Here is a 72,089-nt window from a genome sequence, read left to right as displayed (position 1 = left end):
GTTTGGACCCGGTCCAACCCGTTAGTGTTTTAGGTACGTTTGGCCCACTTTGGGCCAAAACCTTTAAGATTAGTGCTCGGTTTTCGATTCTAAATTATTTTTATCCTTTCAAAACAATAAATAAACTTTCAAAATCTTATTTTCCAAATACACGGTACTGGACAAACTAGAGCCGGTACTGCCAGCTTAAGCGTGCCAGCACGCATTTTTACAAAAACTTTTCGAAAAAGATATATTTTCCAACTCAGAAAAATTCATTGAAATCAAATTTCACCTTTTTATTTTCAAATTAAAACTTCTAAATTTTGAATTTATTCCGGAAACTAAAATTATTATTTTTATTAAAACGGTTTTACGTGAAAAACTCCGGTTCTTACAAAACTCAAGTGCAGTTAATTTTATGTGAAGTTGATAGTTGAGAATCATTAAATGATTTGATAGATTTGACTAAATTGTCATCTAACGACTCTCAACTATTAACATTTTTCATAAAATTAACTGCACCTGAATTTCAGCTTATTATTTATCAAAAGATTCCACCTATATAAATATAAGAGTGATACCGTTCTAATCAGAAATTTAAATATTTTATTTTTATAAATATTAATAAAATCAGGATGAGTACAAATTAAAGTCGTAAAAATGCTAACTAAAAAAAAATCTTAGAACTTGAAAATAATACTAACAATGTATGTGATTTTCACTTCGCTAATACAAGAAATATGAGTTTAATTTATTAGACACTCATCCCTTCATTACAACTTTAAAATTTATACTAATAAAAGTTTAATCTTAGTGATATCTTTATATGCATCAAAATGTGTTATTTGTGAAAATTTTATACAATAGTGGAGGAATGTTAGATATTTCATAAATGTTAAATAGAATGTTACGGTTATTAAGTATGACCGTTTTTTACCAATAGTTTGAAACTTGAAATTGCATTTCAAGAAGTTGCATCGTTCCATTAGTGCAAATATTATAAGACACAATGGTTCAAACAAATACAATGATTATTCAAACATAGCATTTTGGAACATGATGCTTTGTACTTATTAATCATGTACGTGCAGTGGTTGCTTTTATAAATATATGTCCAAAATCTAGATCATTCATTCTCCACAATTGTTTCATACTTCACAAATTGTATTAGTTTTCAAGTTTTAAATATAAGAGAATTTTATTTTGATAATTTCTATTAAGTAGTTTATTAATTTTATTGTACCTTAGGAAAGTATCATCATAAATTCTATATTAACTAAGTGTGAGGACAAATACTTTTTAAAAAAAAAACGATCTAATTATTATGCCTTAAAATCATAACAAATATAAGTTCTTACATCGTCTTCGTCATAATTTTTTTAACATCTTTTGTATGCACAACTTAATTTTAAATCTTCTATAATCAGATTTGTCAATGCTTGAATCTTCTACGGTTAATTTTTGTATTTTATTCGTTTAAGAAGGTATGTTCAAAAAATCATATAGATAAACGACTTTTGAAATATATGTTAATCCAAATCGTCAAAAGCCAATTCAAATACGATATCTCTTTAACTCTTTGAAATGACATGTACAACGACGGTAACAACAATAATAATAACAATAATAACATCATCGATTGCTAGTTTTCAAAGGTTTAGATGTTTCATGACAACTGACTCTTGATTATAATTAAACCCAATCAAACATGATTATAAATAGAGTTCTTCATTACCTTCTTTCCTCGTCACAAAAACAAAGGTTAATAGAAATATTAATAAAAACAAGAGTGGAAGAATAATGATTAGAAAAATATTGGAGTGGAACAAAATGATGATAATTATGAAGGTAGTTGTTTTCCTTTTCTTGATGGGATCATCTGCCAATAATAATAATAATCTTAATAATAAAGTGGAAGCTAGTCGTCGTGGCATCAATCCAAGCCTCATCATCCCAAAACTTTTAAGCAATAATAATCATGCAAGTTACCTTCCCAGTTTTAGTTCATCAAAGCAGAAAGATTGTTGTGATGAATGCGTTTGCGATGATTTACCACAATCGTCACCACCCCCAGATGATGATACTCGTGGTCCAGACTATATGTGCGTGTGTAAAGATGAGTTTGAATATTCTTGTCCTGAATCTTGCAAAATTTGTCAGTGTGACAAGTCTAATCCTTCAGTATGTCGCTGTGCAAGATTCGCCATCAATGCTTGTCCTTTACCAGTATGCACTTGAACAACCTTAATTCCAATAATTGCATAATAAGATTGTGTTATTCCTATTTATGTTTTATCGACGAATATCAACTTAATCAACCTTTTTCACTTTTTCACTTTATTGTTGGATGGTATTGTAAGATTTAGTGTATGTATCCGTGCAATGAACCGAAAATATTTTTTTTGTATCTATGTTTAAAATATATTTAGAAAAAATATCATAAACATATTTAACTTATATAAAATAATTATATTATTTGCTAATGAGTTATAACTCAAATAGCATAGTCTCTCCATACTCAATTAAGAGGTTGCGGGTTCGAGTCTCCTATCTTTGGTAAAAAAAAAATTATATTATTTGTTATTTATACAAATACCAAACAATGATATTAAATAAAAAAATCATAAAAATAACAAAGCTATTAATATTCACATTCATTCAATAATAATAGATATTAATATTATGTAGAACACGTATTTAAAAGTATTTTTTTCTTATATATGTTTATCATTATTATTGATTGATGACGTACACGCACTACAAGGTTTTTTTTTATTTGTGGCAGTTTTTTCTCTTATTTGTGGAGGTTTATAATCCCCACCAAATGGTTTGTGGAGGTTTCTAAAACCCCCAAAATTTGAGGTGCCACGAGGTCTTTTGTAAGAGTTTTTAAAAACCTCCACAATCTATTCAGTGGAGGTTTTGTGTACTTTCAGTGGGGGTTTTGTATTGGACTTTTGTGGCAATTTTAAATCACTTTTGTGACGGTTTAAAACCTCCACAAATCTTGTAATTATTTATTTATTTTTAATTTCAAATCAATCATTAATCTCATCTCATTTACATATTCTCAAATTAAAAATTTATTTTTTAAAATCAAAATTTAAAAACTAAATTTTTTATAACACAATTCCTCAATATAAAACATAACTCTATATATAAAAAAATTCTCAATATCAATAGTTCCAAATATAATTGCATATAGTATTGCTACATAACTATTACTATTTTTCTTTAAAAAATAAAAAAGAAACAACTTCAATATTTCAATATTCTAATATATCAATATTCTTCAGGTGCTGTATGGTACGCGAAATTGTTACTCTGAGGTTGTAAAATTTGTTGTTCGTTCTCTCCCTGGCATGGCGCCAATAACTGGTGCACAATACCATGGTCCAAATATAACTTCACAACTTCGCATAACTAACCAGCAAGTGCACTGGGTCGTCCAAGTAATAAAACCTTACGTGAGTAAGGGTCGATCCCACGGAGATTGTTGGTATGAAGCAAGCTATGGTTACCTTGTAAATCTCAGTCAGGCGGATATCAAATGGTTATGGAGTTTTCGAATAATAATAATAAATAAATAGAAAATAAAGATAGAAATACTTATGCATATCATTGGTGAGAATTTCAGATAAACGTATAGAGATGCTTTCGTTCCTCTGAATCTCTGCTTTCCCGCTGTCTTCATCCAATCAATCCTACTCCTTTCCATGGCAAGCTTTCTGCAAGAGCATCACCGTTGTCAATGGCTACATCCCATCCTCTCTGTGAAAATGGTCCAAATGCTCTGTCACGGCATGGCTAATCATCTGGAGGTTCTCGATCATACTGGAATAGGATTTACTATCCTTTTGCGTCTGTCACTACGCCCAGCACTCGTGAGTTTGAAGTTCGTCACAACCATCCCTTCCCAGATCCTACTCAGAATACCACAGATAAGGTTTAGATTTTCCGGATCTCAGGAATGGCCATCCATGGGTTCTAACTTATACCACGAAGATACTAATAACTCGGACTCGGTCCCCTGTATTAGATATCTAAGAGATACTCATTCTAGCTTGTTTGCATGTAGAACGGAAGTGTTTGTCAGGCACGCGTTCATGAGTGAGAATGATGATGAGCGTCACATAATCATCACATTCATCATGTTCTTAGGCGTGAATGGATATCTTAGAAGCGGAATAAGTTGAATTGAATATAAAACAGTAGTACTTTGCATTAAATCATGAAGAACAGCAGAGCTCCACACCTTAATCTATGGAGTGCAGAAACTCTACCGTTGAAAAATACATAAGTGAAAGGTTCAGGCATGGCCGAATGGCCAGCCCCCATGATCTAAGAACTAAACGTCCCAAGACGATCCGAAGATGAAAATACAATAGTAAAAAGTCTTATTTATACTAAACTAGTTACTAGGGTTTACAGAAGTAAGTAGTTGATGCATAAATCCACTTCCGGGGCCCACTTGGTGTGTGCTTGGGCTGAGCTTGAAGTTTACACATGGAGAGGTCATTCTTGGAGTTGAACGCCAGTTTGTAACGTGTTTCTGGCGTTCAACTCTGGTTTGTGACGTGTTTCTGGCGTTTAACTCCAGACTGCAGCGTATAACTGGCGTTCAACGCCCTTTTGCGTCGTCTAAACTCGGCCAAAGTATGAACTATTATATATTGCTGGAAAGCCCTGGATGTCTACTTTCCAACACAATTGGAAGCGCGCTATTTTGAGTTCTGTAGCTCCAGAAAATCCACTTTAAGTGCAGGGAGGTTAGAATCCAACAGCATCAGCAGTCCTTCTTCAACCTCTGAATCTGATTTTTGCTCAAGTCCCTCAATTTTAGCCAGAAAATACCTGAAATCACAGAAAAACACACAAACTCATAGTAAAGTCCAGAAATGTGAATTTAACATAAAAACTAATAAAAACATCCCTAGAAGTAACTAGATCCTACTAAAAATACACTAAAAACAATGCCAAAAAGCGTATAAATTATCCGCTCATCACAACACCAAACTTAAATTGTTGCTTGTCCCCAAGCAACTGAAAATCAAATAGGATAAAAAGAAGAGAATATACTATAAATTCCAAACTATCAATGAAACATAGCTCCAATCAGATGAGCGGGACTTGTAGCTTTTTGCCTCTTGAATAGTTTTGGCATCTCACTTTATCCATTGAAGTTCAGAATGATTGGCATCTATAGGAACTCAGAGTTCAGATAGTGTTATTGATTCTCCTAGTTCAGTATGTTGATTCTTGAACACAGCTACTTTATGAGTCTTGGCCGTGGCCCTAAGCACTTTGTTTTCCAGTATTACCACCGGATACATAAATGCCACAGACACATAATTGGGTGAACCTTTTCAGATTGTGACTCAGCTTTGCTAAAGTCCCCAATTAGAGGTGTCCAGGGTTCTTAAGCACACTCTTTTTTTGCTTTGGACCTTGACTTTAACCGCTCAGTCTCAAGTTTTCACTTGACAACTTCACGCCACAAGCACATGGTTAGGGACAGCTTGGTTTAGCCGCTTAGGCCAGGATTTTATTCCTTTAGGCCCTCCTATCCAATGATGCTCAAAGCCTTGGATCCTTTTTATTTACCCTTGCCTTTTGGTTTTAAGGGTTATTGGCTTTTTGCTCTTGCCTTTTGGTTTTAAGAGCTTTTGGCTTTTTCTGCTTGCTTTTTCTTTTTCTATTTTTTTTCACCATTTTTTTCTGTAATTGGAAGCGCGCCATTTTGAGTTCTGTAGCTCCAGAAAATCCACTTTGAGTGCAGAGAGGTCAGAATCCAATAGCATCAGCAGTCCTTCTTCAACCTCTGAATCTGATTTTTGCTCAAGTCCCTCAATTTCAGTCAGAAAATACCTGAAATCACAGAAAAACACACAAACTCATAGTAAAGTCCAGAAATGTGAATTTAACATAAAAACTAATAAAAACATCCCTAGAAGTAACTAGATCCTACTAAAAACATACTAAAAATAATGCCAAAAAGCGTATAAATTAGCCGCTCATCACTGTAACACCATAAAAACATAGCAAGAAAATATCATGATCCAAAGAAAAAAAAAGGCACAATTAGAGAAACTGAAGTTCCGACCTTCGGGCCCAATCCATAAGATGGTCAGTTGGTGGTTCAGTTGCCAATGCTAGTGCTCCAAAAGTATCCATGGTAAGATTCACCCACAAAATCTGTAGAAAGAGCAATGAATATGCAGACAACAGGGATATCAGCTGAAACATAAATTGAGGGGCAAAGCCAGAGAGCAAAACACAGGGAGACAACAGACCTGCACTGCATTCAATGGGAGATCACCAGAGGAAACAGCAGCAACAACATTTATAACAAGAGCTGCTACATTTACTGTAAGCTGAAACTGGATAAATTTCTGAATATTTGCATACACAGAACGTCCCCGTCTCACAACCTACAACCGCATAGATTTTGAAAGATACAAGAGTTATGCTCAAAATTTTTAGCTTGCAAAACACTATACAAAAGCAATCCAAAACGGTGCAGTTCAATTATATACAAACCTTTCATTGGTTGGCATATTGAATAACTACCTAAATACCCATCTAGTAATGCCAGAAATAAATTATTTTTTAAGATGTAAATACTATCCATAAATGATGCATCATTTATTAAGATAATTTAAGAACAAACTAGATCTCTCAAATTGAAAAGAAATAGGTCCAACCTTTACAATGGACATGGTAATTTAACAATTCTATCGAGGATGATTGAAAATAAGTACCTTAACCCCATATTTTTGGCAAAGCTCCACTGAATCTTTGACTCCAGGTCGACAAGGATCCTGCATGTCAAATATGAGATTAAGAATCAGATATTTAACCAGCAGAAGCATATCTTAGAGTCAAATGCTATCATAAGTTAGAGTTTATTAATGATTTCCGTGTTAAATGCAAATGCACAGAACCCACTTACAAGATATTGGTTGACATTGACAATTACAATTAAGCAAACAGGTGAAATTGGCAGCTAGGAATGAGTGTGCAAAACACAATAAAATTTATATAAACATCAATGACAATGATAGACATGTATTCAGAGGAAATACTTGCCTTCAGACCAACAATAGCTAACAAAACAAGACTATATTCTGTGTATCATCAAACCTTTTCCTCATCCATGTCTACCAACTGGTCATTTGCATCAATGTACTGTGTACAGTAGGCTAGGACAATTTCAATAGCACCTTTCCAGTGTATGTGAACTTCAGAGTCAGCCTGCAAACAGAGATAAAATTAACTTCCTTAAAATGTTCCCAAATTTCAAATCGATGAGAGTTCAATCGATATCTTCCAAATTCCATAGAATCAATAAAATTTTGTGCTCCTAATGTACCTTGAATGCATAAGGCTTACTATATACAACCTAAATTAAACCTCTATATATTTATAATTAAATTAAAGTATATATTATCAGACAATTTTTTCTTTTACGTGATTGGCAGTATACTTAATATTCATTGTGAAATGTGAGAGAGATAAGATTAATTAAGTTTTCTTATTGGCATATATGTAATCAATTATACAATATGAGTGGAAGTTAAGTTTAAAATATATAATTGGCAACATTCGTATCATGGATCAGATAATAAGGTTCTAACTTCTAAACAACCACAAAGCTAATAGTTTAAAAATTTAAATTAATTAATCGTATCATTAGGCGACCTAGCATAAATAAGATATACTATTATATATCTATACAATATTGTAATTATCTTCCAAGCAATTGGAACTAGTAGATAGCTTCTCATCAAAGTTTTAACTTTACTAAAAGGTGCTAAAGGAACCGCATGAAACTTGGAAAGTTGAAGGGTTAGTGGATAGTGAAGCCTTTAATCTCTTTTGTCTGAAAGCATTTAAACAACCCAAACCTGCAGAAGAATTTTTGGATTTGTCCGAAGAAGTGATCAAGTATAGTGGTAGTCTTCTATTGGCACTTAAAGTATTGGGTTCCTATCTTAATGGTAGGTCTATTGCAATTTCGCATAGTTCTATTGAAAAGATAAAGAAGTCTTCACATTCTGACATTATTGATGTATTGAAAATAAGCTATGATGGTTTAGATTCTATGGAAAAGGATATTTTTCTAGATATTGCTTGTTTCTTTAAAAGACGGGAGAAAGATTATGTAATAAAGATATTAGAAGGATGTGGTCATCAGGCTGTAATTGGTATTGATGCTTTGATTAATAGAGCATTGCTCATTATAAATGAATATGATCAGCATTGATGCAAAATGCAAATGAGGAACAACATACCTCCAGAATAGCATGGAACTCTTCCTTAGCTATCACAAGCCTATCGGTATCACTTGAATTAACAACATAGATTATTGCTTGAGTATTTGGAAAGTAACACCTCCAATAAGGCCTAGAAAGAAAACCACGACAATACACCAAAAGCAAAAAGATTGGTAAAAGCAATGGAGACTACACATAAAAGAGAGTTATATTCAATAGACTACACATAAACACTAAGTGCAGCAAGTTCAAGATAGTTTGGTCTCCTAAGATATTCCCCGTAGTATTGCAAAATAAAAATTCATAGATTTAAGAAGCATTATTAAAAATAACTAAATAGATAAATATAGTAATAACAAAATAAAAGACAAATGGCAATTAATCAAAAAAGTTTTGAGGATGAAACCAAATATTCCACTCAAAACAAACCTTTTGGAACAGGGGGTAGCACTAGAATAGGAAGCCTGCATGAAGAAGTGAACAACAGTATATAAGTAGAGATCATACTGAAAAACAGAAGAAAAATCGAGACAAAAATAAGGAACATAGCTTATCCTTCAAGAGTATGAAGATTTCTCTTTATGTAATGCCACAAGTAGAAAGCAAATATAGCAACTAGTATGATCAAGCTTACTTGTTCCGCATATAAGACATTATTCGACCCTCTTTTAGAAGGTCGTGATCTTCCAAAACAATAGTAACAACATCATAACCTCGAAGAGTCAAGCTCTCATAAGCAGAAATTGTTCTAGAAATGTGCAAATAGCGGACCTAGAAAAATGTGCAAGCCTTTTGCATTAACATATAAATTGAGACATATATTCATTTAAAATTAAAATTGTAACTAAAGTACCAAAATTCTGGAACATCAAGTTCACCTATATAAGTCACATTAAAGTGATCCAAAAGCATCGGGACTCGCAACTCCACCTGCAGTTTCCACCACACACATAGAAGTTATTGAAGACTGTGGAGAATTGTTGCTTCTCTCTGGAACCCTTTAGATTCTTTTCCACCTGCAGATCACTTCTATAATATCTATGGACATGTTTTCATGTTGAACCTATAAAGAAAGCATAAACAAGTACAGCTTAGTTGTAATGTTCATACCATTCAAATTATTAAAAAATACTTAAATATTATAATTATCACTGTAAAAATTGTGAATATTTAACTTTGTTCTGATGTGAACATTTCTTGAATATGTATTCTAACCTGATTTCTGAAAATATATAGATGTAAAAACAAAAAGAAAAGAAAGTGTTTAGCTCCAAAATTTAACTCCAGTTACCAGCTTCTGTCAAATCTAATTTGGAGAGTAAGGAACCAAAATGGAAGATACATAGATAAAATAGTTCAGTAAATTAAATGCTTTGCTTTTATCTAGTAACTAACTGGAGTCAGAGAACTTTAACCACAGGAATCACTCCACACGAAAACAAATGAAAACTGAAGAAGAAAAGAAAACAGACTAAAACAGTGGCTCAATTCAGAAGCTTTCAACGCGGCAACTACAGTGGCAAGAAGTCCAAGTGCAAAAGCACTCACTTTCTCAACCTCATGCTCAAACAGCAACAGCTTCTGAACGAGTTCTTCTTCCGTCACGGGAGGAGCTTGGAGGTGCTGATTGCTGAACCAAAGCCGGAATAGCTCCTCATTCGAGAATCACGTTCACCACTTCCTCTGCAAGACACAACCACTGAAGAATTTACACCTAGAGACATGCACGACCGAATTTGCCAAAAATTGAAACGAAGGGAGCAACACGCTAGGAGATCGAGGAAGAGGAACAGAGGATTTACCGTTTTTGGCAAGATCGGCGAGCGCGTGAGTGGCGCGCTTAGCGGCGGCTCGATCTGACTCCTTCCATGAGAAAGTGGAGTTAAGGATGGAAACTGCTCTTGGACCTCGGCAAGGATGGCGTCGCAGGCATCGCCGGTTACTCTCCCTCTAATCTCAGATGCTACGGCGAGCTTGATGACTGAGTGACAATGGCGAAGAGATGAATACCGCGGCGGCTAGTAGATCTAGGGTTCATTCTCAATCTTCTCCCTTTTTGAATTTTTTTGGACAAATTTTTGGTTGGAGTTAAATTTGTTTGGGTTTACTTAGAGTAGGTTAGGGATTGGATATTGGTTTAAAAAATTGGGCTTAAAAAGTTTAATCTAACTTTAATCAATGGGGTTTTATATTTTGCCATAAATAAAATATATTATGGAGGTTTTCTAAAACTTCCACTAAAAAACTCCCATAATCAAGTAGAAATCTTGTAGTGGCGTCATCTTAAGTAGCTTTTTAGGTTTTTTTTTCCTAAATTTTAATCAAATTTCTTATGTCTTCTAGTAGAATTTCGTAACTAATAAATTATTTGGAGTTTTATTAGTATTATTATATTTTCAAGAGTTTTTGTAACAAAATAATCAATGATTAAAGTCTTTTTAGTAAGAAAATACAAATGTGATTTAAGAATGGTCCAACCGGACCCAAAAGACATCAAACCAGACATCCAGCCTTCAAGCATAGACACCCACTATCTCCTCTTCAATTAGATACATGCCCGGCGGCCAACTTCACAAAGCCCGACGTCCCCTCCAACTTTGGGGCATACGCCTGGCAACTCTAACCCCAAGCCCAGCAGCCAAGAAGCCCAGGAGGATTATTTGAGCCAATGCTCACATTTGAAGACACACGCCTAGCGTTCACAAGTCTCAACTCTCAGGATTCAATATCATTAAGGCCCAATATTAATTATACAAATCATAAGAAGTCTTAATTTCATCCAAAGATTCAAGACTCAAGAAGATTAGTTAGCATTAATTCCTTTTAGAAAAATAAAGATTCGGTTGTTAAGATTTGTGTTTAGATTAGATTTGAATTATTGTTTTGATTTTAATTTAAAGTAAGTAGTTAGCTATCATATCCTTCCTAAAGATAATATTAGAGTTAGTATTTGAATTTGAATTTAGACAGAAATTAGGATATAAATAAGTGAACAAGGTTCACAAGAGGAAAGCATCTAGAAGAGGATCTTCATATCCCAATCCACATATCACACACCTCTTTCATCATTATGATTAGTTTTTTCTTTATCGTGAGTCATTAAACCTCTTCCATTGAAGGTTAGGAGCTCTGTTTGGTTTTAGAATTAATAATGTAAGTGTTTTCATTATTTTAATTCATGTTTCTTTACTTTTTCAAGATTGAGTTTTGTTCTTCATCACTAATGGTTAGAACTATCGAAAAATATTCTAACTCTGTCTTAGATTTTGATTTTATATTTGAAAAAGTTAATTTTGGAATTAGCTTAAAATTCATCTCACAATCTTCAATTATCTAGAGCTGGTTTGAATAAGTGACATATAATTCGGCTAGCGATAGTTCTTGAAGATTTTGTGACTTAAAAATCAAAACCATTCTTTACCTCTTCTCTCGATTAGTTAACCAAGGGATTGGCATTTAATTGGGTTTAGAGAAATTAAATTACCAACGGATTGAGGTTTGATTATAAATGATTTACTGTGAAATTTTTTTTATGAATTAAATAAGAAAGTATAAGTATTGTTCTTCCAAGAATCAAACATCTCCGAGCTCTTCAATATTTTCATCCACTGATTTTCTTTCAACTTCAAAGCATTCTTCCAATTTTTTTCTTCTCTGTTTTTTCTTTTCTTCAAGATCCACTATAAACTCCGAGTAATTAATAAATAATTAACTAATAAATTAATTATTATTAAAAGAATTAGAAAATTAAATTTTATAGATTAGAGAAGTAAAAATATTTAAAATATGAATTTAAACACTAATTTTAAAAAATTTTAACCCAAAATTAGACCAACGGGTCGAACCGGTTGAACTAGACTCGTATTGAGCCCAAGGCCCAACATATAAATATATGAATTCAGCTCTTTTCCCTTAATCAAAAGGTAATTATGATGAAACTTGAGGAGCGGGGAGCAAAGAAAACCCTAACCTTTGTCTCAATTTCAATTCCATATATCTCTCAATCCGGAGCTCCGATCGTGGCACTGTTTGCGGCCATGTGATCACCACATCAAGCTCTTCAAAATCATCCGAATAAAGTGGTAAAAAATTGAAAATTTTTCACCTAGCCTTTTTCTCTTCAATTTCAAAAATTTTGGAATTTCAGTATTGAGATATTATGTAATTTTAATGTTTTAGGATTGAATTAGCTTTGGAAAATCTCTGGGTTTTGTCTAAAATATCTGTGGGTATAATAAGAAGCTATTAAACCTTGGTGAATTATTGGATTAGTGAATCCTATGTTAATTATAGTGATATTGTATGAATTAGATTGAGTTTCATGTTGAATTCGAGTCCAATTGGTGGTTTGAAACGAAATGCTGGTTGTTGAGCTTGTTGAATTGATAATTGGAGACTTGGAGCTTGTGGAGGAGAGGATTTTGTGGTGTCCTTTGGCTTAGGGGGAGTCGGCCAAGGTATGATTTTGGTTTCTCGTAGTTAATGTATGTATAATATTACGTGAAAACTTATGCTAGTTGACCGTAGGATAAGTTGAATTATGTGAATTGTTCATGTTTAGTAGATATAGGAAATAAATATTGAGTTTGATGTGAATTGTAGTTGAAAATTGTTGAGTGGTATTGATAAATTTATATGTTGAGGTGATTGTGGTGTGGTTGGTGTTGAATTGACGTTTGGTGCTGTTTCGGGTTGTGAAATATTGGTTTTGAATTGAGGAATTGGAAAAAATAGAGGTTTTAAATTCGATCTTTTAGTAAAAAATTTATTTTTGACAAACTTTGGCGAGTCATAACTTGGTTTCTAGACTCCCAAAGTTGGTAAAACCTATTCTGAATGAAAATTAGGTCCGCAAAGTTTGTAACACTTGAAGAACGTAATAAAAATGATTTTTAACGAACAAGTTATGCGTGTTCGAAGTTGTGTGTGAAAAATTGATTTTCTGACTTAGCGGCTTTTTGCCAAATTCTGTTGCATGCTCGTACGCGAACATGCATGCGACGTGGACTTTGGGCTATGCCCAGACGTTGGGCCAAATGATACGCTCGCGTACGCGAGCAATACTACGTGACGCAAGGATGGTTCCCTGCCCAAGGGGCTCATGTACACAGACAAGGGGCGCATACGTGCTGCGAAATTTTAAACCACAACTTATTGGCAAGTGCACCGAGTCGTACCAAGTAATAAACTCAGATGAGTGAGGGTTGATCCCAAAAAGATTAACGGACTAAACAAGCAATTAATTGATTAATTGTTCTAGTTAGACAAGTTGAAATGAGAGTTTTGAGTGTCCAACAGCATAAAAGACAATGAATTAAGAAAAGCAAGCAGTGAATGGATGAGGAAACGGTGTGAGAGTCAAGTTAAGGCTTCGGAGATGTTTAAATGTCCGGATTAATATTCAATGTCAACTACCTTGATCATGCACATATTGAGTTTATGGCAAACCCTAAGTGATTGGATTCCTATCCCTAGGCAATTCAATCTCCTTTAATCCAACCGACCGTCAATTCATTAATCAATCAATAGTATTAGAGCGCTAAGCTCAAATTCTGATTTATAAGCCACACAAACCCTAAGGATCCAAAAATGATGCAATTATATGTCACGTATCACATTAAGTCTAGATAATTAAGGAGTTGTGAAAAAAGAGTTTCAAGCTTTAATTCTAGTGATGTAACTTTTCCAAGATTCAAAAGAATTCATATTAAATTAGAGTTATTTTCCAATACACACTAATCCGTAGGATGAAGAACGAAACAATTCTTAGACATAAATCAATGCGTTAATCAAGAGTAAAAGAACAAATAATTATTAATCCATCAAAGTAAACAGAGCTTATAACCTTAACAATGGAGGGTTAGTGGCTCATGGTGTAGAAAAAATCCTAGAAAAGAAAAAAACTGTAAATTGCGGAATGAAGAATTAGGAGCCGAGAGATCTCCGCGAGAGCGAATCTTTATCCTATTTATAGTCCTAATTGAAATTTATTTAAAACTTAAATTAAAACCTAATGAATCTTTTCTAATTAGTTATTTGATTTGAAATCAAATAAAAAAGCCTTCCATTGTTTCTTGTTTCACGCGTGGTCCCTATTCTGATTCACGTTCACCGGCGTTTAGTGCCATCCTTCCAGCACCTTGCACGCGTATCGAAGGCCTTGGTGTTAAACATCAGTGAGGTAGCATTTAGCGCCAACTATCCAAAAATCTTGGCACATTTTACGAGGCTCTCGATGCTAAACGCCAAGTCATGGCATTTATCGTCACCTGTCCAAAGAAGATTTGGTCCTTTTTAGCTCGCACAGTAATGCGTATGTGCAAGGGATGCATACGCATGAAGTCCCTTGTTGCTCCAGTAATGCGTACGCATGCATGATGGGTCCGCATAAGCCTCCTTTGCTTCTTCATGACTTTTTCACCAATTCTTCATCCAAATGCTACCTGAAATCAATAAAAAGCCACAGAAACTCAAAGTAGCATCCACTAGGGGTATAATCCACTAAAACTCCTCTAACAAATAAACAAAATAACATATAAATCATATAAAAAAGACACTAATGATGCTCATGCATCACATCACTAAATTTAAAGTGTTGCTTGTCCTCAATCAACTTAAACAATGAAAACTAAAGCTGGTTCGATTAGAAGTTGGAGTTTTATTAAAGCTCATGCTTGTCATATAAGTGGGATTTAACATCCTTGTGATCATGAATGCTTCCTTACCTCTCGTTCTTCCTTGAAACTTTGGGAATGTCAACACCTTAAAGGAACTGGAACCCGGATGATGTTAAGAAATCTCAGTCTCCTTAAGTCCGGATTGATCCTTGAATTTCTTTCTTTAACCTAGAAAGAACTTTTCTGTTGTCAACTCTAAATGCTTCGTCTCAAGGCAACTCTTGATATTGAGCATTCGATCGGTAATCCCAGACCAGTTGGTCCAAGTTACTGGGTGACAAGGCACCCCGCAGATCTAGTTACTCAAGCCTCTCCTTGACACGATTGCACCACAAGCATATAGCTGAGATTTTGATTCCAAGCATCGATGCACAGAGCCTCTTTGAACTACTAAATGTCTTGTCTCAAGGTGACTTGTGTAATAGGTTTTCAATCAACAATACCGGATCAGTTGGTCCAAGTTATCGGGTGATGAAGTACCCCTCGGATCTAATCACCCAAGGCATCCTTGGACAACAAACACCACAAGCACATATTTGGATCTCAACCGTTGATGCTTAGAGCTTTGCAACTTAGCTTTTCTTTTTGATCTTTCATCATTAATTTTTTTCTTGCTATTTCTTTTTCTCTCCTTTTCTTGTTTTTCTTTTCAATTTTTTGGTTCAAGGATCAACTTCTTGCTTATCTTTTGAGGTTTCATAACATTTCTCTAAACTCCTATCCCTAAGGAGTTAACATGCCTCTTGTTCAAGGAAATTCACACACTATTCTCTTAAGGTATGTGTGGTTCAAGTATTACATTGTTATAAAGATTCCATTCTCATGGGAATTAAAGATACCCAAGGAGAATGTGGAAATTGAAATGATGGTATTTTGATTCCCTGGAATCAAACTTGCTTAGGAATAATTTTTCAAACTTTGAACCAAACATGAGAATATGATATTTCCATCTTAAAATTCCTAGGAATTATTTATAATTTCTCCAACCACACACTCCCTTAATACAATCACAATCCCAATCATATATACCACATGATGTAATGTAACAAGGCAATTGTAGAATAAACTCAACTTCTAACATAAAACACCACTTTGCTCTTTTTTTTTTTTTAATAATTGTTTAGGACATTACATGAGGCACCATTTGAAAGATAAAAACATAAAACTAAAAACTAACTAAACTAAAGAAAACAGAGAACTAAGAGTCATGCACTAAATAGTAAATACCATAAAACAGAAGACAGGAAAATAACATAAGCAGTACGGAAAGGAAAATAGGAATGAAAGAAACTCAACTACCTCGGTCATCATGATGGCCATCTCCCTCCTCAAGCTATCCTCCATAGGGGTGATAAAATGGGTCGAACCCGTCAGGCCGACCCGTTAAACCCGCAAAAAAGGCGGGTCTGGCTAGATTTGGAGCCCGCCAAATTAAAATAATCCGCCAAACCCGCACCGCCGGACCGAAGATTTTTATTTTTCTTTTTTTATTATATGAAAGAGTGATTACTATTATAAAATTAATAATTATAGAATTTTCAAATATTTTTTTTATTTTTTGTTTTTATTCTTCTTTTAGTTATTAACTTTATTTATTTTATTTTATAATTTTGTATATATGCTCAATTATGTGACTTATTTTTTAAAATAAAGATGGTTCTATTGCTAAATATTATTTTGAACAATTTTATTAAAGTTAAAAATTATAAAAAAATTGTGAAAAAATTATATTATAATTTGATTATTTTTTATTTGTATTAAATTTTTTAATTATTATTTTTTGGTTAATTTTAATGAATTTCATTTTTCAAAAAAAAAAAAAAAAGACTCAAGCAGGATAGCATATTGAGCCCATCTTAGATGGCGGGGCGGATTGGGGCAACCCGGCCCGCTTTGTCACCCCTAGTCCTCCACGTGGTCCTCTCAGTCGCCCTATATCTTGTCTCACTTGGTGAAGCTCGTGGCACTAACTCTCTTACTCTGCCACAATCTGATGGAGAAGGACACCGTGGCTATCTTGGGTGACTCTCATCTCCTCAAGGAAGGATGTTAGCTACTACCAATACTACTGAGGTAGAAAGTAGTGCCCTTGAGGCATGAGAGGTGGCGGAGGAGCTTACTGAGCTTCTTCTTCGGCTTGACCTCCCCTCAGAACTCTTGCATACTCTCTCGCATGCTCCATAGTCTTACTGTGCATCTTTTCCCTATACCCTCATGGATTAACTCGATATGTTCAAGAGAGAGGACTCTATTTATTATATAAGGCAAAGACGGGTGGTGAGTTAACACCACTTTCAATCCTGGAGAGAAATCTTCAGTGGGGATCTTCTTGCTCCTCCAACCTTTGGGCACCTTCTTCCTGGAAGCTTTCTTCAGAATTGCTGCAGCACGCCAACACCAAACTTGGGTTTGATGTCAGGTGATATAGGATTTTTATAATATCGCATAACTACCGGCAAGTGCACCGGGTCGTACTAAGTAATAAACTCACGGTGAGTGAGTGTCAATCCCACGACGATTAAAGAATTAAGTAAGCAATGATTGATTGAATATTCTAGTTAGACAATTCATATTGAGATGATGAGTAAAATTATAAACTGGAACTTAAATGACTTGAATTAAATGAAAGCAGTAAAATGACAAGAAAGTAAATAACATGAATGTAAATAACTTGGAAGTTAAATTGCAAGAATGTAAATACTGAAAAAATAAATTGCAAGAAAAGTAAATCGTTAGAATGTAAAGAAAGCAATGTAATGAGCATTAAATTGAAAGCAATTAATAAAGAAAGGGATTAAAAGAATAAGGGAAGATAATTAGGGTACAAAGATATTATATTCTCTAGATCAAATAGCTTTTCATCTCCACTTCAATCATGCAATTACTGATCTCTTGACAAATTCTAAGTGATTAAATTTCAATGTCTAGGTAATTTAATCTTTCTTAACTGGATCAATTGCCAATGTCTTGATCTAATTGTTTATGAGAAGAGATGAAGATTGGTCTCTGATTTAGAGTCAAACAATTTTATGAATCAAGTTATGGGTTAATTATATGTCACATATTAATCCCAAACCCAAATTCACCAATTTGGGAGAAAGAACTTCTAGCTCAATTCCTATAATCCATCTCTTAAGTTTTAGGATTCAAATGAGATTCAAACTATCTCTCAATAAATTTGAATTCTTGGAATGAAGAACGAAGATTCTTTCAAAATAAGCAAATGAAAGATGAATTGAAGATGAAGAGTAAATCACAATTGATTCATTAAATTTAATAGAGCTCTTTTTCCCCAATGAAAAGGGAATTAGCCACATAGCTTATAAAATGTGAAAGGTAAGAAGAGGAGAAGAGTGGAAAAAGAAAGGTCAGAGAGCCTGAATACCCCTAAAGTGTCTCCTTCATCGTCTAGTTATAACCTATCTAAATTACATATTTAAATAAAATTCAAATTACATTAAATTCAAGATTAAATTGAAATTGAATTCTTGGGCTTGATCCATTTGGAAGCTTGGAGAATTGAGGAATGAATAAGGAAATTGAAGCATGGAGGTTGATGTTAAATGACATACTTTGCTTCTTAAAGACTAGCCCAAATTGGCCTTTGTTTGCTTGCCATGGCACACCCAGTGGTTAATGTGAGACGCCTGCAATATTGCTTCAATTCATGACCCAAATTATGCTTCTATTTTGCTTCAGCATGGGTCGTCACAAAACTGGCGTGGGACGTGAAACTAGGGTCATGTGTATGCATGGGTCATGCGTACACATGATTTTACTGAATTCACCACTTGTGCGTATGTATGGAGGCATGCATAACTTAAAATAATCATTCGCATACCTAATGAATTGAACATCTGGCATATTTTTATTATTAGATACTAAAATTCAACTTCAATAAACTAAACAACCACTCTAGAACGAAAAAAACATCTGCATATCTAGTAAAGGGAATATCCATCATATTATAGGTTGACCACAACTTCTAACATGCAGATTAAAGTTCTCATTCATCATATATCTAGAATAATAGTGGCATATATTTTATAATTGATAACTTCATATTCTACGTAATTGACCTAATTAAGTAGGATTTAGCGAGATTATAACATATTTGTGATGATAGCCCCATGCCCTCAAATATTTTTGATAAAGTCTTCAATCTTACTCACTTATAACTAAATTTCATTACTCGAATCTGACTTGAATTCAGTCAACGTTAAACTAAATCCAATCCAAACTATATAACAAGAGAAACACTCAAAGCATGTGCATGTAGCAAGAGGCAAACCAAATAAAATACCAACCTTATACCCAAACAAACATCCACGTTAGAATGAAGATAACCATCTGCGTAACTAATAAATTAACCAAAAAAACACTATAATTTAATCAATTTTCAACACAAACTAACTATTCTTAAAAGAGTTTAACAATGACATAAACCTGCCAAATCTTTGCGATTCATTCTACCCCGCATATGCATCCAACTCTCTATTGCCAGAGGCTTCTAAACGTTATCTTGAAAAATCCCCACACAAACAAAAACAAGTCACTAACTCTACAAAAATATTTCAAGAAAAGGTCCAAAATTAACTAGTGCAAACACTATGATAAAAGTAATTTCTCGTGGAGTATCCATGGTTCATATGTTCTATTTTTTATCTGTGAAGATAAAAACACTGATAAGTTTTATCGGTTGGGAACACTATATTCTTGGTGAATGTATTGAAATTTGAATGAGTGGGCGTTAAGCTACCATTACCCACTTATACAGATAGATGAATAAGCAACCATACTACTTTGATTAGAAAATAATAAAGAACAAATTCAAAGAAAAATTTATCCTGTATAAGCAAATGCCATAAAACATGCACACTAAAAACAATATAGATGGTTAACTCTATGTAAGGCTACGTACAAAAAATAAGGCTATGTACCTCTTCATCAAATTGATCATCATCAACAGTTACATTGGCAATGGTTAACTCCATTTGATATGTATCATCACTGACACATAAAGATTGGGTATTATAACCTACTTCCCTAAGTGAACAATCCATGTCCTGATTCTTTCCAATTGCCTTCAACGCTAATCACGACAAGACAGCCGTCGGGGCGCCGGAAAGGGAGACGCAATAAGGGATCGTGAAAATGTGATGCGGCGGCGGGTCGGGATTGCGGGATAGAAGCCGGTAGAGCGTCACATCAGCTGCGGCGGTGGCAAGGGGGACGCGAGTCAGCAATGTTTGCGGGGGAAGTGGTTGGCGGAAATTGCAGCTTCGTCGATCACCTTAGGTTGGCGCTCTCTCGGTGGTGGTGAAACTGCGTATTCAAGAGAAGGGGACTGCGTCACGCCGTCACTAATCCTAATTATTTTCAAATTCCCTAATGATAATGAATGTAATTCCCTGCTGATAATAAATGTGATTAATTGTTAATCTGTATTAAATAATTCCTATTTTAAACTATTGTTGACGTTGTTCAACTTTTAAGTTATTCATTCATCTATACTTTTTTTTTAAATATTTGATGCAGAAAAAATAGATAAAGGAAAAAAAGTGCTAAATTAGATTCTTTTCCTCAAAAGGTATTTTGCTCTTCTATTGAGTATTCCTTACTTTTTATAAGTAAAGTTTATATCAACGATGCATACATAGGAGATAAATTTTTAATAATAGATTGTTCGAATTTCAAACGCACTTCTTTGATTATTTAAATTTACATTTATTTAATTTTCGAGTAAATACTAACCTGACTTCTATCCATTTACCTGAATGACAACACGACTATTGACAAAAAAAAAATAATCGGATTCTAATCCTGTGTTCCGATTATTTACGCGGTCTTTTTGTTATTTTTACGGTAAAAAATTAACGAAAATTGTTGATGTATCTATGTAAGCGAATGAGGTAGATGATTAAGGTGGTTAGGTGAAAGATGAAAGTTCATGTGGCTTGTTAGAAAGGACAGAGACTTATCTGTCATCTTCCACCTCACACAAACTACCTGTCCTTTCCAACAAGCCACATAGGATTCCATCTTCCACCCAACCACCTGAGCCATCCATCTCATCTGCACAGTAATTTCTGTCAATCTTTTGCCATAAAAGTGACAGAAGGACCGTGTTGGCAACCGGAGCACAGGGTCAAGATCCAAAATGGATAATTTTTTTTGTTAAGAATCGCGTTGTCATTCGAGTAAATAGATAGAGACTGGATTGGTACTTTATTCTTCAATTCCCTTTGAAGTAATAAGTGCTTTAATTAACTTCTGAAATTCTATTTGTGCTTAGCACGTGATAAGATTTTGGGACTTTCTGCTTTTCTCATATTTGGTAACTTTTCAATGCTACTATTTAAGGCATAGATGTAAAAATCAGACCGACCAGACGGCCGGATTGAAAAATCGGTGGCACAGCTCCAAAATCGGTCTGAATTTGACATTTGATCGGACAAGAAATGAATTAGTGTGAACCGATTTAAACTAACCAATTTTGTTGAACATCAGTGAACCGTAGATTTGAAAAATTTGGACCGGTTTGAATTTTGTAATTAAAAAAGAGTAAAGTATCGTTTTTGTCTCCAACGTTTGGGGTAAATCCTATTTGTGTCCCTAACGTTTAAATCGTCCTATTTGTATCCTTAACGTTTGTAAAAGTGATTCAATGTTATCATGCCGTCAATTACACATCATGAGCGCTTTAGTTTGAGTTTTAAAAATCTCTTCTTGAAGTTAGAATACAAATGTCTGAGATAAAATCGATGATCTACTTCGAAAAATAGCTCATCAAATGTTGAAACTAATTCCTACAACATTTATATAATTTACTTTTTTAGGGATATAATTGAATCTAAATATAAACAGTGGGTATAATATTAATCACATCCAAGTGAGACCTAATTGAAAATGAATACATCCAAGTGAGAATAATTGAAAACAATTCAACTAAGTATCCTTTAAAAATGGTACAACATTCGGCCTTTTATTACAATAATTTAAAAAAAATTAAAACAAACACATCTAAAAATTATAAATAGATTGATTGTCTTTTTAAAATTAAATACACATTCAAAATACAATCTAAAAAAAACTAAAATTTAAAATTTAAATTTTAAATTTCTGTTTCAGATTTAATATATTTAATTATTAATATATTATAATTTAAATATATATCTAAAAATCAAATTATTCAAAATTCAAAATTTTGATTTTAAAATTATAAAATAAACCTTAAACCATCAAATTATTAATTAAACCCGTACAAAACACCTAAAGAAGCAGAAAAATCACGTTTGCCCTATGTCGAAAATCCAGAGGCGCACATGGAAAACTCAGAGGCGCACGTCGAGAAGTCATCCTCCGCCGTCGTTCATTTGCGCCACCTTCTTCTTCCATGCTCATCCTCAATGCTGCCTTCCTCCTTCTCGGCGCTCATTCACAACGCCACATTCCCCTTTGTCAACACTCATCTTCGTCGCCGCTTTCCTCCTCCTCGTCGCCGTTCGTCCGCATCAACGTCGCCGTTCGTTCACGCCGAAAACTTACCTAAGGTTTGGATGGGTCTCTGACACCATTATTTTTTTTATTATTCTGTATAAATTTTGATTTTTTTGAAATAAAAAATCGAAAAAAATGGCATTTTCATATATATTGCAATGTTAAATTATTTTTGCATGTGCAATTTCTGTATTTTGGAAGTATTTAAAAAATATTTTCTGTATAACTTCATAATTTTAGATGTGTTACAATTATTTTTTAATGTTTAAATTTAGATTTTAGATTTATGATTTTGGATGTGTTTCAAATAGGAATATGTTTTAATTAAAAATTAATTAAATAATATTAAAAGCTGATCAAAGGTTGAATTTTATTGTACAAGTAGCATTATATAATTTGATATGTTAGTATAATTGATAGTAGAATAACATTAAATCACTTTTATAAAATAAAAGTTAAAAATACAAATAGAACTATTTAAACGTTAGGGATACGAATAGAACTTATCTCAAAAGTTGCCGACAAAAACCATACTTTACTTTTAAAAAAAAAAGAAAACCCTAATTCACTGATTGATCGACGGAACAGAGGCAGAGCCTCACTCTCACTCTCATTCCAATTGAACTGAACTGAACGGCAGAACGGCAGCTGCAGCTCACAGAGCCTTCACTGCCACCGAGCCTCTCGCCGGTTCCCGTGCGTCCCTCGCTCGCCTGTCGTCTCCGTCCGTGTCGCGTCTTCACTGCCTTTGCCAGGCCGTGCTTCGCGTGTCGTGTCCGCCGCAGTGGGTCGCCTTCACTGCTGTGCTTCGCCGTGAGCTCGCTTCTCTGTCTCCTTCTTTTCTGCGTGCCGTCAGCTGTGAGCCCGTGGCTTCTCTTCTCTGTTGAGGTGAGGTGAGTTTTTTATTATTGAAACATGTTCTTGAGTGATTGGATCTGGATGATATTGACATGTGCTATTGAGTATTGATTAGCCTTATATTTAACTTTTGCAAGGTGGTAAATATGGATAGGATGGTTTTGCATCATTGCATTTGCATTTAATCAAACATATTAAAGGCTCTGGTAATAACACTTGGTTAATCTGAACATGAAGACAAGGATACGTTACTTATAATCCTTATGCATTTCCTGATTAATCACATTGAGAAGCCTTCATAGTTTGGTAAAACACAGTTTCCATGCTTTTATCTTAGTCCTTTTTGTGATGTTTAAACCACCAAGTGTGTTCGTGTGCTTGTATTGTTCAACACCGACTACATAGGTGATTTCTGTAAATTTTTAACTTTCATATCTCAATTAACAGATAAACCAGTGAGTGAGAAGTGACATGATTGACCAAGTAACAGATGGAGAAGATATAAGCGTACAGCTTCATTTGATTACAGAAAAGTTGCTCTTCTGTTTTCAATATTATAAGTTCTAATAGATTATACAATGAAAGAACAAGTTTTCTATTTAGGAGTTGATTGTTGCTGTTTCTTCTATATTGATTGTTGCTATTTTTTTTAGAGATATGCATATATATTGATTTATACCATGGTTGGTTGGAATATGCACTGGTTGGAGAGGTTCTGTGAATTGATTAGATAATAGCTTATGTGATAGTGTGATTAGATGATTGGAAACTATGTATGTTACTCCTTGGACATAATTTATGGATTATTCCTCTTATTGTGTCAACTTAAGATATTATTATAGTATTGATTAATTTTATGTCTATTTTTGTATTACTTATTTTTTAGAAATTGAGACTAGTGCCAATGAAAACATGTATTTTAAATTTTAATTTTAAGTTTTTTTACTATTTTATATTTGTATTTTAAATTTTAATTTTAAGTTTTTGTCTATTTTATATTTTTATTTTAGTGAGAACGGGTCAACCGGTTCTATCAGTGGCCCACCGATTAAACTAGTGACCCAGTAACCCAATAGCCTGGATGGTTTGATCATCAGTTCGGTTTTGATAACTATGATTTAAAGCACATGCTAACAAATGAGCCAATTCCTATATCTACAGGAAAGCAAACAAAAGCATTAGGAAGAAGGATATAGTGAGACGTGGAGCTATATCTCTGCATTTTAAGGAAATGAATAGTATTAACCAACCATAGCCACAAAACTGAGGGTTTGGGCCTTCGTCCAATTTTCAGTGACCGCGAGTCACAGCACAGAAGTTCCCTGCCACTAGACCTTTGCCCACCCCAACCTTTCAATTCACCAGCCACTTCTGCTTTACTCCAACAGTTTCCAATTCTTTCTTCTCTCCCTTCAAAAACTTACCGTTTTTCATTAACCCATAGCTCTGAGTTTGACCTATTTTGACAGCTCTACCGTTTAAACTTGCATCGGATTTACCTCTGTTAAATTTCATATACTTGGAGGAGACATGGCTCTGATGAGGTTTCGTCGTGTGAAGCAGATTTCGAAGTTTCTAGCACCTCTTCTTACCACAGGTGTGTCTCCTGCCTGCTGCAAATTTCATTTTCCCTTTGCAAGCTTTGAATTTGAAATTTTTATTGCGCATTACTAAAAGCTTGTTTGGTTACTAGGATATTAGATTAAGAGAAAATACTAAGTTTTGCCTTTGTATTTTGAATGGCAGTTTTCATAAAAGGTTTGTGATCCTTTTAATTTTATTATTTATTGAACTTTACTCATTGGGTTAGTTAAATTAATACGAATAATTTAGCTTTTTTCTATTTTACCTTGTTTTTTGTTGTTGTTTTGTTTCCCTTAAAATTTTCATCCAAATAGATGACTTGAGTTTTAGAGCATTTTGGAAGTTCTGTTGTTACAATTGCTTAGGTCTTATAAGTGGAAAGTAAGTACAAAAGTTCACCTAGTGATTGAACTCATTCTTTTAATTGTTTAAGAAAAAGGAGTAGCATGGGAGCATTTCTGGTTAGTAGTTGCATTTGAAATAAATAAAGATAAACTTATGAAGCATCGGTGCTCTTAAATGGTTGCTGTACACCCATATGTTGTACAAATACGAATATGAGTATTGAACACCATACAGTATGATATGTGGTAAGCAACTTTATGAAGGAAGAAAAAAGGGTAAGAAATTAAGTTTAGAATAATAGCATTTCTGAAGATACACATATGATACTCATATGTTTGTAAAAATGAAATATTTGTGCATTATAGAGCTTTCACCAATACTTCTTGGTTACCCATAGGCTCTAGTTTGTCAATTATTGTAACAATTTGATGGTTTCCGGACCTTTATTGGGAGCTTATCTTGTACTTGTTGGTTACTCAGACGTACTTTTTAGTCTATCATTGTACATATACATATTAGTCCTTATAAAACATCAAAATTTACTATAAAATTGTTTGATTTACTTTGAAAGTATTTGTTGCCATCTATCTTATATTTTGACTATTAAATTATTTAAATATTATATTTTCATATTATCATATAGTAATATATACTCATTTTCCCATATAAAAGTATTTACCAATATTTTTCTTCTCCCATTCTTGTAGGATGCCAAATATAGATACTATACACATGCCTATGCAACTTAGGAAAAGCCGTCTGATATGATGTCCGGAGTTTCTCATTTTTATCTTTAAATGAAAGCATGCTCGTCAATATGTTTGTCAAGTTGTTTTAGAAATAAGTGTGTTTGCATATAATGAATTTGAAAGTGAGCATTAATATTTCTGACATAATGTAAAGGGAGAGATTCAACATACCAATATTGTCACAAATATCTTTGTTGTTTAACTTAGCCACTATTTAGGGTTCTGTTTCTATTGCCTGTGCATCTTTTTGCTCCCAGCTTCCCTCAGTTGTTTTTCTCTTAGGACATACTACCAAATAAGATTATGAAAATACTATTCACTAGTATAAATTTCTATGTGCGTTTTGTTTTAAAAAATTTTCTTCTCTTCTCCTGTCTAGGTGATTGCTATCAACAATCTGGCAAAGTGTTCAACTTAGAAGGTTTGTCTGTAATGCCCACTCTCTCTGCTCAGAAGCTAATTACTAATGGGATTCAAGTCAGAGAATTTCACGAAGAAAGGTAAATAATTTTGAAGGTTCAACTGTTTGGTGGTGTTTTGAATTTTGATTTTTTTTTTCCTTTTTTGTTGCATTTGAAGTTGTGTCTGAGCAGGACATGGATAAGAATAAATTATATCATCTTATATTAATGACAAATTTGAAGCCTAATCTGGCAATTCTAGCCTTGTTAGGTTTCCTGACTTCTGATTGGCAGCTTCATTCAGGTTCTCAACAATGGCTGATGCATCACATGAACCTGCCCTTGAAATTGACCTCTTGTCTTTCATTAGAGCTTCATTGGATGAGTTTGAAGGTATTTATTTCGCTAATCTACATCTCTAGTCTCTATGCAATGTCCTTCTCTTTCTGTTAATAATACTTCTATATCAGGGGGAAAAAAGAGAAAATTAAGCTACCACTTTTCCTGTCTTTGTTTTTTACTTCATTTCCGATTAACAGTTCCTGTTTTCAATTTTTCATGATTCTAATTCCTATTTGGTTACATTTATCATTTTTACTTTTTAGTAAATGCAAGTGATGACTTGCCTGTCTTCCCTGCGCAAATTGAGAGAAAGAAATTAAGAAGCAAGATTAATAAATGTGGCTGATTCAAACTAATGGCTGCATTTCTGTTTTAATTCATTTGTTATTAAAAGTGGTTATTCATGTAATGCTGCTGCTATAAAAGTGAAAACACAAAAAATAGCTTTATGTTTTAGAAATTTCTTGAAGTGTGAATCCCATTTTCTATAACAAGAAAATGCGAAGAATCAAAATATACGTTGTTCCTCAATTTGTATATTCAACGTCAATGAAAACTAGAAATAATCCAAAGCAAACAGGATTTACATTTTCTTTTAATTTTGTGCATTTCTGAGCAGTGTAACTGAAGTAGCATTCCTGAATAGTTAGGATTTTGAATTCTATACATGGTCTTTTTCTATGCTTACACAAGTCCAATTCTAGGACATGTTTTTATGTTTTGAGATTTAAGGCATACTCTTTGCTTTTTCCCAATTAATTTATTGCTTGAACTTTGAATTTGCAGGAACTCATCATTGTTGGTTGAATTTATCTAACAAAGATAAGCAACCTTTTGGGGGTGATGGAGTCTTCTTGATTCTTGCTTTAGAAAATTTGGACCATCAAATTTTGCTTGAAAAATTGAAGACTATCCAAAAGAGATTCAAGAAGGATATGTATTATTCCCTCACTCCCTCTACCCTTGATACAAGTAGGGTGATGCTTTTTCAATAATTAAATATACATTTTGTGGCAGGTGCCCCCATATTTTCATTTTGTGCTCAAAACCAATCCATCCTTCTGTCGATCGACTTCAGCTGGCCCATTTAGTGATGACAGAAAATATCACGGTTCCCATTTTGTTGTCTCAACAGACATTTCCCGAGGTGTGATAAGATCTATTGTTAGCTTCTAAAATATGTAAAAATTTCTTGATGTCTAATATCTCTACCATGATGCAAAATTTATGTTAATTATTTGCTAAATTTGTGTTGCCCACGACTTTTAATTATCAAATCAGTCGACAACTCAGGTAGGGAATGCTTTGTTAGATAATAGAATTCATGTTATTGTAATTTGTAAGTATATAATTATAAGAAATAGCTTAAGTCAATAATTCTTTATTTTGGTTATTATAAAAAATAAGCTGTATTTATTTCTTCTTTCTATAAATGTCGATATGGTGATTGCAATGTTGATAAAGCAAATCAGGCACAAGTAGTTGTCTCACTTTTGCCTCTCTTCTCTTTTCTCACTGAACATCTATTTCTCAACCTTACTGATTTAAATTTTTATCAGTTGTGGAGATTTCTTCTTCAAACATCATCTCGATTCTCATTAAAACTAGATATTTGTTAGATGTGAACAATTTGTCTCATGAGATTTGATTTATCGGCAGTCTAAATTTTTATTTACAGATGGAGTCATGATGGCTAGATTTGCTAATAGTTTTAATTTGTGTAATATAACCCCCCAGCCAAAAGAAAAACATGATAACAATATAGAATTATCAGCTTGAATAACCAACCTATTTCACATTATTCCACCTAAGATCATGCATCTGTTTCTTAGAACACTAGTTTGCAGACTGCAAGGCAAGAGTGGGGGTCCTCAGCATTTGCAAACTAGAAGATTTAGTCTTGGTGCACCTGGCATGACATATAACAGTCACATCCTTAAAATATCATTGCTATACAAACCCAAAGAAGTGGGTTATTTTACTTTATTTAGACCTGATTGGTGTATAATATTTAGTCTTTAGACACACTTATCTGGTTGACTAAAACCAGATGGCTTTAGAAAATCAATCTTCTCATGCTTGTCGAATCTTATCTTGGAATTATTACATACTTATGTGAGGGAAGATAACTGGTATAAAACATACTCAAATCCAAGTAGGTTATATAGTTTCTGGCTGCTTATAGTGACTGCCTAAATTGTTAGTGGATAGAATGAAATTTAAAAAGGGAATTAATTAAAGTTCTGTTCCCAGTGTCCTCGAAGTTTAAGTTGCTATCTGAATCAATGTTTCAGAATAGGAAAAGTTTTTGCATTCATGATATCCATGTATACCAACTAACCATCTTGTTTTTCTAATGTTGATGTTTTTGTGAGTGTATAGTGTCATCTGTTGCAATTTATTCACAATAATTCTTTTGATATTTATAGCTAGAGAAAGGTGCAAGGTACATCTTATTTAAAAAAATTACAAGCCCAGTTATTTATCATGAGAAGGTGGATCTTGAAGTTTTATACCAAGGTATTGTGCTTTTCTATTCTGAAATGGCATTTGTCTACTGTTTTTTTCCCTGTGGTGTGTATTTGCATGCAAGTGCACTAGACACTAATTTTGACTATGGGGTCAAATGTAGCTGTTCAGGAGTTACAGATGCAACCTGATGGTGAATCCAAGTCATCTGATGTATTGAAGTCTCCATCGTGGAAGCAAAATGGGAGCAACAAGGATCAATATATTTGTTATCCTATTCAGAATTTACTTCTCTCTTATCCAGGTATAAACTTCATCTGTCTCCTAATAGCATTGGCTTACCAATTTTCTGAGTATGAGTTGGCAAAATCAGATACGTAAGCCTTTCTTGTTTCATCATACTCTTTCTTTGCCATTCTCTCTCCCTGACCCCCTCCCTCCTTCCCTCCCTCCCCCTTTTCTCTTTCTTCTCCTTAACCATTCTCTTATACTTATAAAAGTGGAACAGGGTATCAGAAAAATAATTAGAGCTCGAGTAATTGATGGATACAACAAATTTGAAACAGTTTTAGGTGTTTCGACAAGTCCACGTGGAAGAGATTTTGTTATTTCATTGTAATTATAAAGATTTTGTTAAAAATCAGCATAGTTTTTTATTGTGGATGGTGGCTCATGGCGGTGAGCCAAAAATCCGCCATAAAAAATGGCGGATGGCGTTGCGGGAAATGGTGGATTACCTAAAAAATGCATATATATGTACAAAAAAATATGCAGAAAAATTGCAAATATAATAAACTATAAAATCTAATCTATATAATCATTTTTCTAGTCATAAGACATCCAATTAATGCAGCAAACAAATAAACATAAGACATAGAACATAAAAACTAAAAACTTAAAAGAAAGACCAATTCTACTGTAACGGACATATGGTGTCATTGGTGTTTCCTTCTTCCACAGTACTAACATATTTCTAGCCTGGGTCAATTCTACTGGAATGGACAGCAGCAGCAGGATGAGCAGGAGCAGTGCCAGCAGCATGACCAGCAGAGGCAGAGGCAGGTGCAGGGACGGGCATTAGGATCAGGGGCTGGTCTGGAAGTTGACATAGCGAACTGAACTTAAACGGGAAAAAAATTGGAGGAAGAGAGGTTTATGAGGGAAGAGAAGGAGACAGTGAACTGAACGAAAAAAAAAAGGAATGTATGTAACTACGAACCAGAAAAAGAGGGAACTGTGGTGATGAGCAGCGGCGGCAGGCAGCCATGACCAGTGACGATGGGTGGCGATGAACGGCGATGGGTAGCGGCGAAGATCGGCGGCGATGGAAGGCACAGAGAAGAGAGAACAGAGACGGAGAGCCTTTTTTGACGTGAATAAGAGAGGAAGAGAAGCTTTTGAATAACAGGCTGATTAGGGTTACATTTATCACTTAGGGTTTCCTAATTTACCCAATTATCCTCAGATTTTTCAAAAATGTTCAAAAAAAACCTGCCATTTCCGCCTTTTTCATGGCGTTCCGCCATGGCGTGACCGCAATTGTGGCCACCTTTTCACCCGCTGTGAAAACCACGTCGCCATGGCCTCTGTATGGCAGCGAGGACAAACTCCCCCCCAGCATACCGTTATGGCGCTGCCATATCCGATATTTTAAAACACTGAAAATCAGGAAATCTAAATTTTTGGCAATTTAGATATTATAAAATTCTTAATTCATCTGATGAGCCCACTCTTTAGAGGTATTTATTTGCCCTTTTTTCCCTTCCTGCTTTACAGGTTGCGTCTCTGCAGATGACAGCTTGAACCGCCTCTTCTTTTCAGACTGCAATCATCATAGGATTGTTATATCAGATGACAATGGAGAGATTCTGGACTGTGTATGTACATCAATTATTTAAATAAGTTCAGGATAAAGTACGTTTTGATTCCAGGTCCAGTATTAGCTGCTTTTTAAATGTCATATAGTGACAGTAAAGCTGACAAAGGCTCCGCCAACTATTCTTGTTGTCTATAGCACATCTAACATCCCTCCCACCAATTGTCCAATAATCAACTATGCTCAAAAGTGAAAAGATCAAATCTCCGAATGGTCGTCAGAATATCTGTTCACTAATGAGTTTGTTCATATGATTTACATCCCCTCACTTAACCAGAGGTGTTGAAACAAATCAAACAGTTGCCATCTCATGCAGTTGTATTAGACTAGTTTTTACATATTGTTAAGTTTGTAGATTGACTACTTGTGTTCATCTCTGCCTGTTCCCATTCTGTTAATATTCTTGCATAGAAGAAATATCTGCTCTCTCTTGTAACATCAGATTATGCAAATGTTACTTTGGCATTTTATTGAGTTTCATGTGTTTATTTGTCAGTGTCACAATAGAAAAATGGATATTCCTTTACTATTTTTAGTATTGTATATCATTCTCCCATTTCCTTTTAGAGGAAGAATGAACCCAAAACATTACAGTGACATGTTTCAATCTCTCTCAGATTGGTTCTTCTCCAGGATTTGAGGATGGAGATTTTGGATCTGCTAAATTAGGGCGCCCAGCAGGTTCTTATTACCATGCTGAGGAGGATTGCTTATATTTTGTTGATTCAGAGGTATGTATTTGGATGTGTCCATAGTTTATTATCAGCCTTGGACTCGGTTTCATATTCGTTGGGTACTTTATATGCATCAGTTTGACCATATCAATGATATATCCCTTTGTTTATCTGTAGCTATGCCAAACTAATATGATTTGGCGAGTTCATTCTACAGGATTAGTATAAAATACATTGTCGAATTTTCTGCAGTTAGACTAAATTCAACCCTTCACATTAATTTAGTGTTCATTGTCTTATTTACACATTTAAGATGCATGATTGCTGTTAAATTTCATCCTTATACCTAGAATGCAACTTGGTTTTGGATGATAATGTGCATATTTTGGTTCATGTTGAATGAAGCAGTTGAGGCTGAGAATTCCTGATAATGTCAATGGAAATGAATGAAAACAACCAATCTTATTGATCCAAATCAACACACTGAATTTTGTAACAGATATTTTCCTTGGTCTTATGCTGTTTGAGTTTTAACATTTCAAGGGAGATATCTAGATATTTTGTATAAATGGCTTGAGGGTATGCCTAGAGAGCAGAACTAGATAATAAGAATGTAGTCTTACATTAAGGGAAAGAGAAACTAGTCTAGAGTTATGTTGCCTGCTGTTTTATGCTTCTCTTTTTTGTTCCTGTCTGAAGGAATATTATTATTATTATTAACGGATTTCCTTTTATTTTTTGTTGACTCATTTAGTAAAGTTATAGAGTTTTCTTTTATGGTTTCCTTATATACCATTTGTTGTTTCTTAAGAATCATGCTATCAGGAAAGCTGATCTGGGTGGCCGATTAGTGGAGACACTTTATCCTGCCACTGCCTCTAGCAAACGTTTTCACCTATGGAATTGGATCAGGAATAAGCTTGGTTTAGAAAACAGTGAGGAGACCAATGCTGAGGAAACATATGAAGTATTTGATTCTGAATCACTATATTTCCCGTGGTATCTGCTGAAATCAGTTGATGACACACTTTACATTATAGATCGCAGGTAAATGATTTGATATATTTAACTTCTTTTAATAATATAACGTGCACTTCTGGACTTACAGGATGTCCAAATTATTTGATACCTTACATTGTACCCCTGATGTTTGGTGCATAATCAATTTCTTTAAGTTAATTCTGGCTGAAAGCTTTGCCATACAAGAGCGTCAAGCCCACCCTTTTATTTTTGGGTCCCCTTCATCTCTCTTTGTTTGCACCTGAGCCTTTTGTAACAAGAAAAGAAAAACAGAAAAAAATCTTCATCTTATATCAAACTTGTATGTAGGCCTTGAGGCCATTGAGTCTATGGCTCTGTCAATTTCTGTGCATGGCTCAACTGTGGTGAGTTTTCGGATGTTGGTTCCGTATTTTTCTGTTTTGAAACAGACTCTGGACATTAATAATCCGTTTTAATCATGGCTTAAATGTTGGTTTTAAAAATGTTTCTTGTATTTATGGAGCAGAGCTGCTCGAGGGTAACTGTCATTTACTGTAATCTTTTTTATTCCACAATTCTATGTGACTTATTTCTCTATTCAAATCTTAAATCGTGCTTCTCTGGAATTCTCATATTCCTTTTTCTTAGATCTTCCTTCTTGTGCTAAGATTTGATTATTCATAGTAGACAACAATGCTAACTTTTATGGTTCATGTTGTGCCTCCATCTTCTGTTAATGCTTATTATGTGTATTTTCTTGCAGCTTTCAAACTTTATGGACCATGGATATTGGTTCAGGAAAGATAGATGAAGTTTATAAAGGTCAGATATGATACTAGATATAATGGATTTTTATCGAAAGTATCCCGTTCCTAGCTTGAACCGAAAGTATCTTGTTCCTAGCTTGAACCAAAGAGTTGTTGTAATGTATATTTATAACAGGTTCTTCCACAATCCTGGAGATATGCAGACAGCAGATCACAGAAAACTTATCTATCCTAGATCAAGTTCCCTCTGATTGGTTTAAACATCAAAATCAACATGCTTGCTTGCTGGAAGGCATCCCAAACTCTGATCTTTTAGCTTCAGTGACAACCCTACAGAATCATGTTATTATTTGTGATACAGGTTTTGTTTTCTGATTGTTACTCAACAATCAACATTTAATGGCACATTATATTGTTGCATTTATGATTTCTCTTAACAACCAGTTTTTGTATATCACTAGTCGGACAGAGGATTATGAAGGTTGACAGAGAATCAATGGCGTTTTCAGACTTCAAGTTGTCTAATTTAGGGATACTTGGATTACCATATTGGTTGAATTCCCCTCTTGAAACATTTTATGCTGCGTAAGTTATTTTTCTTGACATTTTGTTGATCATTAAAATTCCAAACCATCATTTTCCTGTTGTGTACACAATATTTTAGTTCTTTTCTCCGAGTCAAACATGCCGACATTTCTGGTCAATATTGTTTTGACAGTGAAAATGGACTCTTGGCCACGACGGTCGATCATCTGCAGCATTTTCAGTTGCTACCAGGTCATTCTACATATTAAGATTGGGTAGTATAAATGTGTAACATTCTGTTACAACTTACAAATCAGCTGAGAAACTTCATAGTCTCTTTTTTATAAATCATACACCAACCTGGACTTCTGTGTATAACAAGAATAGTTTACTAGCTGGGCTGTTCTGTGTAAATATTTTCGTATTTGTATTTTATCATCCACCACAATGCCGTGCTGCAGCTTGAATTATTACATATCTTTGCCAACTTAGAATTTTGCTTCAATGTGTGATAGGCAAGGTTTACATAAAGTTGGGTGTGGAGATTTCTGCTGATGTTGAACTTGTAGAACCATTACAAGAATCCTGTATATGGCGACAAGCTAGAGGTTCAGCTACTGAAATTTCTGGAATTGATGATGGTCTAGGATCCATAGACAAGGTTTTTTTTTGCCAATTGTAGCATTCTTTGGTGAAGTAGTCTAGTTCTGCAGTTGCCAAAATTTATGTGTTGAACTCTTGGTGCAGGCTGGTGTTGCACAACAGTGGTACGATGAACTGGATGATCTTGCCGCTCCTAAACCCAAAACAGAAATGGTTGTTGAAGATTATAATCTGAATAACAATTTGGTTGTTGACGATGAGAAAATTTGCATCAACTGTTGTGTTTGCAATAGCCCTGGAACAAGTGAGGTATGCATATTTGTTTTTGACCATGCCTTTTTCTCATGTCATTTACTGATTAGAATAGCATACAAGAGATGGTAACATAATTGATGTGCCTTATTCTGTTATTAGTCCAAGTCGTTCTCTTCTGTGGCTGTCTTAAATTAATTTTCTCATTAATCTTGTAAGTTGAGGTATAACTTTCTTCATTATATACATCATTAGGTATATTTCTCAGTCCAACCACTTCACTATTCTTTATAGACTTCCTTTCTGGTGCTTATTTATTCGTTAAATCGTGCTTAAGTATGAAATATTTTCCATCTTTACTCTAGATGCATTTAACTTGATATATCTATCATTTTTGTTTCTCTTCTTCATAAGCTCACCTATGTTTGTGCTAGTTTTAGTACATTAGTAACTTGAAGTAGATTGCTAAGATTTATTTTGAATTGGGTCAGAAGTTTTACCACAATTTCTTAGGTTTAGTCCCTATTATAGTTATATCTATAAAGTATTGGTTATTTACCTTTGCAAAGCGATAATGTGTAGTCTGTTTCAATTATAAAATGAGTGTTTGTGCATTATGAGAGCCTATATTAATCTTATATCCTCTTCGCACTATTGCTCCTTTCCATATCCATTTGCTCATTTACACATGAAGGTAATCCATAAATTTTAGGATAAATTACATTGATTTTCCCTGAGGTTAATGATATTATATGATATTTCTTGACTTGTTATGCCTTTGTTTATTTCCTCCTTAGAGGAGAGGTTACTGTCAGATTTAAAAAATACATTATAAGTGTATATGTCAGTGTATCATGTATAATATTGCCTAACCCACATGGGAGGTTAGTGTAAGTTACCCTAAACGTTTTTCTGTTTTTACTCTCATACCAACCACATCCTCTGTAAAATCTTATACCCAAGGACCACAACGTTAATACTAAAATGCCATTTGAATAACTAGATATTGATCATTATTCAGCTACTTTCGTTTAAACTTTAAACTAATATCTTATTCATTTAATACAGGTTATTATTTACGGGGTACTATATTGTAAACTTAGAAAAGTACCAGACTCGAACGAGGGCAACCGGGAGAAATATGCAGCAAGGATAGTTGATATTTTGAGCTCTAAGAAATGTGGGAAAACAGAGAGAGATTTATGGAGTGCATTTTTGTTGCAATCAAAGGGTGATCTTAGAGACCTTGTCTTCATGAAACCCGTACACATCAGAGTAAGGTTAAGCACTCTTGATCATCCTAAGGCTGATAATGGAAGAGACATTATCTCAACAGATTCTTCAATTGAGGTGAAGGTGTTTCTGAAATAACACACTAGGTTCAGTTGCACAATTGCAACTTTTCTGTATTTGTTTTTTTATACATCTTGCTCTATTGTTGGGTTTATGATTACGTAGTATTTAGTGGCCATTTTCTAGTTGCTATTTACGGATAGAATTGGCTATAACACTTTAAATTATGGTCTTATTCGTTTCAGTTGGATATGTTTGGTAATAAATCTAGACATTCAGCGTATGTTTGAGTAAGATCTTTTGTATGACTTAGACTAGAGAAAGTATCACATGAGAATAGAGTTAATGCTCAAAATGTTGCTTAAAAATTGAGTGAATTTGATTTGTAATGTATTCATGCAATTTTAAACATTAATAGCATGTACTTTTATTTCAATAATATGTATTCATTTTGTACTTGAAATATTTTATAGAAAACTGATTAAATTATACCATAGTTTTATCCTAAAGTCACTAGAGTATTTTCTTCATCCCAAACACCCATATCAGGCCCAATGCACAAAATTTCAACTCTCGCCCAGTCATGTTAAATCCGACTCTCATATACGGTATACAAAATCAAATTTGCATCTACGGCCAAAAAGGAAAAAAAATTTGCATTGATTATATTAAGAGTAAATTACCATTTCTATCATTGAAAGTTACCATTTTTATTCATGAAAGTTGAAAACGTTGACATATCTATCCATAGAAAAAAAAAATTACCATTTGTACCTAGGGGTGTAATCAGTTCGGTTTTGGACCGAAAATCAACCTAACCAACCTGTTCGGTTTTACAACAATACCAATTGTTTGGTTTGCTGTTTTTTGGACAACCGAACCGAACCAACAGCGGTTTGGTTCGGTCGGTTTTTTCGGTTTCTTTTAAACCTAATAATCAGAATTAAATCATCATAAAATGAAGTTTAAAACCATTAATAAACTAGAATAACAAGAATATATGACATTTAAATTCAATACAAATTCAACTTGTCCCAACAATTAAACATAAAACAAAGACAATTAAAAATGTCTAGCAAATAATAAAAACAAACACACTTTAAAAAGTGAAACAATCATTTTAAACCAAATAAAAACCAAAACAGCCACCATGCTTAATCTGAATCCACACCAGACTCATCATCATCTTCTCCGGTTGGTGCAATTTCTACAAATACAAAACAGAAATCAATATAGATTATAATGATAAACTATTAATACATAACAATGAACAACAAAGATAGCAATTTTATTGAAAAATCAGCATTCAAACTTGTTCAAAAAGCCACTTTCCAGCATTTATGCAACAGCAACAAATTATGAAACACACCAAGTTCAAAACACAATAATGAAAGCAAAATAAAGCAACATCAACAGCAACATATTAGATTATTAAAGCAACAACAATATATAAAGATAAAAACAATCAAAGGCTATAAAAACAATCATAACGGAAATACTATTTGGTTGGTTAACAATAAAGTTGGGAATAGTATATAATGATTAATCTCATAGTGAATATAAAAAATGTTTGTGAGTGTTCCTAATATAGTATACATAAAATGTGTTCCTAAGTTAGCAAAACTCTTTTTATTGTTAATAAATTTGAAGAATATTTTTATCGAACAACTTAATAATTTATAGTTCTTTTATGTGTTCCTAATATATTTTTTTTTTCTTATGAAAGAAAAAGATAAACACAACTAAAAAGATAAATTCTTCTTAAACTTTTACAAGAAATATTTATCATTTACACTCTCTCCATTTCAAACTTCATCTCAATGAATTCTTAAATATTCTTTTTGACATATAATATTTTTGTCATAAATTATCTCTAACTTATTCTTCATTTCAATACATTTCAAGACTTTTTGGCATATAATATTTTTGGCATAAATAAAATTATTTGTGAGTTCAGCTTTCAACATGCCAAAAAACACATTCATTCACCATAAGATACGAAACAAAATAAAATAAAAATATATATAGAAAATGCAACGCGTGCTTTTGGCATTAGAATAAAAATTTCTCCATCATGTATCATGTATGTATGTATGTATGTGAGTGGCAAATCTTATCACAAAGATTCGATTTTGTTGCCAAATTTCCACCAGGTACCAACAGACATGCATGAACAACCTTGTGACAATGAATTTTTATGAGAGCAACAAGAACATCTCATAAATTGCAACAAATTGTGAAAAAATCAAGTTACTAACCTCAGAAGAAGACACTGAGTTGCAGGAGAGGGCTCGGACTAAGGGTTTGTTCGGCGACGGAGACTGCTACTCGGCGACGGAGAAGAACGGATCAGACAAAGATCGATGACGGCGTGAAGACTGCGATTAGAGATGGCGCGATGGAGATCGACGATGTCCTTCACGGTCACGATGGACGACTTGCGACTGAACTCTGAAGGACGGCGGTAGCTCTCTGGCTCATTGGCTCTCTCAGGCTCTCATCCTCTCAGAGTCTCAGGCATGGAAGAGAAAGAGGGAGAGTGAGTTTATTGAAGCTTTGTGTTGGGGGTTGTGTGTGGCTGCGCTGAGGGGTGAGTGGTAAGTTAGGCTGCGTTTGTTTTCAGAGACAAGACAGAACATGACACTGAGACAGAGACAATAGGACGGAGACACTAAAAATTATTGTTTGTGTATTGTGTTTGGATACGCTGTACAAGACACTAATGTAATGTCCAGTATTATGTTTGGATACACATGGACAAGACTAAAATATTATATGAAATGACTAAAATAACCATATGATTCCAAATTTTCTACATCAAGTACAAACTAATTTAATAGAGAATGAGAGTACGTAGGAGTACAGACGAAATTTAAAAAATGTTTGAAGAGGACAAAAATTTTAATAAAAAAATATATAATAGTATTTATATTAAAATAAAAATTATAAATATATTTATTTTATTTTAAATTTATTATTAATATGTAAGAATACATATGGTTAAGATTAATAAAAAAAATAGATTTAAGTTTGATTAATAAAAAAATTTATTTAGGTTAATAAGCCAGATTAATTTTAAATAAAAAATCAGTTTTAAAAAAGAATCCGTTTTATATGAAAAAAAAAAGTTTTAAGACTAATTATAGGAAAAATAAGAAGGGATAATAGTGGAATAATAAAAAATATCTATGGACAAAAAGGAAAACAAAATTTATAAAAAGTCCATGTCCACTCTTCCAAATTCCGTGTCCATCATTGTCCTTCGTAGAAGAGTGGACACAAAAGTATAAAAAACTGTCTCGGAGACAATGTGTTCCATGTCCATGTCTATGCTTCCAAACACGTTTTAAACATGTACTGTCCATGTCTCTGTGTCCTGTCTCCGAAAACAAACGCTACCTTAGGGATTTGGGGGTTTGGTTATTAGGTTAGAGGGAAAATTTGTAAAAACGAGTATTTCTGAACCCATGATTCGGTTCGGTTTAGTTAAAAAAACTAAAAAAACCGGTTTTTTATTTTTCATTCGGTTGTTGTAAATTTTGGTTCAGTTTTGCGGTAAATTTCGGTTCGGTTCGGTAACTTACTGATGCGTGAGCATCTTTTCTATCTTTTTCTAGTGAATTTGCATCTAATCTGTTGAGTTTAATAAAGAATTAGTTATCTTTTAGCCAATATGGATGCTACTTTGAGTCTTTTGCAATTTTGTTTTTTTTAGGTAACATTTGACTGGATTTGATGGAGTTTCTGCAGCACAAGAATCAAAGGAGATGGCAGCGAGGAGCGACACGTGCGCGTGACTGAAGCGTACGCGTGAATAGGAGCTTTCCATGGCGATGCGTGCGCATGACTGACGCGTACGCGTGATTTGAAGATTTGCATAGCGACGCGTGCGCGTGACCGACGCGTCCGCGTGACTCGCGAAAAAGACCATCGACGCGTACGCGTGACTGACGCGTACACGTGACATGCGCCACGTGCAGAAAATGCAGAAAAATGTTGGGGGCGATTTCTGGGCTGTTTTGACCCAGTTTCTAGCCTAGAAAACACAAATTAGAAGCTGCAGAATGGACAAAACAAGTGGTCCCTACCCATCAACTGAAGACTTGTTAATTAATTCAAATTTAATTTTTAGGAAAGGATATTATTTTAGTTTTAAATAATAGATTTTAAATTATGAGGATTAGATATAAAAGGGATTCCAACAGAGTGGTTCCAGAACAACATTATTCCATTCTAATTTACAATCCTAGTTTTTCTCTCTGAACCATGAGCAACTAATCCTCCATTGTTAAGGTTAGGAGCTCTGTCTATTTGTATGGATTGATTTTATTGCTTTTTCTATTTTAATTCATGTATGGATTTATAATTTAAGAATTGTTTTCACTCTTTATCTTATGAATTTGGGTAGAACGGAAGTATGACCCTCTTTCTATTTGAGTTCTTGTATAACTTGGAAAAGCTCTTTACTTGAACAACAGCTTGAAAACAATTTCTCCTAAATTTTAATTATCTGGATTTAACGGGATACGTGACATATAATCCTTTTATTTTTGGGTAATTAGAGTTTTTGTGGCATATAAATTAGAATTTGATCATGCAGCTTCTAATTGGAATTAATTGACCAAGGAATTGGCAGTTAATGAATTTTAGAGGAGACTAGAAATGTCCAATGAATTAGGGTCTAGTCACATATAGTTTGCCATAAATTAAATCCTACATGATTAAAATAGTTAGTAAAAAAAGTTAATCCGGAAAAATAGATAACTCTGAAGCCTTAACTGCTTTCTCCATATTTTATTCCCAACTCATTTACTTTACTATTTTAATTTCTGTACGATTGTTTAATGCTCCTTGAATATTCAAACACTCTTTTCTATTTGTCTAACTAAGCCAATCAATCAATCATTGTTGCTTGATCCATCAATCCTCATTGGATCGACCCTCACTCACCTGAGGTATTACTTGGTACGACCCGGTGCACTTGCTAGTAAGTTAGTGGGTTACAAATACCGCACCACTTACACGTACCTATGAAATATGGATGCTATACAACAAAATTATCCAAACTCTAAAAAGTCACATAAAAATTCCAAATTACCGTTATCATCATTCACATCGTCTTTTCCATCTCACTAACCACTCCATCATCTTCATCTGCTCATCACCTTACCACTACCACCACCACTAACCCCATCCGCTGCCGTCCTCCTTTCCCCGTGGCCACCCCTCCTTCTCTCTTTTCCTGTGTTGTCCTCGCCGACCAAAGGACCTTCACACCAGCCCCTGTTTTGCCGCCGCCAGTAACCCTAGAGCTGCAGTGTCCCCCCTCTCCTCTCTTCACCTACCGTGGCTACTTTTTCCTCATCATCGAACCAGTGCCGTCGACAGGCCACCGCGCCAGCCGCCATTGCCGCGGTCCCCTTTGCAAACCAAAAAACTGTGGCAAGCTCTCTTTCTTTCTGTCTCTTTCGCCATCTGTTTTGAATAATTCACTTCTCTTTCTCCTCTTCTTTCCCTTCATCTTCCCTCTTTAAGAACAAGAGACTTCCGAACCACCATCACAGTCTTGCCATCATCACTGTCCGCATTTCCAGTAGCTAGAACCGCCGTCGTCTCTACCATTTGCAACAAACACGAGCCACTCTCACCGTCCCAGTCGTTCTTTCTCTTGGTCCAGACCACCGCTAGCGAGCCACTCACCAGTCTTGCACCTCCTCCACCAAACCCTAACTTAACACCTGTTCTCACTCTCTCTTCTAATCCAACAAGCTGCCGGCGACATCACCATCATCATCAGCTTCTCAGTTCGTCGAACCTTCAGAGCAACTACCATAGCTAGCGTCTCTCTCGCCGAAACAGAGCTAAAATAGAACAAGCTCACTCCTACCTCTCAGAGTTTGGATAAGGTAAAGATTGCTCAATTCATTTAATTCCTCACATGGCCTGTTTGAGTTTGGCAATTAATTTGTTGCAGGGGCATTAGGTGGTAACACTCTGTTCTGAGTTTAATGAAAAGTTGAAACAATGATGATAAAGATAATTTAGGATTTTTATGTGATATTTTAGTGTTTGAATAATTTTATTATATGAAACCCATGTTTTATGGATACAACTATACAAATAGTAATTTTCTTCTTCTATAAATAGATATGATATGTTTAACTTTCGTGATAGAAATTGTAGTTTAGTCTTGTATTAAACAACCACAGCTATAGTATTAATTTATACTGCCAACTTCTGCATCAAACAAAACCGCTGCAGCAAATGTTCCCTTCAATTGGACACTACTATACTTTTCTTTTGCAGGAACTCTCACTTTGGAGATAACACCTGTCTTCTACACATGCACGGTTTTTTCATTCTACACACTAGCAATTACCTTGCAAACTGTTATAATTGCCTTTGGGAGGCCCTTACTAATTTGTGATTTTGTCATTGTGTTTGCAATTTGTGTAAGCCACTCCACTTAGCTCACACATGTATCTTTGATATTTTGGTTCTTGCATGTTAACCTCACACGTGTATGTTAGAATTTCAGGATTCCTTAATTTAAATACAATTCATAATAAATCATTAAGAAAGAAAGTTGAGAACGCAAAACCGTATATATCTAAAATTTCTGCGTAAGATTGAAAAAATATGGTTTTTATGATTCTTTGATCTTCAACCAAAATCTACTAAATCTTTATTTTAGACTAAATAACAACTCACTAATAAGACAAGTTGCAATATATATACAATATATATTTTTTTAAAACATTATTACAATTTTTACTATTCATACAATTTCATTTTTTAGAAAAATTCTCATAAAATATTATAAATATCATATTACGAGTTCTATTATATTATAAATTTAAAGTTATTATTGTTTCTTATGGTTCGTAGTTGATAATTAGAAAATTTTAAATATCTATTTATTATTTTTACATTTGTTAATTTAGTTCTTTTATTGTTATTGCTCAAATTTTATATATATAATTTTTCAACCATGTTAAGTCTATATTAAAAATTAATTTTTTTTACTAAAGATAGAAAGACTCAAACCTGCAACGTCTAAGTGAGTATGAAAAAATTATATGCCATTTGAGCTATAGTTCGTTGGCTATTAAAAATCAATTACTAATATTAAATACACATTAAAATATAAAATATATTAAAAATAAATTATATATATATATATATATTTAAAACAAATATATAGTGATTAATTTTTAATGTTTATATAATATTTTTGATAATTTTTATTAGGGTTAAGTATGGTTTTGGTCCATAAAGTTTTTCGCCAGAATCGAAATCGTCCCTCTTATAATTTTCGAGTTAAAATCATCCTTAACGTTTTTTTCGTATTAAAATCATCATTTTTAATAAAATTTTTAATTTAATTCCTAAACTACCCCTATTTTAATAAAAAAAATAAAATAAAAAAAAAACACGTTTTGGGGGAGGGGGCAAAGGAAACACGTTGGGGGTGGGGGGAAAGGAAATGCGGGAGGGAGGGGAGGATTCCATCGCCGCCATAACCGCCGCCACCTTCGTCATTCTCATCGCCGAGCCGTTACGAGAACCAAAAAGCGCCGAGACTGGAACACCTCCTGCCAGTACCTGAGGAACCACCGTCCGCCGCTGTCTCTACCGCTCTGCAACGGCGCACACGTTCTGGAGTTCCTCCATTACCTGGATCAGTTCGGGAAGACCAAGGTGCACAACCCTACTTGCCCCTTCTTCGGGCTCCTTAACCCTCCGGCACCCTGCCCCTGCCCCTGCCGGTGGTCCTACTTTGCCTTCTGCATCTGCTTCTTTGTACTTTGAATTTTTGATTTGGCTTTATACTTCTCTGTTGATTTGGCTTTGTCTTTGAATTTTTTGCTTCTGCTTCTCTTTCTTGTTGAATTTGTGTTTTTGCTTGTTGAATTTGGGGGTGGGGGGAAAGGGAGACAGGGAAGGGGAGGGGACGCAGGGTGGGGGTGGGGTGGGGGGAAGGGGAGACGGGGAGGGGGAGGGGACGCGGGGTGGGGTGGGGGTGGGGGTGGGGGGAAGGGGACGCGGGGAGGGGGAGGGGGAAGGGGACGACGGTGGCGTTGGTGGTGGTGGCGATGATGGTGGTGGTGTTGGTGGTGGCGTTGGTGGAGGTTGTGGCGGTGGTATTGGTGTTGGTGGTGGTGGTGGTGGAGGTGGAGGAGGTAATTGTGTTGGTAGTGATAAAGGTATTTTTGTCAAAAAAAAAAATAAAAATGATGATTTTAATATGAAAAAAAATGTTAAGAACGATTTTAACTCGAAAATTACAAGAGGGACGATTTCGTTTCTGGCAAAAAACTTTAGAACCAAAACCATACTTAACCCTTTTTATTAACATAATTTCTTATAATATTCTTAATTAATGCTCCTAAAATACTTATTAACAATAGATGGAGCTTTCTCCCTGAGAAAAAATATTGGAGAGTTTTAAACACCATACCATGTTATGTTATTATATTGCTAGAAAGTTTTGGCATCATTTTATAAAACTCATTTTTTAAAATGACCCTTAAGTTTTTTAAAACCAAATTTAAGAAATTTAATGTCAGTTAATATACATAGAATTGTAGTTAATTAGTTCCATAATTAAAAAGAATTAGTTAATTATGAGTGTTCACTAAAAGTTTTACTGATTATAGGTTTTATTTTTAGGTTTTTATTATTTTTTGATAATATTAAAAAAAAATAATAATAACTTAAATTTGTCTAATTTATTATTTATTAATCATCGCTGTTTTGATTGATCTTTTTTTCCTTCCCAAACATGAGGAGTGCTAGGGGCCAACAAATTTTGTGGGTTGTAGCCATTAATTAGCCATCAATAGTGTATTTAATGGTATGAGATTTCATCTAATGATAGAAAATCACTCATTTTTCTTTTGTGGGCTAAGTGCTGGTCAGATTTTAATAAATCTGCTGGCGCCTAAACTTTCTCCCCAAACATTATTGTTCATTTTATTGTGGATCTCTTTATCCTTGCCATCTTAATTGTCGTCGAATTTGTTTTCCATCAACTTTCTCTTCTGTTTCTAGTCTCTTATCACCTTAACTTATGTCATATATATATTAATGTTTTTGTCCGTAATAATATTACAAAAATGGTAGAGAAAAATAGAGAACGAGAATGAAATAGACAAGAGAATAGAAGAAAAAATGTTAATTAATTTTAGAAAAAATATTTTATCTTAATTTTAATAAAAAAATATTATATAATATATTTTTGTTATTAAATTAGTAATATAATATAGTTATATTTTAATTTTAATATTTTATTTTTAATTTTAATTATAATTAAAAAATATTATGTTATATATTTTATTGTTAAATTTGTAATTAGTTATTATTAATAATATATAAAAAAAAGTAGAATAAATAAAAAAAAAAAAAAGAATTTATTAATTTTAAAAAAAATAATTTTAGTCATAATAAAAGAGTGATTTAATTATAATATATATGTATATATAGCCATTATCATCGATCTTGCGGGTGAGGTTGTTGCCGTTGCTCAACTTCTTTCCTCTTGTGGGCGTCATCATCACATTATGGTGTATTCAGTTGTTGTGCAGCGCAGTTGAGTGCATGAAACTTGTGCAAGTTATGTTTGTTATCGTGTTATGTTGATTTTTTGTTGATGGGCATCTGTTTCAGGGATGTGATATCAGTTCTGTGGGATAAATTAATTCTCTTAATTATTGCGCGTCAAAAAATTAAATTGAAGTAAAGAAATTTCTTTCTTTAATTTTTATCTTATCTTAGGCTTTGTTCGATATTAGGATGCGTGTGTTATGTTAATTTTTACTGCTACTTGATAGTTCAATGAACGAACGAAATAGATAGACAAATGTTTACTATCCAATTAATACCGATTATTGCGATATATATAAACTGTATGTTAAGATTAATTATTAATGTATTTATGTATAAATATATATATTATTTAATTTATTTTTAATATATATTTTATATTAACGATTGATTTTAATATATACATACTATAATATTTTTCAGACGGGAAAAAGGCAATTTCAGTTTTTATAAATATAAATTTTTATGGGTAGAAAACAAAAAATGTAAAAGCAGTTTCATTTTAAACCATAGAAAAAGAATATTTAAGGGTGGTGCTCCCAACAAATTTTAAGTTGCCCTCCTTAATTATTAATCACAATATGTGGCCAAACTGGTTTTCTTCTAGTGCCTTGCATGGAATCCAACGAAGTCATGTGACCACAGCTGACACGCGTGCAGAATTAAAACCGATAAGGATAGAGCTGTCCTTTTCCTTACACACGTGATTGCCTTTAAATTAGAAAAATCTCTTCAATATGACAATATCCATTTGAACTTATATAATATATATCCCACGTTTATATGCATTAAAAAAAGGTCTTTTTCTGCAATTGTGATATATATAAAAAAAATTAATTATTAAATTAATTATTTATATAAAATATATATTAAAATATAAAATATATATTAAAAATAAATTAAATAATATATATTTTATATAAATATATAATAATTAATTTAATAATTAACTTATATATATAGCATTTTTTCTTTTCTTCATTAAAGTTTTTAAAATATTAAATTGTCAATAAAGTAAGTTTTTAATTAAGAAAAAAGAAATGTATCATTTCATTTTTGTTGTAAAGATATTTTACTAATCTTATTTTTAAAGTTAAAATTATAAATTTTACTAAATTATTTTTAGTAAAATAAAGTTTAACATCTAAGCAAAATACTTATTTAAGTCTATTTAAATTGTTATAACACTTTTTTAAATTACACGCTCCTTTTTCTTCTTCCTGTTCTTCTTCTTCTTTTTCTAAATTTGCAGACGCAGATTTTTCTTCTATAATAGGGTTATTGTAGTCTTTTTTATAAAAAAAAATTAATTTATACCAATTCAAGATTTGATTTACCAATTTTTTGACCAAATCAATTTATCTTATCTAATTTTGACAAAAATAACATAATTTAATCGATTATATGTATTAAATTTTAATTACTAAAAAACATCTTTAAAAAAAGACATTTTAAGCGTCTTTATTTGAGTAGCTCCCTTTTAATAATAGTAGTTTTTGTTGGTGTTAAATTTACTTAAATAAACTTAGATAAAAAATACTTAAATGTGTAGCAATCCTATTTTTAGTATATACATAACAATATATATAATTTTCAAAAACCAAAGAAAGATTCAAATTTAATAATTATAATGAGAAATAATATTTGTATTATTTTTTATGCACATATTTTTTTATTTATCTTTCTTTTATAAAACAAAAAATATTTTTTTTTATCTTTTCTAAGTTATTATCAATTTTTTAATATTAAAAATAAAAAGTTTATGAAAGAAATATAAACGTGCGTAATAATACATATCACTCATTATAAATTAAGTCTCTAGTTGTTCTTTCCTCTTCACCAGAGTCCTAACAGTAAGAGTTATACACAGCGAATTAGTGTGAATTAGGAGTTGAAGAACAGAAGATGGTTGCCAAGGTAGCACTGTTGCTTTTCCTTGTGGGACTTTCAGCCACGGTTGAAGCTGTCCGCCTTGACCCAAGCTTGATGCTCTCACAGGTGAGCGATATGTCCAGAAAATTTTAATAGTAACAAAATCAATACAATACATACATAAAAATAGAAAGTTTTACAAATTTTTATCTCAGCATAATCTCAAACTACGATAGGACAGAAAGATAAAAATTAATCGTGTATCTTAAAAAATCAGTTATCGAATATAAAATATATATTAAAAATAAATTAAATAATATATATATATATTTAAATATAAATATATAATAAGACTGATATTAGGTGTGCATGGTATTTTTGGATAAAAACACATAAATTGGTATATTTTTAAACAAATTTGGTATCTTCAAAAACAGGTGATAAACAATATTGGCGAAGCATCATCATCTTCAGACGACAATGTTTGCTGCAATGGCTGTCTTTGCGACCGTAGGGCCCCACCATTTTTCGAGTGTGTTTGTGTTGATACTTTCGATCATTGCCCTGCGTCTTGCAACTCCTGCGTTTGCACAAGGTCTAATCCTCCACAGTGCCGTTGCACCGACAAAACTCAAGGCCGTTACAGGGAGCACAGCGGCGGCGCGTGAACCGGCGACGGCAGAAATGTGACGGCTCTCCCTCACGGCGCGTCTCCCTCTCGCGCGACTGGCAACGGCACAGGCTAGAGATGACCGCTCGGCTAACAGCAGCGGCGGCGACGAAGGAACGACAATGGCACCTCGGCGGCGTCTCCTCCTTCCCGACATGGCTCTCTCTCTCTCTCTCTCTCTCTCTCTCTCTCTCTCTCTCTCTCTCTCTCTCTCTCTCTATCTCTCTCTCTCTCTCATGAAATGGCGGCAGCTAGCAGGGGCGGCGACGACGCGACGGCGGTGGTGAAGCCCAGCGCGCCGGCGCAGCCTCCTCCCTCCTCTTCTCTTCCTCCTTCCACGGATCCCGTTTCTCTTCTCCCACCTTCTGTTTCTCCTTTCTTTCTTTCATGGAAAGGAAACGCTGCTACTGAGTTAGGAAAAAGGGGATTTCGGCTGCAGCTGGGGCATGGGGAAGCAATGGGTTACCGGGTAGGGTTTTCAGAATTAGGGTCTTTTGAGAAAAATTAGGGTTAAGGGCATTTTAGTAATTTCAGATGAAATTGGGAATAATGTAGTAATTGAAACCCAAATTAAATCCAATACTAATTGTATATAGAAAAATACTATTTGCTCATCAATCTTACAAATTATTTTCCATAAAATGCCCAAATCAAAATAATTAGAAATAATATAATTAAACCCTTTATTTTCCAAAGTAACAGTATTAATATTTAAAATATTAATTATTTAATCCGAGTCATATAAAAATCCTTATTATTTCACAACTACCAACTTTATAATATAATTATAGAAAATAATCCAATAATCATCAAATTGGATAATAATCATAACTTATCTCAAATTCAATAAATCAAAACTTTCTTTAATTTTCTTTAATAAAGAAATTTCTGAAATTAAAGCTACAGAAACACTGAATTTGAATTTAGCTAATGATAGCGCTTTTTCAAAGGTTTTGGGTCTTACATTCTACCCACCTTATAAAAATTTTCGCCCTCGAAAATTGATACAAAATGAAAGGAATTTCATAACAGTTCACTCTTGAACACATTTAAAGAAGAAGCAGAAATATCCCCAAAACATAAACATATATACGGTTTTCAAATACTTGAATTTTCGTATGCATAAGGGTACAAAGGTAGGAGTGTGATTGCAAAGCAAACATTACAAGATAGGCTCAATGCAAAAGATGACATGGTTCAAGCATGTGATAGTAAAGCAAGGCATCGAAGGCTATAAGACATGATGGGGCTAAAACGACGTGCTCAACATCCGCACGCTAATCTCATATCAACCTCAAGGTTTCAACTTTCCAACTCCATCAAGCACTTTACAATCTCCATATTCAATCACAAGCCTGACAACCGCAAACCCGTTCGCAAGGAACAAGACACCACAACTCATAACGTCGTACACCTACCGCTTCAACTTTCGTATACACATATCACGTCTTAAAGAACTAACGCATCACGTTACTACGTCTATGGGTCGCACGTGATATCAAACAATTCTCGAGTCTACTCAGAAGGATACAAGATTTAGAAAGGAGAGTCAAATATCAAGGATAGTACTCATAAATTTGAGAGAATGTATCCAATTCTAGATAAACAAGGATGCTCAAGCAAAGAAGTTTGCTAGAAACAAATCGATTGACAACTCCAAAGATAACCCTTGGATCCAAGAAATTCAATAGGACCAATAAGAAGAGAACCAACGCCTTAGTTCGGAACAAATTCAAGTTGAGTCGAAGAAGTAGGAGGTTTGCAGAAAAGAATATCTCAGACCCAAGACAAAGCTCACAGAACTCAAGATCATAATTAAGATACTTCCGAATACATTGTTCTTAAAAGAATAAAAAACTTGCAAAAATATCACTTCGCAGTCTGAAAGAGAAGTTAAACAACAAACATCCTTCAAGAAAGTAACAAAAGCATAAACGTGGCTTCACTTCAATACAATTTCATGTTGAAATAGATCATGTAGAGTTTTAAAAACAAGATGCACACTAGCTTGGCTAAGAGCTAAAATATTTTCATCAAATATTTTAGAAAATTAGTTAAGTGCACAATCTTAACCAAAAGTAATTCACAAAACTCAGGAGAGAAATCAAATGCTTGTTCAGAAACTCCCAAAGTCCATATTCAAACAAGCGTGTATAACATTTATAGTAAGTACGAAAGAGGAAGTTAAACTCTTTTTAGAAAAGAGACTCCGAAGTAAAAATTTGCTTACAATTTGGTAAAGGAAATAAGTGGTGCGTTACAAACGAACCGGTTTCCACTAAACAAGGAAGTTCTTCAAAACTTCATTTAAAATAGCGCATCCCAACTTTAAATTAACTTCGTCAAAATTGAACAATGGTTTCAATCTAAATCAAGCAACAGAAAATAAATTCCGTTTAAAACTTTTTACAAGAGAATTCAAAACTTCTTTAAAAAGTTCAAAACAAGACTCCAAAAGTGTTCATAAAATCACCATCTCAGAAGAACATTCAAGAAGTTTAAGATGTACTAAAAATGAGTTAAGCCTTGCAAGAAAGGATCTTAAATCAAAGTAGTTCAAACAAGATTCACTAGGCATGAGTCATCAAACAAGCTTTCAATTGATCCAAAAGAATACAAAAGTCATAGAAAAAGACAACTCAATCATTTGTAATTTCTCAATGATAAATCTTTGACTAAAAACTCTTGTAGAGAAAATGAGAGAATAAACAATGCACTAATTTGAAACGAATCAAACTGACTCACATAAGGATGAGATTCACAAGAGAGGACAAACCAAGATCAATGGTAATGTTCACAAGATGTAAAAGATTAGTTAAAAACAGAATCACGTATGACATTCATAGAGGTGAAAAGCTTAAGAAGGAACGAGTCCGCTCATAAGAAGAAAGTTATGAGTCCAACATTTTCAAAAGAACAACAATGGCATAAGCCATGTAGTATGCTAAATCAAACTCAAATAAAAATGAATTAAGTAAAGTTTATCAAACGAAACTCAACCGGGATAAAGCAAGAAATCCCCTTTCTTTCCAGAATTCTGAAAATACCCAAATACATAATCAAATGAAGATGTCCATTGGAACTATAGTAAAATTACTAGAAAGTCAATTTACTTTTAAAGTAAGTGCAGTTCCGTAAACCAGTAAAAGTACATGCGAGGTATTAGAGATAAATAGTTGTTAAACTGTGTAAGAAATCTTCAAAGTTTCACATATAGATAAGTATATATCTACTCAATAGCAATTTCCATAAAAATCTCAAAATCGGCTGTAATTGCTATCAATTAAGAGAAATACTGAATCAACAATTTCTCTAAGAATAGACTTGGGACAAGGACTTAAAGAGTACAGCGCATCAAGACTGTCCAAAAGTATATCAAAGAATACGTGAATCAAGAAGAACTCAAATAGAGAAAGATAGATGTAACAAGGACTGCAATCAAGCATATGCAATTAGGATCAAACAAGAATGCATATGAATAGAGGAATAGAGTTGAAAAATCAAACTATTCTTCAAAAGGATTAGCAAACAAGAACTTCAAGTTAGGACATGAAAGAACAGGTCAACTCGAACAGAATTCAAGACACACAACTGAATAGCCTCGAGAAATAGTTTCAAACGTTCCCAAAACTCGTGATTCGCTTTACTCAAAACTCGTATATCATCTATGATAACCCATTAGTACTCTCATATACATAATTCACTAGTATTAAACCGGCCAAACTTAATATCAGGAATCATGCAATGCAAGACTAACGGCGTTAATCAATAGATCATCATGTGCATAAAGCTCAAATTCTCGTCATTCGACAAGACTATTGCATGACAGACACTCAGAGTATGCAACTAAAGTATAGTCGGTCCATTCCTCAGGCTCTACAGGAAAGACCGCTCTGATACCATAATGTAACACCCTAACTACCAAAGCTCACGCTTCCGGCTGCGCCACTCTGATAGCTCAGACATTACGATGACTCTTATACTATTTAATACTAAAATATGAGCCTGTTTAAAACTTTAAACCGTAATACCGCTCCCAAAAATACCTTCGTTCGATAACGTACATCCATAAATACCATTCAACTTACAACAACTCATAAAGAGTACATCCATATATATACATAAATATATATAAATAATATTACAAACATAATCCAAGACAATTCCTATCCCTCTTACAGATTACATCAAGATAAAGGCGAGGGTACGGTAAACCATAACTAAAACAATACAGAGCATCACAACAATAATTAAATAAGCTCTTCGTAACTTCTGCGCCCATATCCTGAAAGGGGAAAAATGTAGGGGGTGAGAACATCATCCTCGAAAGTGTTCTCAGTAGAGGGTTTTTGGGAATTACTGTAATAGGATACGTGAAGATAAACCGTACTAGTGATTAATAACCGTCTTATGCCTCTTTTCAAAAACAACGGTTTACAATAAAAGTAAAGTCTAAAAATCTTTCTGAAAGAAGAACCGTTCAACTCTCAAAAACTCAAAAGCCTTTCAAAACGATTTATCTATGCGAAAACAAAATAGCCTTTCATATTTTATTCCGAACCAGAAACACAACCAAAATCAACCATCGATTCTTCTCATTCCAACCACGGCCCTAGGCCCAAACAAATCCAACCAACAACCAATCACCACAGTCCAACAGAGTCCCAGTAGCAAACACAAATAGGAAGATGCAAGCACAAACAAACAGTTATTGCAAGTAGAACAATTAGCAATTAATCACATAGGCAAACCAAGTATAATATGCACACCCAAGCAATGTCACATAGATGCATATGATGCATGCCTGTTCCGAGTGGCTGATGATATCATCTGTCGGTTACGAAGTCAACCCGACGTGTCCGGTAGCTAACCCGGACACAGTATCTCTGTTGCGCATTATTATCCTTAGAGGGTATCTGCGCCCTGTCGCCATTAGAGGGTATCTGCGCCTTGTCGCCATTAGAGGGTATCGGTGCCTTGTCACCCTTACAACCAGAGAGAAAACACAAGCATTTTCACATACAACATTCATTTCAGCCATTCGGCTCACAGTTCAATCCAGAACCAGCCAATTTATCAATAAATACAGCCCTTCGGCTTAAACTCATAATTCATAATCAGCCATACGGCCCATAACTCATTCAGTAATCAGCCATAAATCAATATCATACACAGCCATTCTGGCTCACGGTTCAATCCAGAACCAGCCAATATTCATAATCATACATAGCCATTCTGGCCCATAACAAAACAGCACTTCCACCATTCAACATCATCAAATTCATAAAACCGGCATTTAAGCCTCAAATCACTTTTCTCAAGCCATTTCACTTTGAAATCAAATTTCAACTCTTTTCAACCTTGGCTTTAAAGATCTCATTTCTCAAATCATCTCAAGCTCATAAGCCAAATTTACTCAAAGTGAGTTCCCTGTCTAAAACAAAGCCACTCTCGGCATTCTCTTTCCCAAAACTTCCAAAACCATGGCAAGTTAAGGATTTATTTCAAAGTATTCAAAATCACCCATACAACAATGGGATTTTATAACAAAAGTTTCTCGGCAGAGTCCCAAGTCTTTAGGGAAGGTCAACCTATATCAATTCCTTAAAATTCATTGAAACTATTAAAATCATGGATTCTCGGTTCAAGTAAATAAAACTGAATTTCTTATGAAACCGATCATACAAAATCACAAGTTCCAACCCGGTCCTAAAGTCAACTCATTTGAAAAGGAACCGGTTCATTTGATTCAAACCACGTTCAGGTTTCTTTTTGGAACCCATTTTTCTAACTCTTCCAAAATGCCTCAAACTTAATTACTCAATCAAAAGTCTAGATTCCTTTGAAATCACTAAAAGCTCCCTTTTATATTGAAATCAATATTAGAGCATCATTCTTTCCTTCAGTGATTCAAACGGTAAAAACAGTTCATTTCTAAATAAGTCAAACTCAAGGCATAAAGTTCACTAAATAAATTAAGCTTGAAAATATAAATATTCTCTTAATAAATCAAATAATACAACTTCTCAAACCCAATCCTTTTTAAATGACTTTTTAAACAAGACTAGGATTTTGTAGAAATTTCGACAGCACCTCCCCTAAAACTTGGACTTTTACCACCCGGTTCGGGTCCCAACTAAACCGTTTCTCATTCCTTTTCAACAGCTCAAAACCAGAAATCAATTCAAAGTAAGCTAAATCCAACAGTCGCCTCAGTGGCATATCTCAAGAAAACCATTTCAAAGTCAACTCAATATCAACCGATTTAACTCATTTCCAAAGCTTTAAAGGATCGGTTCAGCAATAAGTCATTTATCAAAACCAAATCAATTAAAGCAACCCAGGCTGAATTTCAAGAGTATTCTATCTTTCACATCATCAAAATAATCAACTCAATTCAAATCAATCCTCAACGGATTAAACTCAGATTTCAAATATTTAAAGAATCAGCTTCAAAACATTACATTTCACAATTCCATAACCCAAGCGCCTCATCAAGTCCTTTCCGCCTCAACCCGAACTGATGGCAACCAAAACCTCAGCTCCAAGCCACTTTCGCAACAGTCTCAACAAGTCGAATTGCAACATACAACAACCGAAACTCAATCCTATAGCAATTAATGCCACAAACCTCAACGTATGATAACAGAACGGTAACTAAAAGGCTTTCAAATCCAAACGCTTACCGAACCGAAGAAGGAACGGCTGAACCGAAGCAGCGGCAATCTCCAAACCGGTTTGGCGGCAGCCCGGCAGCCACCTCAAGCGGCAGCGATGACCTGAACCATATGCAGTGACAGTGAGGTTTCCAGAAACTCAACGGAAAGGGGAACCAACTTAAGACCCTTACCGATAGACTTTTCCGGCAACGGCAAAAGCAGCTAGAAGCTCCGGCGGTGGTTCCGGTGGCCTCAGAACTCCGACAATAGTAACAGAAGCTCCAGCTAAGCACCGCGGAGAAGCAGGTCGGTAGTGACAGAGGCAGACGGCAGTGACGGGAACCGTCTCAGCCTCGGACCTCTCCCCTTCTTCTTCACGCACGCCGGTCCTCTCTCTCTTGGCAGAACCCCTTGACGGCGACGGCTCAGTGAGAGACAGAACTGGCGAGCCCTCCTCTTCCAGCGACGGCGCTGTGGCAAGGAGCACAGCGGCGGCGTGTGAACTGGCGACGGAAGAAACGTGACGGCTCTCCCTCACGGCGCGTCTCCCTCTCGCGCGACTTGCAACGGCACAGGCTAGAGATGATGGCTCGGCTAACAGTGGCGGCGGCGATGAAGGAACGACCATGGCACCTCGGCGGCGTCTCCTCCTTCCCGACACGGCTCTCTCTCTCTCTCTCTCTCGTGAAATGGTGGCAGCTAGCAGGGGCGGCGACGACGCGACGGCGGTGGTGAAGCCCAGCACGCCGGCGCAGCCTCCTCCCTCCTCTTCTTTTCCTCCTTCCACGGATCCCGTTTCTCTTCTCCCACCTTCTGTTTCTCCTTTCTTTCTTTCATGGAAAGGAAACGCTGCTACTGAGTTAGGAAAAAGGGGATTTCGGCTGCAGCTGGGGCATGGGGAAGCAATGGGTTACCGGGTAGGGTTTTCAGAGTTAGGGTCTTTTGAGAAAAATTAGGGTTAGGGGCATTTTAGAATTTCAGATGAAATTGGGAATAATGTAGTAATTGAAACCCAAATTAAATCCAACACTAATTGTATATAGAAAAATACTATTTGCTCATCAATTTTACAAATTATTTTCCATAAAATGCCCAAATCAAAATAATTAGAAATAATATAATTAAACCCTTTATTTTCCAAAGTAACAGTATTAATATTTAAAATATTAATTATTTAATCTGAGTCATATAAAAATCCTTATTATTTCACAACTACCAACTTTATAATATAATTAAAGAAAATAATCCAATAATCATCAAATTGGATAATAATCATAACTTATCTCAAATTCAATAAATCAAAACTTGCTTTAATTTTCTTTAATAAAGAAATTTTTGAAATTAAAGCTACAGAAACACTAAATTTGAATTTAGCTAATGATAGCCCTTTTTCAAAGGTTTTGGGTCTTACAAGTAAGGGTCAATCCCACGGAGATTGTTGGTATGAAGCAAGCTATGGTCATCTTGTAAATCTCAGTCAGGCGGATATCAAATGGTTATGGAGTTTTCGAATAATAATAATAAATAAACAGAAAATAAAGATAGAGATACTTATGTGTTTTATTGGTGAGAATTTCAGATAAGCGTATAGAGATGCTTTCGTTCCTCTGAACATCTGCTTTCCTGCTGTCTCCATCCAATCCTTCCTACTCCTTTCCATGGCAAGCTGTATGTTAGGCATCACCATTGTCAATGGCTACATCCTGTCCTCTCAGTGAAAATGGTCCAATGCGCTGTCACTGCATGGCTAATCATCTTTTGGTTCTCGATCATACTGGAATAGGATCCATTGATCCTTTTGCGTTTGTCACTACGCCCAGCACTCGTGAGTTTGAAGCTCGTCACAGCCATCCCTTTCCAGATCCTACTCGGAATACCACAGACAAGGTTTAGACTTTTTGAATCTCAGGAATGGCCATTCATGGGTTCTAACTTATACCACGAAGATTTTGATTAAGGAATCCAAGAGATACTCATTCAATCTAAGGTAGAACGGAAGTGGTTGTCAGGCACGTGTTCATAGGGAATGATGATGACTGTCACGATCATCACATTCATGTTAAAGTGCGAATGGATATCTTAGAAGTGGAATAAATTGAATTGAATAGAAAAATAGTAGTACTTTGCCCTTTTGCATCGTTTAAACTCGAGCAAAGTATGGACTATTATATATTTCTGGAAAGCCCTTGATGTCTACTTTCCAAAGCCGTTGAGAGCGCGCCATTTGGAGTTCTGTAGCTCCAGAAAATCCACTTTGAGTGCAGGGAGGTCAGAATCCAACAACATCAGCAGTCCTTCTTCAACCTCTGAATCTGATTTTTGCTCAAGTCCCTCAATTTCAGCCAGAAAATACCTGAAATCACAGAAAAATACACAAACTCATAGTAAAGTCCAGAAATGTGAATTTAACATAAAAACTAATAAAAATATCCCTAAAAGTAACTAGATCTTACTAAAAACATACTAAAAACAATGCCAAAAAGCGTATAAATTATCCGCTCATCACAACACCAAACTTAAATTGTTGCTTGTCCCCAAGCAACTGAAAATCAAATAGGATAAAAAGAAGAGAATATACTATAAATTCCAAAATATCAATGAAACATAGCTCCAATCAGATGAGCGGGACTTGTAGCTTTTTTGCCTCTTGAATAGTTTTGGCATCTCACTTTATCCATTGAGGTTCAGAATGATTGGCATCTATAGGAACTCAGAGTTCAGATAGTGTTATTGATTCTCTTAGTTCAGTATGTTGATTCTTGAACACAGCTACTTTATGAGTCTTGGCCGTGGCCCTAAGCAGTTTGTTTTCCAGTATTACCACCGGATACATAAATGCCACAGACATATAATTGGGTGAACCTTTTCAGATTGTGACTCAGCTTTGCTAAAGTCCCCAATTAGAGGTGTCCAGGGTTCTTAAGCACACTCTGTTTTTGCTTTGGACCTTGACTTTAACCGCTCAGTCTCAAGTTTTCACTTGACACCTTCACGCCACAAGCACATGGTTAGGGACAGCTTGGTTTAGCCACTTAGGCCAGGATTTTATTCCTTTAGGCCCTCCTATCCACTGATGCTCAAAGCCTTGGGATTCTTTTTATTTACCCTTGCCTTTTGGTTTTAAGGGTTATTGGCTTTTTGCTCTTGCCTTTTGGTTTTAATAGCTTTTGGCTTTTTCTGCTTGCTTTTTCTTTTTCTATATTTTTTTCGCCATCTTTTTTTTTCTGCAAGCTTTTGTATTCACTGCTTTTTCTTGCTTCAAGAATCATTTTTATGATTTTTCAGATTATCAAATAACATTTCTCCTGTTCATCATTCTTTCAAGAGCCAACATATTTAACATTCTTAAACAACAACTTCAAAAGACATATGCACTGTTCAAGCATTCATTCAGAAAACAAAAAGTATTGTCACCACATCAATATAATTAAACTAAGTTCAAGGATAAATTCGAAACTCATGTACTTCTTGTTCTTTTGAATTAAAAACATTTTTCATTTACGAGAGGTGATGGATTCATATTCACTACTTTAAGGCATAGATACTTAGACACTAATGATCATGTAATAAGACACAAACATAAACAAACATTTAGCTCAAAAATCGAAAAACAGTAAATTTAAGAACAAGGAATGAGTCCACCTTAGTGATGGTGGCGTTTTCTTCTTGAGGAACCAATGATGTCCTTAAGCTCTTCTATGTCTCTTCCTTGTCTTTGTTGCTCCTTCCTCATAGCTCTTTGATCTTCTCTAATTTCATGAAGGATGATGGAGTGCTCTTGATGTTCCACCCTTAGTTGCTCCCAATAATTGTGTGGAGGAAAATGTATCCCCTGAGGTATCTTAGGGATCTCTTGATTTGCAGTTAAATGTTCTACCACTGAGCTATAGACCCTTGAGATGAATCTCTCCATCTCCTATGACTTGGAGGTGGAAGCTTTTGTCTTCCATTTCCTCTTTCTAGAGGTTTCTCTGGCCTTAGGTGCCATCAATGGTTATGGAAAAACAAAAAAAGCAATGCTTTTTCCACACCAAACTTAGAATGTTTGCTCGTCCTCGAGCAAAAGAAGAAAGAAAGGATGAGAAGAAGGAGAGATGGAGGTGTATGGATGTGAGTGGTGAAGAGGTGATGGGGAAGAGAGATTGATGTGATATAGGATTATGAGGAGGGAAGGTGAGTGGAGGTATGTGGGGATCCTGTGGGGTCCACAGATCCTGAGGTGATCCTGTGAGGTCCACAGATCTTGAGGTGTCAAGGATTTACATCCCTGCACCAATTAGGCATGTAAAATGCCTTTGCATGCATTTCTGGCGTTTAAACGCCGAGGTGATACTTGTTCTGGGTGTTTAACGCCCATGTGTAGCATATTTCTGGCGTTGAACGCTGGTGCACGAAATTGTGATCTCAGGCAACGGCGCCAAAAACTCTGTACGCACGTCTTAATAAATCGTTTTTCAGTCACAACTTCGATACAACTAACCAGCAAGTGCACTGGGTCGTCCAAGTAATAAACCTTACGTGAGTAAGGGTCGATCCCACGGAGATTGTTGGTATGAAGCAAGCTATGGTCACCTTGTAGATCTCAGTCAGGCGGATATAAAATAGCTATGGAGTTTTTGAAAATATATAATAAAATAAGGATAGAAAACTTATGTAAATCATTGGTGAGAATTTCAGATAAGCGCATAGAGATGCTTCGTTCCTCTGAACCTCTGCTTTTCTGCTGTCTTCATCCAATCAATCTTACTCCTTTCCATGGCTGGCTTTATGTAAGGACATCACCGTTGTCAATGGCTACTTTTTATCCTCTCTGGAAAATGGTCCGATGCACTGTCACTGCATGGCTAATCGTCTGGAGGCATCACCCTTGTCAATAGCTGCATCCCATCCTCTTGTGAAAATGGTCCAAATGCTCTGTCACAGCACGGCTAATCATCTGAGGTTCTCGATCATACTGGAATAGGATTCACCCTCCTTTTGCATCTGTCACTACGCCCAGCACTCGCGAGTTTGAAGTTCGTCACAGTCATTCAATCCCAGAGTCCTACTCGGAATACCACAGACAAGGTTTAGACTTTTCGGACTCTCATGAATGCCGCCATCAATCTAGCTTATACCACGAAGATTCTGATTAAGAGATCCAAGAGATACTCATTCAATCTAAGGTGGAACGGAAGTGGTTGTCAGGCACGCGTTCGTGGGGGAATGATGATGATTGTCACGTTCATCACATTCAGGTTGAAGTGCGAATGAATATCTTGGAAGCGGAATAAGTTGAATTGAATAGAAAAACAGTAGTACTTTGCATTAATCTTTGAGGAACAGCAGAGCTCCACACCTTAATCTATGGAGTGTAGAAACTCTACCATTGAAAATATATAAGTGAAAGGTCCAGGCATGGCCGAATGGCCAGCCCCCAAAACGTGATCACAGGATCAAAAAATATAATCCCGGATGTCAAATACAATAGTAAAAAGTCCTATTTATACTAAACTAGCTACTAGGGTTTACATAAGTAAGTAATTGATGCATAAATCCACATCCGGGGCCCACTTGGTGTGTGCTTGGGCTGAGCTTGAATGTTACACGTGTAGAGGTCAATCTTGGAGTTGAACGCCAGTTTGTAACGTATTTCTGGCGTTCAACTCTGGCTTGTGACGTGTTTCTGGCGTTTAACTCCAGACAGTAGCGTAGAACTGGCGTTTAATGCCCTTTTATGTCATCTAAACTCGGCCAAAGTATACACTGTTATATATTGCTGGAAATCCCTGGATGTCTACTTTCCAACGCAATTAGAAGCGCGCCATTTTGAGTTCTGTAGCTCCAGAAAATCCACTTTGAGTGCAGGGAGGTCAGAATCCAACAGCATCAGCAGTCCTTCTTCAACCTCTGAATCTGATTATTGCTCAAGTCCCTCAATTTCAGCCAGAAAATACCTGAAATCACAGAAAAACACACAAACTCATAGTAAAGTCCAGAAATGTGAATTTAACATAAAAACTAATGAAAACATCCCTAAAAGTAACTAGATTCTACTAAAAACATACTAAAAACAAGTTTGCTAAATTAGAGGTATTTTGTTTAGAGTTCTCTGTCTGTTGCTGAGTGGATGATGGAAAAAGCTTGCTATTGCTAAACCTGTTTCTTCCACCATTATTAAAGCCTTGTTGAGGCTTTTGTTGATCCTTCCATGAGAAATTTGGATGATTTCTCCATGATGAGTTATAGGTGTTTCCATAATGTTCACCTAAGTGATTTACCTCTGCTATTGCAGGGTTCTCAGGATCATAGGCCTCTTCTTTAGAAGGCGCCTCTTGAGTACTGTTGGATGCAGCTTGCATTCCATTCAGACTCTGAGAAATCATATTGACTTGCTGAGTCAATATTTTGTTCTGAGCCAATATGGCATTCAGAGTATCAATTTCAAGAACTCCCTTCTTCTGAGGCGTCCCATTACTCACAGAATTCCTCTCAGAAGTGTACATGAACTGGTTATTAGCAACCATGTCAATGAGTTCTTGAGCTTCTGCAAGCGTTTTCTTTAGGTGAATGGATCCACCTGCAGAAGTATCCAATGACATCTTAGCCAATTCAGATAAACCATCATAGAATATATCCAGGATGGTCCATTCTGAAAGCATGTCAAAAGGACACTTTTTGGTCAGTTCTTTGTATCTCTCCCAAGCTTCATAGAGGGATTCACCTTCTTTCTGTCTGAAGGTTTGAACATCCACTCTAAGCTTGCTCAACTTTTGAGGAAAGAACTTGGCTAAGAAAGCCTTGACCAGCTTATCCCAAGAGTTCAGGCTATCTTTGGGTTGAGAGTCCAACCATACTCTAGCTCTGTCTCTTACAGCAAAAGGGAAAAGCATGAGCCTGTAGACTTCAGGATCTACTCCATTAGTCTTAACAGTATCACATATCTGCAAGAATTCAGTTAAGAACTGAAAAGGATCTTCAGATGGAAGTCCATGAAACTTGCAGTTCTGCTGCATCAGAGAAACTAATTAAGGTTTAAGCTCAAAATTGTTTGCTCCAATGGCAGGAATGGAGATGCTTCTTCCATGTAAATTGGAATTAGGTGCAGTAAAGTCACCAAGCATCCTCCTTGCATTATTATTATTTTCGGCTGCCATCTCCTCTTCTTGTTCGAAAATTTCTGAAAGGTGCTTGCTGGATTGTTGTAATTTAGCTTCTCTTAGTTTCCTCTTCAGAGTCCTTTCAGGTTCTGGATCTGCTTCAACAAGAATATTCTTGTCCTTGCTTCTGCTCATATGAAAAAGAGGGACAGAAAAATAATAATAGGGATCCTTTTTACCACAGTATAAAGGTTCCCTTGTTGTGAGTAGAAGAAAAGAAGAGTAGAAGAGAAAAGAAAGGAGAATCCAAACAGAAGGGTGAGGAGAGCAGAGATTTTTCGAAAATAATTTTTCAAAAAGAGTTAGTGATTTTCGAAAATAGTTTTTGAAAATGGTTAGTAATTTTCGAAAATTAAAATAAAAAATTAAAATAATTAGTTAATTAAAAAGAAATTTTGAAAAAGAGGGAAGATATTTTCGAAAATTAGGGAGAGAGAGTAAGTTAGGTAGTTTTGAAAAAGATAAGAAACAAACAAAAAGTTAGTTAGTTAGTTGAAACAAATTTGAAAATCAATTTTGAAAAGATAAGAAGATAAGAAGTTAGAGAAGATATTTTAAAATCAAATTTTTGAAAAGGATATGATTTTGAAAAAGATAAGATAAAAAGATATTTTTGAAAAGATATGATTGAAACTAGTTTTGAAAAAGATTTGATTTTTAAAATCACAATTAATGACTTGATTCACAAGAAATCACAAAATATGATTCTAGAACTTAAAGTTTGAATCTTTCTTAACAAGTAAGTAACAAACTTGAAAATTTTGAATCAAAACATTAATTGATGATGTTATTTTCGAAAATTATGTGATAAAGATGAGAAAAAGATTTTTGAAAAATATTTTTAAAATTTTCAAAAATAACTAAGAAAAATAAAAAAGATTTGATTTTTGAAAAAGATTTTGAAAAAGATAAGATTTTTAAATTGAAAATTTGATTTGACTCATAAAAACAACTAGATTTTAAAAATTTTTGAAAAAGTCAAATCTAATTTTCGAAATTTTAAGAGAGAAAAAGGAGAAGATATATTTTTTTTATTTTTGAATTTTTAATGATGAGAGAGAAAAATTAAAACGTCATCTTCAAAGTGTTCTTGGTGTTCATGTTTTTCTCTTTTCTTTTTGGATCAAAACAAGGAATGCATGCAAGAACACTATGAATGTTAAGATGAACACCAATAACACTTTGAAGATCATGATGAACATCAAGAACTTATTTTTGAAAAATTTTTAATGCAAAGAAAACATGCAAGATACCAAACTTAGAAATCTTTCATGTTTAGACTCTATGGATTCAAGAATGCATATGAAAAACACCATACAACACAAAACAATAAAACATCAAGATCAAACAAGAAGACTTACCAAGAACAACTTGAAGATCATGAAGAACTCTATGAATGCATGAATTTTTCGAAAAAAATGCAAGATGGACATGCAATTGACACCAAACTTATAACATGACACATGACTCAAACAAGAAACACAAAATATTTTTTATTTTTATGATTTTCTAATTTTTTTGTATTTTTATTTTATATTTTTCGAAAATCAGTCTAAAAAAAAAGAAAAATAAGGATTCCGAAATTTTTAATATGAATTCCAGGAATCTTGTATTCTTATTCTAAAGCTCCAATCTGAGGGTTAGGCATGGCTTAATAGCCAGCCAAGCTTTAGTATGTAACTCAGACATGACACGGCTGACATTCCAATTAACTTGCTTCCATGCTGATGGTTGGAAGCCTCAGTCCAAAAGAATTTAGACATGGCTTTACAGCCAGCCAGGCTTCACATGCTTCATGAAACACTAGAATTCATTCTTAAAAATTATGAAGAACATAAATTAAATATTTTTGAAAAGAATTTTTTATTTTTTATTTTTTTTCAAAAACAAATGAGAAATTTTTGAAAGTTTTTTTGAAAATTTTTTTTTTGAAAAGAAAACAAAAAGAAAATTACCTAATCTGAGCTACAAGATGAACCGTCAGTTGTCCAAACTCGAACAATCTCCGGCAACGATGCCAAAAACTTGGTGCACGAAATTGTGATCTCAGGCAACGGCGCTAAAAACTCTGTACACACGTCTTAATAAATCATTTTTCAGTCACAACTTCGATACAACTAACCAGCAAGTGCACTGGGTCGTCCAAGTAATAAACCTTACGTGAGTAAGGGTCGATCCCACGGAGATTGTTGGTATGAAGCAAGCTATGGTCACCTTGTAGATCTCAGTCAGGCGGATATAAAATAGTTATGGAGTTTTCGAAAATATATAATAAAATAAGGATAGAAATACTTATGTAATTCATTGGTGAGAATTTCAGATAAGCGCATAGAGATGCTTCGTTCCTCTGAACCTCTGCTTTCCTGCTGTCTTCATCCAATCAATCTTACTCCTTTCCATGGCTGGCTTTATGTAAGGACATCACCGTTGTCAATGGCTACTTTTTATCCTCTCTGGAAAATGGTCCGATGCGCTGTCACTGCATGGCTAATCGTCTGGAGGCATCACCCTTGTCAATGGCTGCATCCCATCCTCTTGTGAAAATGGTCCAAATGCTCTGTCACAGCACGGCTAATCATCTGAGGTTCTCGATCATACTGGAATAGGATTCACCCTCCTTTTGCGTCTGTCACTACGCCCAGCACTCGCGAGTTTGAAGTTCGTCACAGTCATTCAATCCCAGAGTCCTACTTGAAATACCACAGACAAGGTTTAGACTTTCCGGACTCTCATGAATGCCGCCATCAATCTAGCTTATACCACGAAGATTTTGATTAAGAGATCCAAGAAATACTCATTCAATCTAAGGTGGAACGGAAGTGGTTGTCAGGCACGCGTTCGTGGGGGAATGATGATGATTGTCATGTTCATCACATTCAGGTTGAAGTGCGAATGAATATCTTGGAAGCAGAATAAGTTGAATTGAATAGAAAAACAGTAGTACTTTGCATTAATCTTTGAGAAACAGCAGAGCTCCACACCTTAATCTATGGAGTGTAGAAACTCTACCGTTGAAAATACATAAGTGAAAGGTCCAGGCATGGCCGAATGGCCAGCCCCCAAAACGTGATCACAGGATTAAAAAATATTATCCAGGATGTCAAATACAATAGTAAAAAATCCTATTTATACTAAACTAGCTACTAGGGTTTACATAAGTAAGTAATTGATGCATAAATCCACATCCGGGGCCCACTTGGTGTGTGCTTGGGCTGAGCTTGAATGTTACACGTGTAGAGGTCAATCTTGGAGTTGAACGCCAGTTTGTAACGTATTTCTGGCGTTCAACTCTGGCTTGTGACGTGTTTTTGGCGTTTAACTCCAGACAGCAACGTAGAACTGGAGTTCAACGCCCTTTTACGTCATCTAAACTCGGCCAAAGTATGGACTATTATATATTGCTGAAAATCCCTGGATGTCTACTTTCCAACGCAATTGAAAGCGCGCCATTTTGAGTTCTGTAGCTCCAGAAAATCCACTTTGAGTGCAGGGAGGTCAGAATCCAACAGCATCAGCAGTCCTTCTTCAACCTCTGAATATGATTTTTTCTCAAGTCCCTCAATTTCAGCCAGAAAATACCTGAAATCACAAAAAAACACACAAACTCATAGTAAAGTCCAGAAATGTGAATTTAACATAAAAACTAATGAAAACATCCCTAAAAGTAACTAGATTCTACTAAAAATATACTAAAAACAATGCCAAAAAGTGTATAAATTATCCGCTCATCAAACGCCAGCTCCATGCTTGTTTCTGGCATTCAGCGCCAGCTCCATGCTCTGTTCTGGCGTTGAACGCCAGCCAGATGCTCCTTACTGGCGTTTAAAGGCCAGTAAGCCCTTCCTCCAGGGTGTGATTTTTCTTCTGTTATTTTTGATTCTGTTTTTGATTTTTCTATTTATTTTGTGACTCCACATGATCATGAACCTAATAAAACATGAAAGAACAATAAAAATAAAAATAAAATTAGATAAATAAAAGTTAGGTTGTCTCCCAACAAGCGCTTCTTTAATGTCAATAGCTTGACAGTGGGCTCTCATGGAGCCACACATGTGATCAGGTCAATTTTATAGACTTCCCAACACCAAACTTAGAGTTTGGATATGGGAGTTCAACACCAAACTTAGAGTTTGGCTGAGGCCTCCCAACACCAAACTTAGAGTTTGACTGTGGGGGCTTTATTTGACTCTGTACTGAGAGAAGCTTTCTATGCTTCCTCTCCATTGTTACAGAAGGAGATTCTTGAGTTTTAAACACAAGGTTGTCCTCATTCAGTTGAAGGATCAATTCTCCTCTGTCTACATCAATCACAGTTCTTGTTGTGGCTAGGAAGGGTCTTCCAAGAATGATGGATTCATCCTCATCCTTCCCAGTATCCAGGATTATGAAATCAGCAGGGATGTAAAGGCCTTCAACCTTTACTAACACGTCCTCTACTTGACCATAAGCCTGTTTTCTTGAGTTGTCTGCCATCTCTAATGAGATTCTAGTAGCTTGCACCTCAAAGATTCCCAGTTTCTCCATTATAGAGAGGGGCATGAGGTTTATCCCTGACTCAAGGTCACATAGAGCCTTCTCAAAGGTCATGGTACCTATGGTACAAGGTATTAGGAACTTTCCAGGATCCTATTTCTTCCGAGGCAATCTCAGTTGATCCAATGCATTTAGTTCATTGGTGAACAAGGGAGATTCATCTCCCCAAGTCTCATTACCAAATAAATTGGCATTCAGCTTCATGATTGCACCAATGAATTTGGCAACTTGCTCTTCAGTAACATCCTCATTCTCTTCAGAAGAGAAATACTCATCAGAACTCATGAATGGCATAAGGAGGTTTAATGGAATCTCTATGGTCTCTAGATGAGTCTTAGATTCCTTTGGTTCCTCAGAGAGAAACTCCTTATTGATCACTGGACATCCCAGGAGGTCTTCCTCCTTAGGATTCACGTCCTCCCCTTCCTCCTTGGATTCGGCCATGATGGTTATATTAATGGCCTTGCACTCTCCTTTTGGATTTTCTTCTGTATTGCATGGGAGAGCACTAGGAGGGGTTTCAGTGATCTTCTTACTTAGCTGGCCTACTTGTGCCTCCAAATTTCTAATGGAGGACCTTGTTTAATTCATGAAACTTAAAGTGGCCTGAGATAGATTAGAGACTATGTTTGCTAAGCTAGATGGATCCTGCTCAGAACTCTCTGTCTTTTGCTGAGTTGATGATGGAAAAGGCTTGCTATTAAACCTGTTTCTTCCACCATTATTAAAGCCTTGTTGAGGCTTTTGTTGATCCTTCCATGAGAGATTTGGGTGATTTCTCCATGAGGGATTATAGGTGTTTCCATATGGTTCACCCATGTAATTCACCTTTGCTATTGTAGGGTTTTCAGGATCATAAGCTTCTTCTTCAGAAGATGACTCTTGAGTACTGTTGGATGCAGCTTGCATTCCATTCAGACTCTGAGAAATCATATTGACTTGCTGAGTCAATATTTTATTCTGAGCCAATATGGCATTCAGAGTATCAATTTCAAGAACTCCCTTCTTCTGAGGCATCCCATTACTCACAGGATTCCTCTCAGAAGTGTACATAAACTGGTTATTAGCAACCATGTCAATGAGTTTTTGAGCTTCTGCAGGCTTTTTCTTTAGGTGAATGGATCCACCTGCAGAAGTATCCAATGACATCTTAGCTAATTCAGACAGACCATCATAGAATATATCCAGGATGGTCCATTCTGAAAGCATGTCAGAAGGACACTTTTTGGTCAGTTGCTTGTATCTCTCCCAAGCTTCATAGAGGGATTCACCTTCTTTCTGTCTGAAGGTTTGAACATCCACTCTAAGCTTACTCAGCTTTTGAGGAGGAAAGAACTTGGCTATGAAAGCCGTGACCAGCTTATCCCAAGAGTTCAGGCTGTCTTTAGGTTGAGAATTCAACCATATTCTAGCTCTGTCTCTCACAGCAAAAGGGAAAAGCATGAGCCTGTAGACTTTAGGATCTACTCCATTAGTCTTAACAGTATCACAGATCTGCAAGAATTCAGTTAAGAACTGAAAGGGATCTTCAGATGGAAGTCCATGAAACTTGCAGTTTTGTTGCATCAGAGAAACTAATTAAGGTTTAAGCTCAAAATTGTTTGCTCCAATGGTAGGGATGGAGATGCTTCTTCCATGTGAATTGGAATTTGGTGCAGTAAAGTCACCAAGCATCCTCCTTGCATTATTATTATTTTCGGCTGCCATCTCCTCTTCCTGTTCAAAAATTCCTGTAAGGTTGTCTCTGGATTGTTGTATTTTAACTTCTCTTAGTTTCCTCTTCAGAGTCCTTTCAGGTTCAGGATCTGCTTCAACAAGAATGTTCTTGTCCTTGCTCCTGCTCATATGAAAAAGAAGGGAACAGAAAATAATAATAGGGATCCTTTTTACCACAGTATAGAGGTTCCCTTGTTGTTAGTAGAAGAAGAAAAGAATGTAATGTAAGAAAAGAGAAGAGAGGAGAATCCAAACACAAGGGTGAGGATAGGAGCAGAGATATGAGGTGAGGAGAAGTGTTAGTAAGTCATTAGATAAATAGAAGAAGATGAGAGAGAAGTTTTCGAAAATAATTTTTGAAAAGGAGTTGATGATTTTCGAAAATTAAAGGGAAAATAAAATTAAAATTAAAATTTAAAACAATTAATTAATTAAAAAGAATTTTTTGAAAAAGAGGGAGGTATTTTCGAAAATTAAAGGTAGAAAGTTAGTTGGTTAGTTTTGAAAGAGATAAGAAACAAACAAAAAGTTAGTTAGTTAGTTGAAACAAATTTTGAAAATCAATTTTTAAAAGATAAGAAGATAAGAAGTTAGAAAAGATAAGATAAAAAGATAAGATAAAAAGATATTTTTGAAAAGATATGATTGAAATTATTTTTGAAAAAGATTTGATTTTTAAAATCACAATTAATGACTTGATTCACAAGAAATCACAAGATATGATTCTGGAACTTAAAGTTTGAATCTTTCTTAACAAGTAAGTAACAAACTTGAAATTTTTGAACCAAAACATTAATTGTTGATGATATTTTCGAAAATATGAGATAAAATTAAGAAAAAGATTTTTGAAAAATATTTTTAGAATTTTCGAAAATAAATAAGAAAAATGAAAAAGATATGATTTTTGAAAAAGATTTTGAAAAAGATAAGATTTTTAAATTGAAAATTTGATTTGACTCATAAGAAATAACTAAATTTTAAAAATTTTTGAAAAAGTCAACTCAAATTTTCGAAAATTTATGAGTGAAAAAGGGAAAGATATTTTTTTTTATTTTTGAATTTTTAATGATGAGAGAGAAAAACAATGAAAAGACTCAATGCATGAAAATTTTGGATCAAAACACATGATGCATGCAAGAACACTACGAATGTCAAGATGAACACCAAGAACACTTTGAAGATCATGATGAACATCAAGAACTTATTTTTGAAAATTTTTAAGAAAAGAAAAACATGCAAGACACCAAACTTAAAAATTTTTATTCTCTAGACAGTAATAATTCAAGAATGCATATGAATAACAAGAAAAGACACAAAATAAGAAAACATCAAGATCAAACAAGAAGACTTACTAAGAACAACTTGAAGATCATGAAGAACACTATGAATGCATGAATTTTCGAAAAATGCATAAAATTTTAGAAAAAATGCAATTGACACCAAACTTAAAATTGACTCAAGACTCCAACAAGAAACACAAAATATTTTTGATTTTATGTTTTTATTTTTTTTTTTTTGGATTTTTGTATATTTTTTCAAAAAATATATAGGAAAAAGAAAATAAGAAATTCAAAAATTTTTAATAAGAATTCCAGGAATCTTTCAATGTTAGCCTAAAGCTCCAATCTAAGGGTTAGACATGGCTTAATAGCCAGCCAAGCTTTAGAAGATACAAATCAGTCATACAATAACAAATTTGATTAGCAACAACTAGCTTGCTCTTGTAATGATGATTTGGAAGCCTCAGTCCAAATGAAATTGGATATGGCTTTACAGCCAGCCAGGCTTCAACATGTTACCATGAAACTCTAGAATTCATTCTTAAAAATTTTGAATAATTTACGAAAACAAAAGAAAATTTTTTTTTTGAAAGATTTTTCAAAACAAATTTTTTGTGTGAAAAGAAAACGAAAAGAAAGTTACCTCATCTGAGCAACAAGATGAACCGTCAGTTGTCCAAACTCGAACAATCCCCGGCAACGGCGCCAAAAACTTGGTGTTGTTGCCGGATTAAAAACTTGGTACCATTGTGGTCTGGAAACAATTGTGAATTGTTGTTCGAAATTGATTGTTCCCCGGCAACGGCGCCAAAAACTTGGTGCACAAAATTGTGATCCCTGATAATGGCTCCAAAAACTTGGTGCTCTAATCTTAATTCATAATTTGTCACAACTTCGATACAACTAACCAGCAAGTGCACTGGGTCGTCCAAGTAATAAAACCTTACGTGAGTAAGGGTCGATCCCACAGAGATTGTTGGTATGAAGCAAGCTATGGTCATCTTGTAAATCTCAGTCAGGCGGATATCAAATGGTTATGGAGTTTTCGAATTATAATAATAAATAAACAGAAAATAAAGATAGAGATACTTATGTAATTCATTGGTGAGAATTTCAGATAAGCGTATAGAGATGCTTTCGTTCCTCTGAACCTCTGCTTTCCTGCTGTCTCTATCCAATCCTTCCTACTCCTTTCCATGGCAAGCTGTATGTTAGGCATCACCGTTGTCAATGGCTACATCCTGTCCTCTCAGTAAAAATGGTCCAATGTGCTGTCACTGCATGGCTAATCATCTGTTGGTTCTCGATCATACTGGAATAGGATCCATTGATCCTTTTGTGTCTGTCACTACGCCCAGCACTCGCGAGTTTGAAGCTCGTCACAGCCATCCCTTCCCAAATCCTACTCGGAATACCACAGACAAGGTTTAAACTTTCCGAATCTTCAGGAATGGCCATTCATGGGTTCTAACTTATACCACAAAGATTCTGATTAAGGAATCCAAGAGATACTCATTCAATCTAAGGTAGAACGGAAGTGGTTGTCAGGCACGTGTTCATAGGGAATGATGATGACTGTCACGATCATCACATTCATGTTGAAGTGCGAATGGATATCTTAGAAGCGGAATAAATTGAATTGAATAGAAAAACAGTAGTACTTTGTATTAAATCATGAGGAACAGCAGAGCTCCACACCTTAATCTATGGAGTGTAGAAACTCTACCGTCGAAAAATACATAAGTGAAAGGTTCAGGCATGGCCGAATGGCCAGCCCTCACAATAGTCTAAGATAGCATAAAACTAATCAAAGATGATCCGAAGATGTAAATACAATAGTAAAAAGTCCTATTTATACTAAACTAGCTACTAGGGTTTACAGAAGTAAGTAATTGATGCATAAATCCACTTCCGGGGCCCACTTGGTGTGTGCTTGGGCTGAGCTTGAAGTTTACACGTGCAGAGGCTTCTTTTGGAGTTGAACGCCAAGTTGAAATGTGTTCTTGACGTTCAACTCTGGTTTGTGACGTGTTTCTGGCGTTTAACTCCAGACTGCAGCATAGAACTGGCGTTCAACTCCCTTTTGCGTCGTCTAAACGCGGGCAAAGTATAGACTATTATATATTTCTGGAAAGCCCTGGATGTCTACTTTCCAACGCCGTTGAGAGCGCGCCATTTGGAGTTTAGTAGCTCCAGAAAATCCACTTTGAGTGTAGGGAGGTCAGAATCCAACAGCATCAGCAGTCCTTCTTCAACCTCTGAATCTGATTTTTGCTCAAGTCCCTCAATTTCAGCCAGAAAATACCTGAAATCACAGAAAAACATACAAACTCATAGTAAAGTCTAGAAATGTGAATTTAACATAAAAACTAATAAAAACATCCCTAAAAGTAACTACATCTTACTAAAAATATACTAAAAATAATGCCAAAAAGCGTATAAATTATCCGCTCATCAGCA

The 72,089-nt window shown here is 34.8% G+C and overlaps 3 protein-coding genes, 2 long non-coding RNA genes and 2 other non-coding genes across 24 annotated transcripts; 4 read left to right on the top strand and 3 right to left on the bottom strand.

Annotated features, from left to right (window-relative positions):
• Positions 1-4,179: 4,179 nt before the first annotated feature.
• On the bottom strand, positions 4,180-8,892 carry LOC140181955 (calcium-transporting ATPase 10, plasma membrane-type-like). Of its 2 annotated transcripts, XR_011877655.1 has the most exons (8): positions 8,688-8,892; positions 8,277-8,388; positions 7,126-7,236; positions 6,744-6,803; positions 6,276-6,413; positions 6,086-6,177; positions 5,062-5,850; positions 4,180-4,836 (listed from the first exon to the last, which is right to left on the bottom strand). XR_011877655.1 is itself a non-coding variant. In XM_072227773.1 (7 exons), the coding sequence occupies exons 1-7, from the start codon at positions 8,726-8,728 to the stop codon at positions 5,688-5,690; spliced, it is 717 nt and encodes a 238-aa protein (XP_072083874.1). In that variant the 5' UTR covers positions 8,729-8,866; the 3' UTR covers positions 4,180-5,687. The 2 variants fall into 2 exon arrangements, 1 of the variants encoding a protein (XP_072083874.1); XM_072227773.1 differs by having other exon boundaries at positions 4,180-5,850; positions 8,688-8,866.
• Positions 8,893-9,136: 244 nt separating this feature from the next.
• Positions 9,137-10,358, bottom strand: LOC140181956 (uncharacterized). The gene is made up of 3 exons (XR_011877656.1): positions 10,061-10,358; positions 9,807-9,957; positions 9,137-9,321 (listed from the first exon to the last, which is right to left on the bottom strand). It is a non-coding gene; the product is annotated as an uncharacterized lncRNA (long non-coding RNA).
• Positions 10,359-22,940: 12,582 nt separating this feature from the next.
• LOC112775488 (uncharacterized) lies at positions 22,941-36,590 on the top strand. Of its 17 annotated transcripts, none has more exons than XM_025819124.3 (18): positions 22,941-23,323; positions 24,455-24,890; positions 26,351-26,471; positions 26,677-26,765; positions 27,501-27,651; positions 27,732-27,861; positions 29,144-29,234; positions 29,347-29,487; positions 30,960-31,060; positions 31,677-31,790; positions 32,545-32,780; positions 33,478-33,536; positions 33,657-33,842; positions 33,943-34,066; positions 34,200-34,258; positions 34,522-34,667; positions 34,754-34,918; positions 35,930-36,590. In XM_025819124.3, exons 2-18 carry the CDS (start codon positions 24,824-24,826, stop codon positions 36,230-36,232), a joined length of 2,283 nt encoding a protein of 760 aa, XP_025674909.1. In that variant the 5' UTR covers positions 22,941-23,323; positions 24,455-24,823; the 3' UTR covers positions 36,233-36,590. The 17 variants fall into 17 exon arrangements, with proteins under 17 accessions (XP_025674909.1, XP_025674910.1, XP_072082777.1 ...); XM_025819125.3 differs by having other exon boundaries at positions 26,667-26,765; XM_072226676.1 differs by having other exon boundaries at positions 23,741-24,890; positions 26,667-26,765.
• Positions 36,591-37,113: 523 nt separating this feature from the next.
• Positions 37,114-38,709, bottom strand: LOC140182067 (uncharacterized). The gene is made up of 2 exons (XR_011877926.1): positions 38,413-38,709; positions 37,114-37,361 (listed from the first exon to the last, which is right to left on the bottom strand). It is a non-coding gene; the product is annotated as an uncharacterized lncRNA (long non-coding RNA).
• Positions 38,710-47,554: 8,845 nt separating this feature from the next.
• Positions 47,555-48,944, top strand: LOC112777332 (Bowman-Birk type proteinase inhibitor A-II-like). The gene is made up of 2 exons (XM_025821683.2): positions 47,555-47,758; positions 48,070-48,944. Exons 1-2 carry the CDS (start codon positions 47,666-47,668, stop codon positions 48,298-48,300), a joined length of 324 nt encoding a protein of 107 aa, XP_025677468.1. The 5' UTR covers positions 47,555-47,665; the 3' UTR covers positions 48,301-48,944.
• A 12,652-nt stretch (positions 48,945-61,596) lies between these two features.
• On the top strand, positions 61,597-61,704 carry LOC112782016 (small nucleolar RNA R71). Its single transcript, XR_003192760.1, has one exon. It is a non-coding gene; the product is annotated as a small nucleolar RNA R71 (small nucleolar RNA).
• A 6,132-nt stretch (positions 61,705-67,836) lies between these two features.
• LOC112780633 (small nucleolar RNA R71) lies at positions 67,837-67,944 on the top strand. Its single transcript, XR_003191456.1, has one exon. It is a non-coding gene; the product is annotated as a small nucleolar RNA R71 (small nucleolar RNA).
• Positions 67,945-72,089: the final 4,145 nt, after the last annotated feature.

The sequence above is a fragment of the Arachis hypogaea genome, chromosome 19, assembly GCF_003086295.3.
Source record: "Arachis hypogaea cultivar Tifrunner chromosome 19, arahy.Tifrunner.gnm2.J5K5, whole genome shotgun sequence".
Classification (NCBI taxonomy): domain Eukaryota; kingdom Viridiplantae; phylum Streptophyta; class Magnoliopsida; order Fabales; family Fabaceae; genus Arachis; species Arachis hypogaea.
The sequence above is the reverse complement of the archived record's forward strand: the minus strand, read 5'-3'. Positions and strand labels throughout refer to the sequence as shown.

Coding starts and splice junctions, on each gene's coding strand:
- LOC140181955 (XM_072227773.1), bottom strand. CDS start 8,728: ATGCAGGCTTCCTATTCTAGTGCTACCCCCTGTTCCAAAAG. Junction 6,178..6,275: donor TCCCATTGAATGCAGTGCAG/GTCTGTTGTCTC, acceptor CTCTTTCTACAG/ATTTTGTGGGTGAATCTTAC. Junction 5,851..6,085: donor CTTATGGATTGGGCCCGAAG/GTCGGAACTTCA, acceptor CTGTGATTTCAG/GTATTTTCTGACTGAAATTG.
- LOC112777332 (XM_025821683.2), top strand. CDS start 47,666: ATGGTTGCCAAGGTAGCACTGTTGCTTTTCCTTGTGGGACTTTCAGCC. Junction 47,759..48,069: donor CAAGCTTGATGCTCTCACAG/GTGAGCGATATG, acceptor CTTCAAAAACAG/GTGATAAACAATATTGGCGA.
- LOC112775488 (XM_025819124.3), top strand. CDS start 24,824: ATGGCTCTGATGAGGTTTCGTCGTGTGAAGCAGATTTCGAAGTTTCTA. Junction 29,235..29,346: donor TCTTGAAGTTTTATACCAAG/GTATTGTGCTTT, acceptor GGTCAAATGTAG/CTGTTCAGGAGTTACAGATG. Junction 34,668..34,753: donor GTCTAGGATCCATAGACAAG/GTTTTTTTTTGC, acceptor CTCTTGGTGCAG/GCTGGTGTTGCACAACAGTG.